The sequence below is a fragment of the Perognathus longimembris genome, chromosome 12, assembly GCF_023159225.1.
Source record: "Perognathus longimembris pacificus isolate PPM17 chromosome 12, ASM2315922v1, whole genome shotgun sequence".
NCBI classification, from domain to species: domain Eukaryota; kingdom Metazoa; phylum Chordata; class Mammalia; order Rodentia; family Heteromyidae; genus Perognathus; species Perognathus longimembris.
Window position 1 is genome coordinate 32,460,117 of NC_063172.1, and position 71,069 is coordinate 32,531,185.

The following is a 71,069-nucleotide window of genomic DNA, read 5'->3' on the forward strand; positions in this document are numbered from 1 at the left end:
TTTGGAGGGGGTTGTTTACTTTTTGTCCAATTTGTTTTTTTTAATCTATCTTTTAACGGTGGGGCGGGGGGAGTTGGAATGGAGGAGGAATGGACACGGAAGAGGAAGGGTAAACAAATGCCAGCATGGTACTCAATACCCAGATGTGGGAAATGAACTATACAACTTGAGGGTAGGGATTGGAGGGGGAAACTTTGAGAAAGCAAAGGAAGGGGTGACATTGTCCATAAAAAAAAATGTATTCATCATCTGACTTAAGAAGCAGTAACCCTTCTGTGAAACTCCTTAATAGTAACAATAAAATTCTACTTTTAAAAGAATCACCCAAGTGCTCACTAAACTGAGACTCTTGCACGACTATATTTAGAATTGAGACATATCTTTGCTTATTATTAGATCATATTTCCAATTACTGGTTGCTGACTAAGTAACAATTCAGCATGAATGAAGTGAAGATGTAACTAGATAGTCTATTCAAAGCATTTTCTAAACTACAGACAAAATATGCAAAGGACAAAGTTCTCTGAAATCATAGTTCCAATTACTCTACACAGAAATGATTTTTAGGACTCATCCTTCTCCCTATGTGTTGTAAGCCTCGCTTTCTCCATTGAGACATACTTGTCCTCTCTTCTGGCCTCTGAGCAGGAATTTTATTCGGTACAACACTTAGTGCATTATCAACACTTAATAAATGCAGAATAATGTTGTGTTAACTAATAAATTGCCACCAGATGTTCTTAAAGCTCTGGAACCTTCAGGTGAAACAGATCACACACAATAATAGTTTAATTATTACATCATCCATCTCAGTAATGGTAAGTGTCTGTCTCATGCCGAAGCCTCGCATTAGATTACTGCTGTAGTGTTTAAGATTAAGTACTCTATATGTAGTCCCTAAAGGCAGCTCTTGGGAAGAGCCAACATTCAGCTTCTATACACATCATCATCTTTTTCTTTAACTCTCTTTATTTTTAAAGCATGATGGTGTTAAAATCCAAGAGCTATTGGGCTCATCTTTGGTCTCTAAGCAAAGTATAACTGAGCCCCCCAAAAACATGAGGGTATCTGCTCACAAGGCTAGAAGTTTAAAGGCACACATCCATACTGGGCCCCTGGCTATAATCCTGGCTGTTCAGGAGGCTGAGGTCTAGAGGATAGTGGTTTGAGGCTATCCTGAGCAGAAAAGTATCGACTCCATCTCCAAAATAACCAGCAAAAGCATGACTAGGGGCATGGTTCAAGTGGTATAGCACCAGCTTTACATGCCCCAAGTTCAAACCCAAGTACAAAAATAAGGCATGCAATCATGGAGAACTCCCCAAGTGTAATAGGCTCTAGTTCCTACAGCAGAGTAGAAATTCAAACTGTTCTGAGAAGGCAACTGAGTAAAAGAACCTGGCACTGGAATGATCAACTGAGGGAAAATGTGGAAGGGAAGGTGCGAGACAGAAGTCTTCCTCTTTCCTTCCTGTTACTTACCTGTGGTACAGACATAGAACCTCAGCAAGCAAGAGGCCAGGATTGGTGGCAGCTACTGGGATCCACCAGATACACTCAAGTGGCAGTGTCCTTCTATCAGAGAGTGGAAGGCTAGGCAATAGGAAGGAGGCAAACTTCTAACTCCAGCTCCACTTGTTTCATAGTCTCTAGTGCTTGCTCATGATCTCCCTTCACCAGGTTCTCTCCAGGATGACACTATTAGTGATGAGTTCGAAGCCAAGCACTCCAAGTCCACAGTGTCAAACAAATTACAACTTCCGGTACTGTGTTTAGCCAACAGCCTCAGCTCCTACCTCCTACAACAGATAACACGCTGCTATTATCTCAAAGCTGGGGATCGCATAGGTGCCTTCCTGTAGCTCTCTCTACTCCCCAATTTGTGTCCAGGACCAAAAGCCTTCTGGTTCATCCTTGAGTCATAAGTATCAGACACAGCAGGAAATTAACTCCAAACTTCCATCATTGGGCCTTGGAGAGATTTGGTGTAATCATGGATCAGGATGATATCAGACTTGGGGTGGAGCCTTCCCACTGCATTGGTGACCCCAAAATATCCACATGCAGAAGGCCTTACCTTACCCTTACCTGGGTGTACTATCAGCTTCCTAAGTGAGGGCCCTGCAGACATGTAAGCCTGCCTCTCCTTCTCATACAGGATTGCAATTTGGATCCCAGAGGCCAGGCAATTAGCATAGCATGCCCTGCAATGGTGCTTCAGGGAACACTGTAGTCCAAGATCTAGTCCTCAGATCAGCCAAACCTCCTGACACAGAGCCACAGATCACTGCCACTTGTTGTCAATGCGTGGTGTAAGGGAGAAGCCATTCTGCAGTGTATTGACATTCTCTGCAGTCCCACAGGTCTTCACTGTGCTCCATTTGGTAGCACTGCAGTGATCACTGGATCTAACCGACACACAATTATCATGGCTTTGTTCAGTGTTTTTCAAACACAAAGCTAACTATCCAAAACAAGATGTCAGAGGCCAGAGGTGGTTCATACTCATAATCCTAGCTTCTCCTAAGACTTGAGATCTGAGGATTATAGTTTGGGTTTTTTTTAATTGTCAAAGTGATGTACAGAGGGGTTACAGTTTCATATATAAGGCAGTGTTTACATTTCTTATCCAACTTGTTACCTCCTCCCTCAATTTTCCCCCAACTGTCCCCCACCCCATTCCCCCCCACCATGAGTTGTACAGTTAGCTTATGGCATACAGTTTTGTAAGTATTGCTGTTGCATTGGTTTGTCTTTTATCCTTTTGTCTCTCCATTTTGACATTCCCTTCCCTTCTCTAGTTCCAATATACATATATACAGTACCCAGGGTACCAAAGTCAGTTACAGTGACATCAGGGAAGAAAGTGACATAGGGAAGTGACATAGGGAAGAAAGACAAAAGAAAAAAGCATGTTTTCACATGGTATGTTGAACATAACAACAACAAGGATAAACCACTTGTTTCCGTAACTTGGAGTTCATTTCACTTAGCATCATCTTATGTGTTCATATGCACATAGCTATTGAGCTATTGTGATCATCTGCTTGGACTATCCTAGACATGTACTAATTATTCCCAATGAGGGAAACCATAGGGTCCATGTTTGTTTGGGTCTGGCTCACTTCATTTAGTAGGATTGTAGTTTAAAGCCAGCCTAGGCAGGAAAGTCCATGAGACCCTTATCTCCAATAAACCACCAAAAAGCCCCAAGCGGGCCTGTGGCTTAAATGTTAGAGCACCAGCTGGGGATATGGCCTAGTGGCAAGAGTGCCTGCCTCATATACATGAGGCCCTGGGTTCAATTCCCCAGCACCACATATACAGAAAATGGCCAGAAGTGGCACTGTGGCTCAAATGGCAGAGTGCTAGCCTTGAGCAAAAAGAAGCCAGGGACAGTGCTCAGGCCCTGAGTCCAAGCCCCAGGACTGGCAAAAAAAAAAATTTAGAGCACCAACCTCAACTGAAAAAGCTAAGGAACAGTACCCAGGCCCTGAGCTCAAGCCTCAGTACTGAGGTGCGCGCGCACACCTATGTGCACGTGCGCTCACACACACACAAGTACTGGCAGCAGTTGCTGATAATCATTATCCATAAGTAGTTTAATGAAAAGCTGACAGAGCTATTTCAATGGAATTCCCTCCTCCACCACAAGGCACCAGGAAATGTTCCCTCTATTCACCCGGTCTCAGGCCTAGTGTCAGTTGGAATCACCTGGTGAGGATTTTGGTGTCTGAGTTGTTCTGTTGTTTTGTTTTGTACCAAGTCCCTAGCCCCCACTCTCACTAGTTACATCAGATTCCTGAGAAAGAACTACATCTATAAATCCTAGACCAAGAGCATTATCATCATCTGGGAACTTGTTATAAATGCAAAATCTTAAGCCTGGGCTCACAAATCCCTGTTCCAGGATTTTCATTTTTACAAAATCTCCCGGTGAGATTTTGTATCCATTAATTTGAGAAAATGGAGCTAGCTAAGCGGGTGAAGTGGTAGAGCACCTGACTAGAAAGAAGCACAAAACTCTGAGTTCAAACTCCAATACTAACAAATACATAAAGTTGAAGACATCAAAGCTTAAAGGACAAAGAAGCTCATCTTTGTTTATCTACCATAATGGTCCCAGGTGAGAAGTTCAGAATCACTGGGAAGTCTTGCTCCACACAGCCACTCAGGTATTCAGGTTCCTTTGTTAGCATCTGCCTAGATTGCTACCAGGTTCCAACAAGCCATGGAGGAGGAAAACATGAAGGAGATCCTTCTACTGGCCTGAGACCCAAGCCAGAAGTGTCATACTTCTGAATGTGCCCACAAGAATACAGCCAACGCAAAGGAATGTGAGAAGTGCAATGTGCTGTCTGATAAATCATAGCTATTAATATGAACAAGGATGTCTGCTTCACCAGCTCATCTACAAGTAGTGTTTTGTTTATTTTATATTTCTTGTATATTTCTTTTTTTTTTTTTTTTTTGGCCAGTCCTGGGCCTTGGACTCAGGGCCTGAGCACTGTCCCTGGCTTCTTCCCGCTCAAGGCTAGCACTCTGCCACTTGAGCCACAGCGCCACTTCTGGCCGTTTTCTGTATATGTGGTGCTGGGGAATCGAACCTAGGGCCTCGTGTATCCGAGGCAGGCACTCTTGCCACTAGGCTATATCCCCAGCCCCTCTTGTATATTTCTTGAATCCCCAAAACCTTATTATCTGGAAGCTTGCTATTTCTTCCTTAGAGTCTTTCCCAATACTTCATTCCTACACGGCCCAACATCCAGGGGTCTGTCTTGATTCTAAAATGGGTCAATGACATTAGCAAAAGCCAGGTAAGATACTTAGCCATAAAGATCTATTAACCCACCAGCACCACTGCCTTCATGCCTCCTGTGCATACTAAACACTAGTCCCATCTAACTCAATGGCTGAGAGAAGCATTTGCTGTTGCATACCTTCACAAACACACACAGCTCATTGCATTTGCTCAAGTATCATTCCTGCACATTAGAGAAACTCAAAAGCAGATTTGAGGGCTGGGGATATGGCCTAGTGGCAAGAGTGCTTGCCTCGTATACATGAGGCCCTGGGTTCGATTCCCCAGCATCACATATACAGAAAATGGCCAGGAGTGGTGCTGTAGCTCAAGTGGCAGAGTGCTAGCCTTAAGCAAGAAGCCAGGGACAGTGCTCAGGCCCTGAGTCCAAGCCCCAGGACTGGCAAAATAAATAAATAAATAAATAAATAAATAAATAAATAAAAAGCAGATTTGAGAAGGTAAAAGAAAAATCAGCAAAAATCTGTAGACAAGACAGGAACAATTATTGACTCTGAAGGACGGGGAGGGGGTGTGGAGAACTGAACAAAAATGAATAGGACCAAAGCAAAAAAAAAAAAAGAAAATATACAAGTAATACACAAGAAAAATGAAGCAAGACCCTTGATACATGAGCTAGTGAAGTAAACATCTTGGTTAATATTAATAGTTCTAATTTATTGGACAGTACATTGCATCAAATGGACCACCCAGAAGGATAAGAAAGAATACATAAAGAAGTAATATCTAAAGCTGAGTGTTGGTGGCTCACATCCATAATCCTAGCTACTCAGAAGGCTGACATTTGAGGATCACAGAAGCCAGCCCAGGCAGGAAAGGCCATGAGACTCTTATCTCCAGTTTGCCACCAAAGAACCAGAAGTATCACTGTAGCTAAAAGTGGTAGAGCACAAGGCTCGAGTGAAAAAGCTCAGAGATGGCACCCAAGCCTTGTGTTCAAGGCCCCACAACCACCACCAAAAACAACAAAAGTAATATCTAAAAAATGTCCCAAATTTGATTTTTAAAAGGCATGACTTTAAATACCCAAGAAGTTCAATGAACTCCAAATAAGATTAATGCAGAGTCCTACACCAAAATACATATAACCAAACTTGCAAAAGACTAAAAAAATCTTGAAAGCAGCAAAAGATAAATGAGGTAAACATACATAATGGATCACCAATAACATTATCAACATATTTTTCATGAGGATCTGCACATACCAACAGAAAATCAGACAAACATCTTAAACAAATATTTTTTCCAAAGAAGATATGCAAGTAGCCAATAAACACACAAAAAGATCTAAGTATCACTAAACATTCCAAAAATGCTAACCAAAACTATAGGATACCACCTAATAATATTTTTTTAAAAACAGAAAATAAAAAGTGTTAGTGATAATTTGGAGAAATCAGACTACTTGTGTACTGTTGGGTGTAATATAAAAAAATGGTACAATTGCCGGGCACCAGTGGCTCACACCTAACTACTCAGGAAGCTAAGATTTGAGGATTGTGGTTCAAAGCCAGCCACGGCAGGAAAGGCCATAAGACTTTTATCTCTAATTAGCCACCAGAAAATGGGAAATGGTGCTGTGGTACAAGTGGTAGAGTGCTAGCCTTGTGCTGAAGAGCTCAGGGACAACACTCAAGCCCAGAGCTCAAGCCCCATGACCAATAAAATAAAAAATAAGTGGTACAATTGTTTTAGAAACAATATAGCAGAGCCTCAAAATCCTTTTAAATTATTTTTATTATCTTTAAGTAGTTGTCAAAAGAATTACAATTCAATATGTCAGTTTATGAGTACAATGCATCTTGATCAATATCATCCCTTTCAATGTTCTCCTCCATCCCCCCAACCTCTCCTATTCCCTCAGTTTTCCTACTTTCATAGGATACACTTTGAATATTATTATTTCATTCTTCTCTCCCTTACTCTTTCAAAAATCTGAAAAGTAGAATTACAATATGATCCAGCAATCCCAATTTCACTATGCAAAGAACTGAAGGCAAAGCTTATTCTAGCCTATTCGAGCCTGTTAAGAGGGCAATTGTCCCATTCATGAGGATGGAACTTTCATTTCTTCATCACTTCCCTAAACCCCCCACCTCTTAATACAATCATATTGACCATTAGATTTTAATTTATGAATTTGGGGGGAAACCAACATTCTAGAGATAGCAATCATTCAGTGTATCATTTGTGCCAGACGTTTAGGAATGCCTGTTGTGAGAATATACATGGGGTCAACCTGCTCCTCATCCTTGTAGATTTCACATTCTTGCAAGTGACATTGGAAATGACTATAACTGACAATAAGAGCAAAAATGTTATTAGAGAACTATAGATAACCAAGGGAGGAGTAGATCAATTTTATCAATCAATCAGGGAAAACTTTAAAGTGGTGGCACATTGTCAGGATCTCTGAGGACCCCTTTTCCTCACTTCTCCGGAGGAGATGCCCAAATGGTGGGGTCTCTAGGACCCCTTCCCCCCCATCTCCCGGGGAAATGCGTGAACCTCGATTCTATGGAAGAAACTCCTACCCCTCATACCGGCAGAAGGAGTAAGGCATGTCCTTACTGGACTGCTCTAGGCTGAAGTGGGATGCCGAAATCCCTTCCTCGGCCCCCCATAATGTGTCAGGAACCACAGGACAAAGATAACGGGGAGATGGTTGGATGGTTGAATGAGTCTCAAAGGATTTAATTGGGAGGGGGGTTTATATAGAGGTAATGGTGGGAAAGGGAAGGACTTGGGCCATTGGCTAAGCCAGGCTGCCCATCAGGTGATGTCATGAAACTTCCTTTGTGGGCTGGACAACCCTATCATGGTGGCCGCACGTGTTCATCCCCCAGGGGTGAGGGGCTTCTTTTCCAGTTGAGGCCAGAAGGTGGGAGGGGCTCCCTCCCACACTGTCCCAGGGCTGGGGGAAGGGCAGCATCTCACTCTTGGCGCCCTTCCCCCACCAAGGCCAAAACTGAGTCCCCAACAGCACATTTTAGCTGAGTCATAAAGAATAGATGAGATTGGGCTGGGGATGTGGCTCAAGTGGTAGAGTGCCTGCCTCGCGAGTGTGAGGTTCTGGATTCAAAGCCCAATACCACCATCCCATAAAAAAGTACAAATAAAAGTGTGTATGTTTGTGTGTATGTATGTGTTTGTGCTGGTACTGGGGCTTGAACTCAGAGCCTCACACTCTCATTCAGCTTTTTCACTCACAACTAGTGCTCTACCATTTAGGTTCCAAGACTCCTGTGCTAGCTTCAAACCACAATCTCAAAATTGTCAGTCTCCTGAGTAGTTAGGATTATAGGCATAAATCCACCAGTGTCCAATTTAGATAAGATTTTTAGAAACATAATATGGCCAAGAAGGAGTAATGGGCAAGTGCTTCTAGAGAACAATCAGTAATGGAGAATGTTAGGAGTCAAAGCAGTATGGAACAAAACAACCTCACTCATGAGATTTCCTGAGTACTCTCATGTGGCTCTCACAACAGCCCATGGGGTAGTTTCCATTACTCTCTTTCACAGATGAAAGTACACAGACATATATATCTGTGTGTATATATAAATATATACACATATGTATACATACATATCAAACTCTTAATCATTGTTAAACCAAGCATCAAAGGATTCCAAAATATGGCAATTGGAGAATAAATTTACAGGATCAATCTTATGACCACTAGAAATAGTCTTATCCAGAAGAGTTAGTATGATAATAAAATAAGATCATGCAAGGTATATAATAAAGGCCTCCAAAGGGAGAATTCTGAATTATTTTCTCTCTGTGGCTTTGATGGCTTTATTTGTGATAAAATAAAAATGTTCTATGTATAATCACTAAAGCCTTTCCCTGCCTCCAGATATTCCTTGGGTGTGTCACTATGAGGTAGATAAGAGACCTTTAGTAAGGCCATAAAGGTTGATTATCATGAGAACAGGTAACTAAAGAACAGAACAATCAAATCTGCTTAAAACTTGGGGTTCCTTCTTAAAAGGCCAATGGAGGGAAACTGATAAGCACCCTATCCACACCCAAGGCTCAAAATCATAAAGCAAGAAGTCATATGAAACACAAAGGAGAGACGAAGGAGCTGTAGAACTGGAAGAAAAAAAAAAAGAACATTGCAATGCAAAATCCTCAGGAAGACGCTGGACTTGGCAGAACATCGATGGTCGGAGCCACACACAGTAATTAGCATTTGCCTTCTCAGGCTGCCCTGTTGGTTGGCTGCTATGCCAGTGGTAATAAAAATATCCATTTGGGGGGAGCTAGAGACTGTGTTACCCTCACAGTAGACCAGTGAATCCTGGCTTTTGAACAGATGGCTATAGTCCACTAGGCCTCTGTGCTGTCAGGAGCTGCTACCCAAATACCAACTCTGAACCTAGACCCATCATATGGATGTACAGAGTCAATGGAAAACAGTGTCTGAGGGGTCCCAATGCCTGAGGTCTGGCAAAAAGTGACAGGTTTTATCCCTGAAGCTGAAGAGAAAGGCACTGAGACTAGAAAGACTCAAGAGGTGCACACCTTGAGAATGTGTCTGTGGATGGAAATCCACCCTAACCGATTCTTGAGAGGAGCCCCTGATGGCTGTGTAACCTTGGCATTGTTATCATTAGTCAGTGAGGCCCATTTCTGGCACTTAACATTAGACATATTGACAGCAATGGAGTTGATGGAAGAGGAAAGAATCTGTTTTGCAGTTTAAGAAAAAAAAGTTCTCAGATTTCTCAAGCCATTTGAAATCGTGCCAAAGAAATACTTGATTTCAGCATTCTTCAGCTTTCTACGATGATGCTGCAAGTGGTCTCCCTCGCATGTGATGGTGTATTTCAGAGCCAGAGTTTTCTCAAGATGTTCCAAGCCTGCAGGCTCCTGATCCTTTTTCAAATTACCAACATGATAGCATCCCCATGAGAGCTGTGATTAGTCTAAACTCTCCACAGCTGTGAGAGATGAATGTACAGATTCCAATAGAGATTCTGCATGTTCTGGCCTGAATTTACCTACATGACATTGAGGCCTAATTCAGGGTGTCCTTAAAAGAATTGGAGTTGCCATGATACTGTCCCATTTCTCCCATAGCCTCCTTGGCTTGGAAGCTTGTGGTGTTCCTAGATGATGCCTCCTCTGTGCCAGTGCCATTGGCCAGCAGTAAATATTTTTATTCAGCAGGCCTGTGATGTGTGGGGAGAACAGCAGGGCTGAGAAATTAAACCTAAGTACATGGGAATTCAAAGAGGCCTTGCAATTCATTATGGGAATAGTCAGGAGGATTATAAAACACCTTGTAACTGAAGGGGGTTAGCCTGGAGCTATGGGGGACAACAACCAGCTGTCTCATCACCTCTAACTCATAAGCAACAGGCTCAGAGCACTCTTTAACTTATGTGGAAAAGCTCATAAGGCTTCCTTGTGTGTGTGTGTGTGTGTGTGTGTGTGTGTGTGTGTGTGTGTGTGTCCTGGGGCTTCAACTCAGGGCCTGTGCACTGTCCCTGAACTTTGTGGCTCAAGGATAGTGCTCTAGCACTTGAGCCATGGTGCTACTTCCATCTTTTTAGTGGTTAATTGGAGGTAAGAGTCTCATAGACTTTCCTGCCTGGGCTGGCTTTGAACTATTACCCTCTGATCTCAGCCTCCTGAAGTAGCTAGGATTATAGTAGGCTTTGTTTTCTTCATTTGAATACTTATTCCCTAAAATACTTCCTTGGAACATTAGGTTCATATAATAAACATGGCACACCCCCTTTACCTTGTTTAATAACCATAGCATCTACTCTATATTCCCTACCTCACATATGGGATATACACGAGCACATCGAGGGAAGCTGGGAGGCAGGCACAGAATGAGTGGGAAGCAGATGAAAAATACATGTATATAGCAGAGGGAGTCCATCAGCTACATAGGACATTGATGAAAGTGAACTAAGCAACTCATGGGCGGTGATAGGAAGGAGGAAATGAGAGAGAAAGAGGGAACAGATGATACTAAACAAAAGGAAAAAAAATGTACATATCACCCGAATTGGAAGAAATGGTTTTATTGTTAACGTTTATAGAGTTCATAAACTTTGTAGAGCAGAATGAGGATCTTCACCATTGTGAAGGTTAAAATGTGAAATATATGTAGTAACTTAAACTCAAAAAAATAATACTTGTAGCATCTGAAGGCACTTCCCAGTTCTTTCTGAAACATCTGGTGCTTGGTATGTTTTCTAAGTCTGGAAAAGACTAAAAGATATGCAAGAAAACTGTTCAGTTTAGAAAATAAAAAAAAACAAAGGAATATGTAACATTTCCTTTTGTTTTTTTGGCCAGTCCTAGGCCATGAACTCAGGGCTTGAGCACTGTCCCTGGCTTCTTTTTTGCTCAAGGCTAGCACTCTGCCACTTGAGCCACAGCACCACTTCTGGCCATTTTCTGTATATGTGGTGCTGAGGAATCGAACCCAGGGCCTCATGTATAGGAGGCAAGCACTCTTGCCACTAGGCCATATCCCCAGCCTCCAACATTTTCTTAATTTTTTCTTCCAATGATTTGTATGAATGTGGAAAGAACTGTCCCTGGCTTCTTTTTGCTCAAGGGAGGCAGCCTACCACTTGAACCACAGCACCCCTTCTGGCTTTTCCTACATATGCAGTACTGAGGAATTGAACTCAGGGCTTACACATATACAAGGCAAGAACTCTACCACTAGGCCATATTCCCAGTCCAATACTTGTCTATATTCATTGTGCATATCTACCTCCATTGTCTGTCATATCACTCCTGACATCTGGAGATTCTGATGGCATACTGTCATTTTATAGTACATGTCACCTGTAATCCTAGCTACTCCGGAGGCCAAGATCTGAGAATCAAGATTTGAAGTCACTCCTCCGGAGCAAACAAATCCAAGATCCTTTTATCTCCAATTCAACAGCAACAAGTCAGAAGAAGATATGTAGCTCAAATGATAGAAACTAGGCCCTGAGTTTAAGCCCGACATCTTTAACCATAAGCAAAATGCAAATCAAACCACAATGACATTTCTATTCTGTCCAATCATAATAGCTAACATCAAAACATTTAAAAAAAACAAAACAAGGAAATGGATAACCTAGGGAAATATGAGGGAGAACAATAGAAGGGGTGACATTGATGAAGATGCATAGTACTCATAAATTAATATGTTAAATTGAAACCCCTTTGTACAAGTACTTAAACACTATAAAATTAAAATCAGAAAAATTTTGAAACCAAGGATAAAGGTAGGCACCGGTGGCCATGCCTACAATCCTAGCTACTCGGGAGGCAGAAATCTGAGGATCACAGTTCAAAGCCAGCTCCGACTATAAAGTCTAGGAGATTTTTATTTCCAATAAACTACTCGGCAAATGCTGGAAGTACAGCTGTGGCTCAAGTGGTAGAGCACTAGCTTTGAGCACAAAGAAACACAAGGATAATGACCAGACCCTGAGTTCAAGCCCCAGGACCGGCAAAAAATAAAAATAAAAAAATAATGATTTTAAAAAATTAAAGCCAAGGATAAACAGAAAAGTGCTGGCAGGGGTGCTGGGGGGGGGGAAGGGAACCCTTATACACACACTATTGATGGGAATGTAAAATCAGTGAATCTAAACACACCTTTAAAAACATACACAAGGCTTACATGAAAAAGACAAGTTTTATGGGGGAGGGGGACTAGGCAGATTTTGCAGCATTTACAATTTTCCAGATACAATAAACATCAGTGCTTCAACACCCCCAAGGAAATGGCACAAGCGGAGTAAAACTAGTCAGAAGGTAACGAATTTTTTCATTTCAACTGAGTTTTTAAAATATAATTTCTCGGGGACACGTTCTCGAGATGCATTAGAATTTACGGGTAGGTTCCGGTGACGAGGTACCAGTCCTTCCAGCACACCTCTCGTTGGATGTCGCTCTTCGGGCACGTCCAGGTTATTCCGAACGAAGTAAATACGTGAAACGAACCAATCACCTGGATCCCACCACGCCCGGGGGGGGGGGGGGGGCGGGGTCTGGGGATCTCTAACTACTCCCGCTTTAGACATGCTCCTGGATGCACAGGCTAGCCCGCGGGCGGCACGGGCAGGGATCACATCCACACAGGCTAGCCCGCGGGCGGCACGTTCGGGATCACAGCCTGAAGCCGGCAGTGCGCGTCTTCCCCGCCGCGTCTGGCAGTGCGGTGGGACGGGCTTCCGGGCACCGCACATCAGATAGATCGTAGCCAGTGACACACGAGTGGTGGGAGGAAAAGGGAGTCCTGGAAGTCGATCCTCGAGAGACGGGAGGAGTCCCGAGCTCTGGCCTGGAAGCCACCGTTCCCGCTTCTCTAGTGGAAATGGCTCCTACGCCGTGCAATCGGGTGGGTGTGTCCCAGTCCTGAGCGTGCTCTCGTTCTCCCTCCCTCCCTCCGTCGGTCCCTCGCTCCTCCTCTCTCTCGTTCACTGACTGTACCTCTGGAGATTGGACTCAAACTCCCTTAATCTGACGGAACACCGAGGGCGGGCGCATTCTAAGTGCCCAGCCGATAGCAAATCCCAGCCGCCGCGTGGAAGAAGCCTTAGAAAAAGGGCAGCGAGGCCGGGTTCAGCTCCGGATCTACGCTGCACCTGTTACAACGGCCCACGCTTGTGCCTAGAGTCTACATAGAATCTCACTGCCAAAATTAACAGCAGCAGTAGTCGTGGCCGAGTGGTTAAGGCGATGGACTAGAAATCCATTGGGGTCTCCCCGCGCAGGTTCGAATCCTGCCGACTACGGCATAGAAAATTTTTGTTGAGAACATTATTTTTCATCTGGAGCGTCCTCTCCAGACCCTCCACAAAGTATTTAAGACATTTATGAATGGCTCACCCGAATGGAGGGACAGAAAAGGGGTCGACCGTGCCGGTCATACTTATGGAAGCAGCGTGAACGCGGGGGGGGGGGGGGGGGCGGAGAACGGACGCTTACGCCAAAAAAGCTACAAGGAACTAAAGTGACAACGTTCGCTAGGCGACCAGGAGCGGACAGCTAGGGTCCCCCGCCCTGAGAGGCGCTACGGGCTGTCCCGACCTCTGGACTCGCCCCGACCTCGGTGGCGAGCTCATCAGCGGCCCCAACTTGCCAGCATCCGCAGCTGCGGCTTCTGGACTAGCGCATGCGCGGGGAGGCGTGGGAGGTGGGGGGGGGGAATGGAGTGGTTCTCGCGTTGCCCTGGAAACCACCGCGGCCCCGGGCCACCCCAGAGAGGGAAAGACGTGACGATTCAAGATGGCGCAGGACTTGGATGAGCTTTTGGATGAAGTCGAGAGCAAGTTTTGCAGATCCGACCCTCGGGGACCGGACAGGGCCGAGCCGGCCAAAGGCTACGGCGGCGTCACCCACTTCAGCGACTCGAGGCCAGACCAGACGAGGAAGACTCTCAGGTTCACGGGCGGGAGGGGTGGGCTGTCCTAGCGAAAGCCTGCTCGAAGCCGTCCCTACCCCCACCCCACCCCCTGCCGCATACAAGCGAGACGTGTGGGCGACTCCCACCCTCGCGCAGCGCTCCTGACCCTGCCCCGCACTCTCCCGCCCGGGGGTCTGCGCCTCTGAGACTGGGGGCCTCTAGCCTCTCGGCCTCTCCAAGCCAGGCCCAAGCCCCGCCCCTCCCACAGGCTCCGCCCCCTGTCGAGCTGGTCCCTCCCTCTGGCGCCCGCCGAGCCCCGCCCTTCCCGCTCAGTCGGCCAGGTACACCCACACCGAGGGCTGGGGATCGGGCTGGGGCTCCGGCTGGAGTCTTCGCCCGCGGACGGCCCTCTCCGGGGCCCCAGCCAGCCTGTTCCTGTTCCGCCCCAGCACCAGATCCTTTGTAGTTTAGTGCGACCGAGCGTTGTAACCCTGCGGTGTTCCCGACCCCTTGACCTGGGGCCATCCCTGGGCCTGTCACTGAGGAGGAAGGAAAAAAAAAACCTACTTTCTGTTCGGTCATTACTTGATGTGTTTTTAAACCCAGGGTGTTAGAGGGGAGGAGATTCATGCCGGCAATTTATTGTTGGCAATACTACCTACATGAATTAGCCACCATGATCCAAGTTAAGGGAACAATCGGTTGACTGGCACCCATATCCAAATTTGGGGGCATTTCTTAATCTCTGATTTCTTTTTTAGCCCTTAAAAAAAAAACTTCAAATTTGCCAACTTTTTTCCACTGTGTAATCATTACTAATAGGACTTCTTGCTTCGCCTATTTCCCCCTCAACCTCAAAAAAAAAAAAAAATCCATCAGTTGGGAGTCGCCCTTCAAAGTCATGACTTGTAGAAACACTGCTAGAATCTTTTGTTAATTGCCTTTTGCCTAGAATGTTTGGGAAATTACACAGAGACGTGTTTGGATCACTCTTGTTGACTTTCCAACTACATCTACATCCCAGAAGTGCTACTCAATTCTCTAGACTTACTTACAATGACATGTATTTGTAAAAAATCACTATCCTACCCCAATCTGAGGATTGCAGTTTGAAGCCAGCAGGAAAGTGATGAGACTCTTATCTCCAATTAACTATCAAAAGTTGGGAAGTGGTCCGAGTTCAAGCCCCAGGATAGAAAAAAAAAAAAAAAGTTGGGAAGTGGAGCTTGTGGATCAAGTGGTAGAATGCTAGCCTTGAGCACAAAAGCTTAGGGCCAGCACTTAGGCTCTTGAATTCAAGCCCCAGGACTGAAACAAGTATCAGAACATAAAAACCATTGAAAAAAAACCTAAAGTAGTTTAAATCAGAAGTTCTAAAACTTATTCGAATGTCAAGGAGCACTTTTTAAAATAAATGTAGAAACAACCATAATCACTGCTCTCAATGGGCCCTTAGATTTTTCAATAGTGCATTTATAAAAGCTTTGTGAATCACTAGTGTTGTCATTTGTGTTAAGCATTTTGTCTGGCAGCTAAGCAAAAAGCAACAAAGACCATAAACCTAATTCTAAATATAGTTCCTATATATTATCCATATAGGAATATATATGTAATATTACTTTAAAATTTTGCCTTGGGATAAGGTTAATATTTAAAATCTAGGAAGCAGGGGCTGGGGATATGGCCTAGTGGCAAGAGTGCTTGCCTCCTATACATGAGGCCCTGGGTTCAATTCCCCAGCACCACATATACAGAAAACAGCCAGAAGTGGTGCTGTGGCTCAAATGGCAGAGTACTAGCCTTGAGCAAAAAGAAGCCAGGGGCAGTGCTCAGGCCCTGAGTCCAAGCCCCATGACCGACAAATTAAATAAATAAATAAAAATAAAACATAGGTTTTAAAAAAAATTTAAAAAAATTAAAAAAATAAAATCTAGGAAGCAAATTGACTAGTATTAGTAGTAAAAACAATTTGTCAAAGTGTTCAAAATGATAAAGAGGAATACATAATTCAGTTTTTGTTTAAAGTCTCATATGGAACCATGTATGGTTGAAGTGCCAGACTTTGAAGTCAGGCCCCATTTTACCACGTGAACCCCACTTTACCACGCGAACCTGAGATAAGCAGGCCCTGTGAGTAGACCCAGGACAAGCCCATTAGGGCCCAGTCGGTCTAGAACTCTAACCGCTGGGAATGCTTAACTCTGACCACCCCTAGAATCGAACCCTGAGCCAATCAGATTTGTACCTGTATCCTAATTTTGCTTGCTTGAACACCTGATTGTTGTAACTTTGTTCTTTGCCTTTATAAGCCCTGTGTAATCACAGCTCGGGGCTCCCTCCTAACCTCCGCTGTGTCGGTGAGTAGAAGGAGGCCCGAGTTGCAGCTCGCTTAAATAAAGCCTTGCCTTGCTTTTGCATTTCGGAATGTCTGAGTCTCGGTGGTCTTCTTGGTGGTGGTTTCGCGACTTGGCACAACATGGTAACACATGCCTTTAGTCCTGGCATTCAACAAGACCCTATCTTTGAGAAAACAATAGTAACCAAGTGTTTAGGTTGATAATGATAGGAATATTTAAGTATACTCTCTCAGATAATAGCTGCAATAATAATAGCTAATACTTTTTGAGTCACTTCTCTATGCTAGGTTCTTTATAGTGTTATGCCAAGTCGCGAAACGACCACCGACACAGGAGGTTAGGAGGAAGCCCCGAGCTGTGATTGCACAGGGCTTATAAAGGCCAAAAAACAAAGTTACAGCCATCAGGTGTTCAAGCAGGCAAGATTAGGACACAGGTACAAATCTGATTGGCTCAGGGCTCGAGGCATTCTAGGGGCGGTTAGAGTTAAGCATTCCCAGCGGTTAGAGTTCTTGACCAGCTGGACCCTAATAAGCTTGTCCTGGGTTTGCTCACAGGGCCTGCTTATCTCAGGTTCACGTGGTAAAGTGGAGTTCATGTGGTAAAATGGGGCCTGACTTCAAAGTCTGGCTCTTTAATAGGTGTTATTTTATCTCCACAACGCCCTGAAGGTATCTTTATTTCCCTCACCAAATGAGGGCTTTTGGAAGTTTTAAGTTGAGAAATTCATCAAGATTACCACTGATGCCAAGTCTAATCTGCTTGGGAAGAAGCAAATGGATATAGAATATTTCGGCAGTGAGTAAGGAAAGGTGGCAGCTTAAATAAATGTTATTTTTCAGAATAGCTTGGGTTGTTTTGGAATTTGTTGTGGTGGCAGGTTATTTTTTTTTTCTTAAGGCAAAGGAAAAAGCCAGAGCAAGACATTAGGAATAAAAGAGAGGGAGGAATGAAGCAGAAAGGCTGGGATCAACCATCAAGCATGAAGCAATAGGCTCTGAATTTTCTCACATCATGCTAAATTAATCTTACTCCAGGCAAGAACAAAGAAGGGCTATAATTCCTGGTGTTAAGAGATTTGAGAATAAATATATTTCTAAGAGAGTTTGGCCAAAACAAACAAAAATAAAACTTGCCTTCCAAAACAAGTTGATTAAATGTCCAATGAAGCTGTGGCGTTGATAATATTGATATAGCATCTGCAACATGTAAACTTTAAAAAGAATTCATCTCTCAGCATGGTAGGTAGTATACTGCATTCACTTATTCCAAGCCTTTTCCCCTGTGATTTGTGTGACCTTGGACAAACTTCTGAACCTCTCTGCCTTTTCTTCACCTAAAAATTAGGATAATAGAGGTACCTCATATAAAGCCCTAGGACAGAGCTGCACTTTTAAATAGAAGTTATCCTGTGCAGAAACAGTGCAGAATTGCTTTGTCTGCAGAAGATAAAGTGATAACCTATGTATGTGTTTTGTTTTGTTTTTGGGGGGGTTGTATTTTTTTTAATTTGGCTAGGTGGGGACTGAGAATATGGCTTAGTTGTAGAGTGCTTGCCTAGCATGCATAAAGCCCTGGGTTCTATTCCTCAGTACCACAAAACCAGAAAAACCCGGAAGTGGTGCTGTGGCTCGAGTGGTAGAGTGCTAGCTGTGAGTAAAAGAAGCTCAGGGACAGTGCCCAGGCCCTGAGTTCAAGCCAAAAAACATTAACAATAATAAAATTTGGTTAGGTGGTTTATTTATATTTGTTTGGTGTGGTGAGTTTGTTTTTTGGTGTCAGTCCTGGGGCTTGAACTGGTAAGGGTCTAGGGCCTAGGCTCTGTCCCTGAGCTTCTTTGTGCTTAAGGCTAGGGCTTTACCACTTGAGCCACAGCTCCACTTCTGGCTTTTTGGTAGTTTATTGGAGGTAAGAGGCTCACAGACTTTCCTGCCCCAACTGGCTCAAATGATGATCCTCAGACCCTAGCCTCTCGAGTAGCTAGGATTACAAGTGTGAGCCACCAGTCCCATCAAGGGTTTTACTTGCTTGGCTTGAGTTGAATTTTCTTTGTCTGTTTTTTGTCATTTGACGATGCAACCTTTGGATTTGCAAAGAGACATGGTTGACATCGAATGGAAACTTTTGCTTATAATAGGTGCTACTTATAATTCCACTTATTTTCATACTCTCTAAATGAGTAATTGATGTCATTTAGAAGAGTATACTCCCAGTTTTCTCTTGAACGTAACATGTAGGTATAACTGTCTTATTTGTCTTTTGTATATATGCAACAGTAAAGAGCGTATGTGAATTTATACCAATAAAATATATTTGTCTCAATAACTTAGACTGCATCATAGCAAGAAAAACAGTTAACATCATACCTCTCCTTAAGTTATAATCTCCAATAGTGACCGTGAAAGAAAATTCTTTATTTAAAGACCTTATCTGTTCTTACATTTTCGGGAGAGATTTTCTCTGTGTGCTTTTCTTTTTCAGACCAACAGAAAAAGAAGATCTTGAAAGTCTTATTAATGAAATATTTGAAGAACCCAACTTGGATAAAAAATCCTTTGTAAGTCAAGTGTTACTAATTTGCAGTAAGACTTTGAATTTCCTGACAGAATAGCCTTAAAGAAGGCACAGTGGCTATCTTTGTCCTTTGAATTCTGAGTAGTTACTTTTAAAAATGGTTCTACTTAAAGAAATATAGAGGAAATTAAATATGAGAAACTCTCTGTATGTGCTTTCCTGTTCCTTTTTCAGAAAGAATAAGAAACTAGGAAAGCAGTTAGTGTAAAAGGCACCACAACTGTCAGGTTGGTCACTTGTATTTATTTGCTGTCTAAAATCACCTTTGTAAAAAGCTCAAAACAGACAATATCCATTGCAGGTATGGGTTTAGCATCTCAGCTGCAGTGTTGTTGCTGATAGCCTATGACTAAAGTGTTCATATTTTAGCTTTTTAGCTGGCCATGCCTGTAATCCTATCTACTGAGGAGGCTGAGATCTGAGGATCTCAGTTCCCAGCCAGCCCAGGCAGAAAAAGTTCGTGAAACTCTTATTTCCAGGAAATTTCCAAAAAGCCATTAGTGGAGCTATGGCTCAAGGGGTATAATTCTAGCATTGAACAAAAACGCTCAGGGACAGCGCCCAGGCCTTAAGTTGAAGCCCCAGAACTAGCTCCAAAAAAAAACCTTTTTAATATTTATATATGCCTTTTAATTTTATAAAATGTTCATAAAATAATAATAATAATATAATTATCTTTCTACTGAACCTATCCTAATAGCTATCCAAACTAAAACTAAATATATCTTAGTATTTTGCTATATTTGTTGTGCTTTTTTAATTTAACAAAAAATGTTTTTTATTAGACAGAGGCCATCTGTAGCTTAGGATGGCCTCCGTCAAACTCATTATGTAGCCTAGGTTGAACTGGGCGTCCACCGAATTTTATTCTTAAACAGCAGAGATATCTTTTAAGGCCTCTTCAAGTCCTGCTCTGCAACCTTCCTTTCCAGAGGTAGTCCTTTCCACCAATACTTTGATATTTTTAGAAGGTAGATGCTATAAACAAGTTATTTATTCACTTCACTGGCCATGGACATCTAGACTATACCCAGTAGTTTGCTCTTGCAAATAGTGCTTCATCTGATGTCTTTTTGTGTGCAAGCCTTAGAGGAGGAAGGACGAGGCTATGCGAAGCTATGCTTCACCTTTTCTACTCATTGCTGAAGTCTTTTTCAAAGTAGCTGTGTCATTTATGTTTTTCTCACCAGCAGTGTATGAGAGTTTGTACACCTTAGTGTGTACCAACAAGGGCTGTGTGTAACATATTCATTAGATTTTTGTAAAGAGAGTGAACATGTCTAATTTATAAAGATCACAAAGAAAATGCAGAAAATAAGTATGTATAACAAAGAAATAAATATAACACAGGAGCTTTCGTTGTTGTTGTTATTGTTTTAAGCTAAGCAAGGTTAAAACAGCTGAGAATGATCTGACTGTTATAGTTTGTGTGTGCATGCATGCATATGTGCATGTCTGTCTGTCTGGATCCTGGACTTGAACTCAGGACTTGTACATTGTCCCTGAGCTTTTTTGCTCATGGCTAGTGCTCTACGACTCGAGCCACACCTCCACTTCCAGATTTTTACCAACTAATTGGAGATGAGAGTCTCACAGACTTTCTTTCCCAGTCTGGCTTTGAACCTTGGTCCTCAGATCTCAGCCTCCTGAGTAGGTAGGATTACAGTCCTCGTATTAGGATACCTTTTAAAATCTGAGTTTTTCTAAATTTGACATTTTCATTCACCTGTCTCATGATAAGCCAATGCAATGGTAATGTTAAACACTCTCCAAGTATCACAAGTGGCAAATTAGTGCATCCTAAGTGCCAAAGCATGATGCTAATTAGTAGCTAAAGCAAATGGCATGATGCTTTTGTTACTCATTAATCATCTGAACATTATTAACTACTTTAAGTTATATATCTGTATATGAAACAGTATTTTCAATTCGAAGGTATTCAGAAGATAAATACTTCTCTGGTATGGCTTTAAGATATACTAAATTGAAATGACTATAACTCTTAAATCATGAAGAATAAATTTTATGCATTTCTATTGTAGTTATTACATCTGATTTTCCATCCTTTAAGGGAGAGAACAGGCCTGTGTTAAATATTTATTGTCCTAACAGGCATCTCATACTCCAAAGCCCTAACTCTCACCCAGCCATAGCTCTCTCACTTATTGCATCTGTGTGTATGTGTGTGTGTATGTGTGTGTTTGTGTGCGTGCACACATGCCAGTCCTGAGGCTTGAACACAGGGCCTGGACACTGTCTCTGAACTTTTTCACTCAAGGCTAATGCTTTATCACTTGAGCCATACTCCATTTCCAGCTTTTTGATGGTTAATTGAAGATAAGATTCTCACAGACTTTCCTGCCTGGTCTGGCTTCCGACCATGATTCTCAGATCTCAGCCTCCTGAGTAGCTAGGATTAGAGCTGACTGTGGGTGTCATTTGTTACATTTTTAACTGTTTTCAGACCCACTCTTGAAAGCCCAGAAACCAACAATAAATGTCACTGTATTAAAGTGTCATATTTGGATAACATTTCCTAATATGAAAAGACCCAGCCAGTGCCTATAATCCTAACTACTCAGGAGGCTGAGATCTGAGGATAACAGTTCAAAGCCACCTGGGGCAGGAAAGTCCATGAGACTCTTATCTCCAATAAACTACTCAGAAAAAGCCAGAAGTGGTGCTGTGGCTCAAGTGGTAGAGCAATAGCCTTGAGCAAAAGAAGCTCAAGGACAGTGCCCAAGCCCTGAGTTCAAATCCCAGGACTGGCAAAAAAGTAAAGACCCATGCACAATACTATTTTTCAGATGGAAGTGGGGGGGAATTAAGAGGAATAGCAAAGGAGATTATTTTTGCCTCTATTCAACTTCCTCATTCCATAGGTAAAATGAAGCCATGTCTCTACATAGTTTAAATTGCCTTTTTCCATCTTACTTCCTTTTCTTGGTGGTGGTCCTAATATGTGGTTGGTTTATGTTGTTTAGGAACATGTACCAGTTAACACTTAATAATGCTAGCTAATGATGGGCACATTATATAATCATATAGGAACTACTGTTTAATTATAACAAGGTAACTACATTTTCCTTGAATATCTATTGGTTGATACAACTCCATTTAGTCAAAATTAATATTCCTGAAGTTATACAGGACTTTGGTTCATTTATTTTTAATTCAGATCCCTACTACTCATAGCCTTTAAAAATAGGTCTGAGTTTTTTTTCCTTCCTCAATTGAATTTTTCCAGAATTAAGTTTTAAATAGCAGGCCCTTCATATTAAATCATTGAACTCTGATATTAATTGAAGAGTTATAAAGTGACTCTAAGTCTTAGCATGCTAGTGGCAGTATATCAATTTCCTATACTTAAAGTCAGTATAGGAAAGTAATTTGCAAATTCCTTATGGATTTGTACTTCCTTGTTACCTTTAAATGGTTGTGATCATTGTTTTCCTTTCACATACTTACAAAATGATGCCACCAAAATTTTAAAAATAGTTTTGCTATGAAACAAAGAATATTAGCTTTTGTGTTGCCATTCTCAAAGTTACTCTTGGCTTCATATTGTTTTGTTTTATAACAGAAATTACAGTCTAGATCTTCAGGTAACACATCTACTAAAGCCTCCATTCAAGGCCTCAGTAAAAGGTAAGTTGGGACTGCTTTGGTGAGTTACACACACTAGTGAGCAGACACCATGAGCTTAGTCTAATAGGTTTTGTTATCATTTCAACAGCAGTGACACTGAAGAGTCAGTTGCAGGTTGGCCTTCAGGAGAAAGATCAATAACAATATCTTCAGTGTTCTTACGGCCTATGACACACACACTCTTAGTGTAAAGGAAATTAAATGGGAGATTATTGCTATTGTAAATAATTTTCTACTGTGCTTTAAAAAATGTGTGAACAGTTTCTCAAAATTAATGTTCTGTTATATTCTTTAGCATTCACTTTGTTCCTTACCCTACTTGGCAAACACATTTTTCTGTGACTCATTTGAACTCCTTGAGTGTTCCTGAATATGTAGGGTATATCCAATAAAATAAATACCTCTTCTTTGATATAGTTGCCTTGCAAGGAGAAATGTACAATTTGATTACAAGAACACGAAGTCATTGGGGTCAAATGCACTTCTCCTATTTCTTTTTATTGTAATTTTGTTTTTCTCCATCTGTTGAACACATCCAGTTGTGGGCCCGTGTACCTGAGCGGAAGCAGTATTCCATGTGGGATTGGAACACATACGTCACAGAGGTAGGATGTCACAAATACCTTTTTCTTTCCCATTAGATTTTATTTTTTTTTAACAAGTTGGTGCTCTTTTGTTAAGATGTAGTTCTTACTGTTTTGGTATCAATTTATTTTATAAAGCATAGTTTATTAGGCATTCTAAGGACACTTCGTTGAAATGTTTGTCATTCTTGGGAATTGGCTACCAAGAGCTGTGATGTAGGCTATGTGTTGTTGTGTAGAAATTCCTAGCTCACTCCAGGTCACGCTTGGTTTTCTTTTTTTCTTATTCTTTTTTGTCAGTGGGTCATGGGGCTTGAACCCAGGGCTTGGGTGCTATCCTGGAGCCCTTTTGCCCAAGGCTAGCACTCTACCAACTGGGCCACTTCTTTATTTCTGGTGGTTATTTGGAGATAAGACTTTCTTGCCTGGGCCAACTTCGATCCATGATCCTCAGATCTCAGCCTCCTGAGTAGCTAGGATTACAAGCAGGAACCACCAGCAGCCTGCCCTGGAGCTTGGTTTTCAGGGGCACCAGGAGAAAGCACCTCCTCCCAGGCCGTGGGAGGCAGTGCAGCCGTGCCACACACAATGCCTAAGCCACACTGATTCACCAAACAGCAGAAAGGCTACCGGTCCTCATTACACTTGGGGTCTGTGATCAAAGGAACGAGACTGACCCAATGCGAAAATATAACAAAGTTTATTTCCCCTCAAGCATCCAGATTACTAGCTGACTGGGTCAGGGCTGTCTCCTTGGAGAGCAACCCCTCCCTGATCTCACAGGTTACTTTTAAAGCAAACCGCAAAGCTGCCATTGCCAACAGCTGCCCTTTGACACCATTGGTTCACTCAAAGGAAATTCCAGCATGGGTTTTCCTGATTGGCTATCTACCCTTACAGTTACCTATCTTGGCTTTGATATCAGGAACTGGCCTCAGTATCAGGAATTGACAGCAGGTAGTCACGTAGCACTAATGTAGGGGGTTAACACAGGGGTAGGGGGGTAGAGCAACTCACAAATGGGTTAAGCAAGCTGTTTACAGAAGCAGAATTCTGCAATCAGGCTGACCTAGTACCAACTTTATTTTAACAATTGCTACCAAGTTTTCCCATTACCACTAAGCAAGCATGAATGGGCCAGAACAATCCAGTATTCAATCATTAATAAACCAACCCAACAATTACCATGGCATTTCTTTACTATTATGGTTATTTCTATAGTCTATGACTATGATCATTTCTTGTTTACTGTCTGTTACCATGGTTGCTACCTAGGTACAGAGGGGAATGGGGGTTCCCTATATTTTTAAATATCAAACTATAAGAAACTAGTCTCACAGGTGGGGGTGTAGCCCTCTAGCATGGTGTCATCACCAGAAGCTATTATAATTTTAACACTAAAACTTACTATATTTAGTCACTCAGGTCCTTACAATTACCTGAAACCTTTTCTAGCACAGTCACTTGATATTACGTATTTCTAAATCAGAACCCCACTACTGTTTATCTGTCCCCTGCTGCTTTCCAAACTCACTTTGTCACCCAGTATCTCAGACAGTCGTACTCCATCACCATTTTCACAATGCAGAATGATTTTAAGAAAATCTTGGCCCAGGGCTGGGAATATGGTCTAGTGGTAAGAGTGCTTGCCTCATATATATGAAGCCCTGGGTTCAATTCCCCAGCACCACATATATAGAAAATGGCCAGAAGTGGCGCTGTGGCTCAAGTGGCAGAGTGCTAGCCTTGAGCAAAAATAAGCCAGGGACAGTGCTCAGGCCCTGAGTCCAAGGCCCAGGACTGGCAAAAAAAAAAAAAAAGAAAGAAAGAAAGAAAATCTTGGCCCTGCCTTGCTACCTTTCTATTTTTGACAAAAAAACAAACAAACAAACCCTACTACCTACATTACCTTATTGGGGTTTTTGTCTGTTTGTTTGATGGTATTAGTACTTGAACTCGGGGTCTAAGTGCTGTCTGTTGCTTAGCTGTCTGTTCACAGATAGTACTCTACCACTTGAGCCACAACTCCACTTCCACCTTTGTGATGGTTATTTGGAGATAAGAGTCTCATAGACGTTTTACTACCCGCCCAGGCAGGAAAGTCTGTCTCGTTAACCATCTACAGCTAACCACCAAAAAGCTGTAAGTAGAGATGTAGCTCAAGTGACCCTGATTTCAAGCTCAAGGACCAGTACAAAAAAAGAAAACTAAACTCCCAGGTAAAATGCCTTGCCCAGAGTCACACTCAGTATTACAAAACAAGGACTCAGACTGGTAACTTGACCCCTCACCTCCTAAATACACTTTCAAGTGCACCAATTTATTGTATTTAATGTGACTAGGAAGGAAGTAGCTGCTTTTGCTATTGGAGCTGCACTAGTGGCTCACACCTATAATCCTAGCTACTCAGGAGGCTGAGATCTGAAGATTGAAGTTCAAAGCCAGTCTAGGCAGGAAAATCCATGAGACACTTATCTCCAGTTAACCACCAAGAGAGCCAGAAGTAGAATTGTGGCTCAAGTGACAGAGTGCCAGCCTTCAACAGAAAATCTCAAGGATAGCACCTACACCCAGGGACTGAGTTAAGGCCCCCAGAACCAACACACAGAGACACAGGCACAGAGACACACACACACACACACACACACACACACACACACACACACACACACAGAACTTAGTCCTTTAGCTCAGTTGGTAGAAAGGAAAAGGAATAATAGTTGGAAGTATAGTGGCATTAGTAAGTGATATAGATAAAAGCCAAGACATTATTTTCAAGCCAACTGAATTTTATCTATAGCATACTTTTTAAACTGTTTGTCAGACTGGATTATTCCATAGGCTGTACTAATTGTGATCTAATAGAGTGAATCATAGCAGTGAAATGACTTCTTTAACTGCACATTACTTTCATTTTTCTCATAGGACAGTGTTTGTAAGAAAAAGTGGTAGTGTGAATAGATTTAAATAAACTACTAAATTTTAAATTAAATTAAAGAGCTGTATTTAACATTATGGTTGATATTTTACACATACAAGATGTCAGGAGATTCTAAATAATGACTCCCACAGCAGCGGTAATTCAGCCAAATTGCACGTATGTATTAAGGCATTAAAGTTAACACTCTGTGCCGTCATGTAATAAGCTACATATGCATAAGAAACCAAATGGTAGCTTTGGGAACCATTATTTTGCATTTGCTGACTTGTATACCCAAAATGTGAATTCACATTTGTACAAATGTACATTTGTTGAATTTCCATATGTACCAGATTCAACTTTGTCAATTGTTGACAGTTTGAAAGAAAATTAAATTGCTTATGAAATGTGTATATATTTTTAAATGGTTGAGCACCAGCTATGAGCAAAAAAAGCCAAGCAAGGGCTGGGGATATGGCCCAGTGGCAAGAGTACTTGTCTCGTATACATGAGGCCCTGGGTTCAATTCCCCAGCACCACATATGCAGAAAATGGCCAGAAGTTGCGTTGTGGCTCAAGTGGCAGAGTGCTAGCCTTGAGCAAAAAGAAGCCAGGGACAGTGCTCAGGCCCTGAGTCTAAGCCCCAGGACTGTCCAAAAAAAAAAAAAAAAAAAACCCAGCCAGTACTGACACTTAAAGCAAAAATAACACTAATAATAATAAGAGGATCCAGAGTCCATGCACTTTGCTAACTACTTGTGACAGTGAATTTTTTTTTCCTTTCTTGTCATTTTCTCATCTTGTCATTGGAGGATGGGGGACATGTGTTGAGAAGTTTTCCTTTTTTGTCCTTGTTTTTTGTTTTTAGGGGTTTTTTGGTGGTGGTGGTGTTGTTGTTGTTGTTGTTTTGGTTGGTCACAGGGCTTGAAGGCTTGAACTCAGGGCCTGGGCACTGTCCCTGAGCAATTTGTTCAAGGCTAGCGCTCTACCACTTTGAGCCACAGCACCACTTGTGGTTTTCTGGTGGTTAATTGGAGAGAAAGAGTCTCACAGACTTTCCTGCCCAGACAGGATCCTCAGACCTGAGTAGCTAGGACTACAGGCATGAGTCACCTGCACCAAGCTAAGTTTCCTAGTCTTGCTGAGCCTTTCCCTGTGTATGTGCTCACACTAGCTCCTATGCCTTGAAAACTCATCTTTTAGTTTTCAGATGATCAGATGTGTCTGTTTCTGGTTAATAAACATTTCAAACAATAGAAAGGGTTTCTGTTTTTAAAGTCAATTAGAACTACTAAGCAAAATGAATTGTTTGGTACGGCAGCAATTTATAATTCTTTTTAAACTTGCTATATGTTATCACTTTACTTCTATAGTTACTATGCCATGTACATTTATAGATGATATGTACATAGCATGGTAACTATAGGAGAATGCTTATTATCACTTCAATTTCTCAGATATTCATTGAATACCAATTATATGCTAAATATTGTTCTAGCATTTCTACTCCTCTGAAACCTAAATTTTGCTCTTCCTGCATCTTTGATATTAGTATAAAAGCATACTGTTTTTCCTCCCTTACACATAGCTTTTTAAAAATTTGTATTGTCAAGGTGATGTACAGAAGGGTTACAGTTACATAATAGGTATTGAGTACATTTCTTGTCATATTTATTACACCTTCCTTCATTTTTCTTTCCCTTCCCTAGCTCAGATAAACATATATACAATATCCAATGTACCAAAATCATATATGGTGACCACAGGGGGTACGCCATAGGAAATTCACCTAGTACATTAAACATAACAACAACAATAAAATCTTCCTGTTTCCATCTTTTGGAGTTCAATTTGCTTAGCCTCATCTTATATAATCATATGTACATAGCTGCCTTAAACATAGCTTTTTAAACCCTCATAGCTTTTAAAGAAACTATTCAGATGCACCTTCCTATCAGAGTCTTTGCAACCCATCACCTCCCTGGTCTCCTCATTTTCTCTACTTAGTACTTCATTCAAGGCACTTTCACCTTCAACATTCTCTATAGTTTAGTTACTATGAGTGATGCTTATTTCATCTCTCAATATAACCTAAGCATTATGAAGATAGAATCTCTAACACATAAAAGCTTCTCAGGAAGTTTTTGTTTTATTTTTAGCTTTAATTGTACAAAGGAATTGCCATTCAACAAGGAAGTGTGTGTGTGTGTGTGTGTGTGTGTGTGTGTGTGTGTGTGTACATTCATCCTGGGACCTGAACTCATGGTCTGTCTGAGCTTTTGTGCTCAAAGCTAGCATTCTACCACTTGAGCTACAGCTCTACATTGGGTTTTTTGGTGATTAATTGGAGTCTCATGGACTGTCCTGCTCCAGCTGACTTTGAACTGCAACCCTCCTGATTTCAGCCTCCTGAATGGCTAGGACTGTAGACATGAGCCACCAGAATCCAGCAAGGAAATTTATTTTAACCAAGCAAGTGAATATATTGATGCCAAGTCATGGGGAAACTAAAACAAGCTATGATTCCAGCACAGAAGTCATTACAGTAGAGAAAGTTTTGTTACAGGGTAGTGTCACATATTCTTTGATAGAGGTGCTTCTGGAACTTCCAGTAGGAAGGGAAGCACTTAGGTAGCTTAAATAAAAAGCTCCCTCTGATACAATTTGAAAATCATCTAATTAAAAGATCTATAGGGCTGGGAATATGTCCTAGTGGCAAGAGCGCTTCCCTCATATACATGAAGCCCTGGTTTTGATTCCTCAGCACCACATATATAGAAAAGGCCAGAAGTGGCGCTGTGGCTCAAGTAGTAGAGTGCTAGCCTTGAGCAAAAAGAAAGCCAAGGACCATGCTCAGGCCCTGAATCCAAGCCCCAGGACTGGCAAAAAAAAAAAAAAAAAAAAAAAGATCTGTAGATCTACTTACTTTGTTTATGTCTGTTACTATACATATGTGTATATGTGTGTGTGCATGTATGTATTCATGTGCAAAATCTTGGATGTGCGCAAAAATTAACCCGAAAATTTAGACATATAAATAATTCTTTAGTACAAACACTCATAATTAATCTGTACTTTTTGCTTACAGATTCAGCAAACTATAATATGTAAATGTATCCTAAGATATATACATACTAGTCTCTAATAAACATTTCTTTTTCTCCGATCAGAGCATGTGACCGTCTGCGTTGTATAGCTTGTGATTTCTGGGTAGTGAGCTACAGTGACTATATGTGGGACACATCATGCGATTACCTGTTTTTCAGGTATGTTTCCTCTTATTTTGTCTGTTTTCAGCACTGGGGCTTGAGCTGTGAACTTCACTATTGCCAGGAAAAAATGTACTACAGGCATGAGCCACACCTACAGCCATTCACTTTTAGTTTGTTTTCCAAATAGGATCTCACTAACTTTTATTCCACTCAGCCTCCCTTCTGTTTTCTCCCTCTCCCAAGTGTCTGGGGTTTGAGGTCTGAGCCATCAGATCCAGCTCCTGAATATGTTTTTAAGGAATTTCACTCTGAAAAAAAATGTCTCAAGGACTTTCCATTCCTCCTTTTGCTGTATTGTCTTTTGGTCTTGGCCAGATCATGTGGCTTTCCTCTTCACTATTGTTCTCGCTATCTTATCTCTTCTTTTCCATTTGTTTGCTGTCAGTCTAAATAAGGATTTCTTTCTGACAGTCGTATACAAGTATTCACTGGTCTTTCAAACCATTCTTTTCTTGTTCAGAAAGCAGAGCTCTTGAGTTTGCCACTGTTATGTCCACCTTTTCTGCTCACAGAATCCTGTCCAAATTCCTTAGTAGACATTCAGGACCCTCTGTAATCCAGGCTCTGCCCAGACCTTAAGTCCATCACCGTATTCAGTGCAAGCTTCTGGGACACCTGCTTGCCATTTTACCTAACCAAGCCCTCCCTGTCCCTCACCACCCAGCTTGGCATTAAACTCACACATGCCCTCACACATCCACACATAAAATATAAAAACCCAGGGAAAATTACAATTCCAGATGCTTTACAGTTCCTAACCCAAATAAAGTCTAGTTCTGTCCCAGAAGGTCCCAGGTTCAGAACCCTTGCTCTTAGGTTTAGCCTACTTTTTATTCCCATAGTTGGAAATGTTAGCTTTTAATTTCAGTTCCCCTTTGCCTTTCCTGCTTTTCTAAACTCGCTTAGTATCTTGTGTTTAATAGCCATTATATATCAACAAGATAGATCACGCACCTTTTAATTGTTATTATAAAGTTGATGTACAGAGAGATTACAGTTACGTAAGTCAGGTAAACAGTACATTTGTACAATGTCAGCCCTTCCCTTGTTCTCGCCCAGTTTTTCCTTCCCATCCCCACCCATGAGTTGTATAGTTCAATTTAAACAGTGTCTAGTGAGTACCACTGCTCCATTTGTTCACTCTTTGTCCCTCCACTTCTAAACCATACATTTTTGTTAACCACTATAGGATAAGATGTATGTAATGTACAACCAATGGCAGCCATAGGCACGTTACTGTGAGTTAGCATATGGGTGACTTGGTTAGTACAGAAGGAACTGAGTTATGAGTCATCATGAACATTGGAGCCAGGCATGGTATACACACCACTGGAGGCTAAGGCAGGAGGATCATGTCTTCAAGGCCAGCCTGGGCTACATAATACCACTCTGTCTCAAAATGAAAAAAAAAAAAAAAGGAAGGCAGGCAGGCTAGCACCAGTGGCTCACTCCTATAATCCTATCTACTCAGGAGGCTGAGATCTAAGGATTGTAGTTTGAAACCAGCCCAGGCAGGAAAGTCAGTAAGACTCTTATCTCCATGTAACCACCAAAAAGCCAGAAGTGGAGCTGAGGCTAGAGGTTAGAGCCCTAGCCTTGAGCACAAAAAGCTCAGACAGCATTCAGGTACTGAGTTTAAGCCCCAGGACCGGCGCGTGCGCATGCGCGCGCGCGCGCGCGCGCGCACACACACACACACACACACACACACACACACACACACACACACTACTAGAAGATTTATTATAGTACTAAAAATAAACTTTGAGTTATTATTTAAATCAGTGGATAGTCTCTCAGCTCTCAAGATGCTTAGGAATATGTTTAGGAGAAAAAAGAATGAAACAGAGGCTACCCAGGTGCCAGTGGCTACTCAGGAAGCTGAGATCTGAGTATTGAGGTTCAAAGCCAGACAGGACAGGCAAGTCAGTAAGACTCATATCTCCAGTTAATCATGGAAAAAGCCAGAAGTGGTGCTGTAGCTCAAGTGGTAGAGTGCTAGCCTTGAGCAAAAGAAGCTTAAGGTCAATGCCCAGGCCCTGAGTTCAAGCCCCAGGACTGGCACACGTACATATACATGCACACACACACACACATACACACATACAGAGTCTCACTGACTTTCCAGCCTGGGCTGAGCTTCGAACCAAGATCCTAGGTCTATCCCTTTCCCTGCAAATGATTATATTATATTATTCGTATAATTACATTCTACATAAATACCGTATTTTCTTGATCCACTTTATTGTAGGGCATCTGGGCTATTTCCATAACTTGACTATTGTGAATAATGCATCAGTGAACATGGATGTGCAAATGTCTTTACTGTATCCTGACTTTTAATGCTCTCGGTAGATGCCCAAGAGTGGTATGGCTGGATTGTAGGGTAGTTCTATGCTTATTTTTTTAAGGAACCTCCAGAGTGGTTGTACTAGTTACATTCTCACCAACATTGTAGTAGGGTTCCTTTTTCCACACACACACACACACACACTCTCCCTCCAGAATTATATATTATTTGAATTCTCAATGCTGGCCAGTCTTACTGGGGTGAGATAGAATCTTCATGTTTTGATTTGCATTTCCTTTATGTCCGGGAGGTTTTAACATTTCCTTGTGTGTTTTTTGACCTGCTTGTTATTTGGAGGTAATCTCTCAGATTTGTCTGCCTAGTCCGGCTTCAAACCCCAATTTTCAAATCTCAGCTAGGATTATAGGTATGAACCACAGGTGCAGAGCCTGATTTTTAATTTCAGATAAAACATATTCAGTTCTTAACGTAGTGCACTATAACCTCAGCTAAGTTGTTTAAGTAGCCAGAGCTCGTTTTCCTAAAATCAGACCATTGGTCTGGAAAAACCTGAGGTTTTTTTTAGGTTCTATACCTATGTCATTGCAGAGTTTTTTAGGAGAGGACTGAATGTGGTGCCCACTGACCACTAGAGGGCACTCTAGCCTGTGTATCCACAAGGTATGCACTGTCTCCCTTTAGTATTTATACTCTATTTCATCATTTCACTTTGTTTTTGGGGTTTTTTTTTGTTTTTTGTTTTTTGTTTTTGCCAGTCCTGGGCCTTGGACTCAGGGCCTGAGCACTGTCCCTGGTTTCTTTTTGCTCAAGGCTAGCACTCTGCCACTTGAGCCACAGTGCCACTTCTGGCCGTTTCCTATATATGTGTTGCTGAGGAATCGAACCCAGGGCTTCATGTATACGAGTCAAGCACTCTTGCCACTAGGCCATATTCCCAGCCCCTCATCATTTCACTTTGTATACTTTGTCATACCATTTTGAATTTGTTCATTTTTTGCCACAGAATGTTTATAAATCCAGCGTGTGAATTATCATAAAATTGTGATTTTCTTTATTAATGAAATTTATAGTGAATTCTGTATTCTTTTTTTATAAAAAAACATCAAATCTCAGTATTATTATTTTCCATGGCTGTCTTGCTCAATGATTTACTTACTTTAACATTGCCAACATTTATTTGGGGATTGGCATATACTTGGTGCTGATAGCCCTAACTAAGAAAACACTGAAATAAATGAAAGATACAGACTGAGTTCAACATGCAACACGAACACGTACATTTTCCTGTTAAGGATTTTTCATCAGAACTTATTACCTTTGTGCTTCTTATGCTCTCTCTGCTTTCTGTATTGTTAATTTTTATGATATACGTGCATATCTGAGATAGAATCACTGTAATTGCCATTCTTCTCATTCTTGTCATTCCTGACAAATCAAATGAGTAATTCTTCAGCCTTTTAACGACTGTATTCTACAGTACAATGCTTTAGGATTACCATTAAAAAGTGCTGAGGGGCTGAGAATATGGCCTAGTAGCAAGAGTGCTTGCCTCATATACCTGAAGCCCTGGGTTCAATTCCTCAGCACCACATATATAGAAAATGGCCAGAAGTGGCGCTGTGGCCCAAGTGGCAGAGTGCTAGCCTTGAGCAAAAAAAAAAAAAAAAAAAAAAAAGCCAGGGACAGTGTTCAGGCCCTGAGTTCAAGGCCCAGGACTGGCAAAAAAGAAAAAAAAATTAAATAAAAAGCACTGAATAGGAGGGGGGAGGAGAGAAATGAGGGAGGAGGTAACAAATTGTACATGAAATGTACCCACTGCCTTTCGTATGAAACTGTACATCACTTTAGCAATAAATAATTATTCCCAAAAAAAGCGCTGAATATTAAATGGGTGTGATGGTTACATGCCTCCAATCTCAGCACTTGGAAGGCTAAAACAGAAGGACCATGCATGAGTCTGTCCTGGGCCACTTAGCAAGACCCTGTCTTTGAAAAAGTAAGTACTGAAAAACCAAAGAAATATCGTCAGAAAGAGACTGCTGAAGCCTGTCTTCTATTGTTAGTGTGAAGGAACTAAGATCATTTGCTGTTTAAATACTCTCAGCTTGGAAACAAGAAGCTACAGGGATCAGAACTTCTGTATCATTAAACACTGAAGAAAGCTATAATGCTGAAACCTTCCTGTTTACCAACAGGAACAATGTGCCAGACTTCCACAAATTAAAAACAAAACTAATCATGAAGAAAGGAGCCCGGGCCTATGCCTGCCAGTGTAGCTGGAGAACTATTGAAGAACTGACCGACCTACAGACCGATCATCAGCTTCGCTGGGTTTGTGGTAAACATTAGGAACACAGACTTTACATTGGGACAAGTGCGTCAGTGAGAACAGACTCCAGTTGATTGCCATCATATTTAGACAAAGGTGTCCACTAATACCACGCCCCTTGGAGAAAGATAGTGAATTTCACTTCACTACACAGGTTTTTGAAAACCAGTGGACTAGAGGAGACAGACATATTATAACACTTAGAATTACTCGTGTGTGTGTGTGTGTGTGTGTGTCTGTGTGTCTCTGTGTGTGTGTCTGTGTGTGTGTGTGTCTGTCTGTCCTGGGGCTTGAACTCATGGCCTGGGTACTGTCTCTGAGCTTTTTTGCTCAAGGCTAGCATTCTCCAGAGCCACAGCTCCACTTCTGGGTTTTCAGCTGTTAATTGGAAGAAAGAGTCTCAAGGACTTTCCTGTCTGAGCAGGCTCCAAACTGTGATCCTCAGATCTCAGCCTCCTCAGTTACTAGGATTATAGGCGTGAGCCGCTCATGCCAAGCAGAATTATTCCTTTTTGATATGTCAGTGCTTCACTTAGTCAAGTAACAAATACCCAGCCTTTTTGCTAGACTTATCTCCCATGAAAGTTTAATTATGGAGTTTCCTAGAAATATATGGCCATCAATTAACAATTGCAAGTGTTGTCTGCTAATAATACTTAATATAAACATGCTTTACCCATAGCCATTAAAGGCAAGGAATATAGCCAGGGCAGAGCAGTCATTGTAGGAATGTTCACAGCACCTCCTCCAGTCTGATCAGTTACTGCCAGAGATCAGAATTTGGACTCAGCAAAGACACATGATGAGTGGCTAGCTGAAGGGTTGTCAGGAGTACAAATATTTGTAAAAAAAAAAAAAAAAAAAAAAAAAACACTGCCTGTAGCTCATGGACCTCACCAATGACAGGCAGTATTATGTACAATAATGATAATGTTATATTACCAGTTTTAGCTTATTTCCTCTCCTTTTGCTTTATAGTACTGAAAGTTTCTTAGTATCCATATATATATATATATATATTATACATATATATAAACAATTTTCTTGACACACTTAAAGTGACAGAAATTCTCTTTTTTTTTTTTTTTTTTTTTTTGGCCAGTCCTGGGCCTTGGACTCAGGGCCTGAGCACTGTCCCTGGCTTCTTCCCGCTCAAGGCTAGCACTCTGCCACTTGAGCCACAGCGCCGCTTCTGGCCGTTTTCTGTATATGTGGTGCTGGGGAATCGAACCTAGGGCCTCATGTATCTGAGGCAGGCACTCTTGCCACTAGGCTATATCCCCAGCCCCCAGAAATTCTTAATACCAATAAATCAGTTTGGTTTTTTCAAGAACTCTTGCTGTTAAGGCCAACAAATGAACAGCAAGTAAGATAATTCTTCAGCCCATGAATTTTTCTGATGGGAAGAGACTGATGTATTATTAGATGAGTAAATAGAGAAATAGAGCATAACAAGCCAGTAGACAACCTGCTGGCTCCTTGACATCACTGAGATTTGAACTTTATAATAATGGCATGTTCAAACAGTTAGTTGTCTCAGCATTTCCCCCTTAGCTCCATTGAGATTCCGGTGGCTTCCTGCCTGCCAAAAACTCTTTGGTGTATCGACATTTGGGTTCAAACATGAGGTGGGAGTACATCACAAGGGAGTAGTTTTTAGCAAAGTTACAACCTTACCCCCATTCCAGCCATATTTCCAAGGGAAGAACAGGTGATACTTCAAATGCTTTTCCTGACTGTGACCCACGAGCATACTTAGAAAACTTTCCCTGAGTCTAGCATTGCAACAAAATAAATGTCAAAGTGACTTGTTGCTCAGGTTTCTATGTTAAAATGATTTGCAGGCCATATCTTTTTTTTTTTGTAATCATCTCCCAGGAGTATCAATTTCTTTTTTTTTTTTTTGAGTATCAATTTCTTAACTTGAGGAGAAACCATAGGAATGATACCATGTGGAAAAAAATAAAAAATAAGAAGGGAAAAGAAGTCTGTGAAGTGTGAACGTTCTTCGAGGTAGGAGCAGAGGAACACTGGTCTCCAGGCATGTTCAGGGTGCATAGCGTGTCTTCAAGTATCATGGTGATGGTTTTCCTGCATCTCCACTTGAGCTCCTTGTAGCCAGGATGTCACTGCTGTTCTCCACCCAAAGGATGAAACTTTTTTTTTAATGATGCAAAGTTTATGCCCTCCTATACTGACAGATAAAAACACATACATTCTCTAAGCACAAAGCTTATATTCACAAATAATGATAAAATTTCAATTAGTAACCACAATGAAATTTAGTTATTTAATGCAACCACTACTTTCACCAATAAAATCTAAGCAATTTTATCACAAAACCAGGGTTATACATATTCAGTGGACATGCATTAATAATCTATATAACTTTACACCAGAAAAGGAATTTAGTATAAAAGTTCTCTTAATTTTTGGCAGTTTCATGGCACAGATTACAAAAACAAAACTGTAAAAACAGATTTCAAATATTTTCAGTAAAATGGTAAAAAATTGAATAAGCCTTTAAGTTTTCACACTTGGCTCAAGAGTTAAAACATTGAGCTGCCCCAATCTGTCAAAATTGACAGGTAAATATTTACAGTGACTAGACTTTAGTTACAGTGGTACTGGAAATCTACTCTCTCCTAAAATTCTCAATGCATAGAAGTCTTCGCAAATACTGTGATAATATAAACTTGGAGACATCTAGAATCAGGACAGGTATTAAAAAACAAAACAAAACAAAAAAACACACAGCCAGGTGCTGGTGGTTCACATCTGTAATTCTAGCAACTCAGGAGGCTGAGATGTGAAGTGTGAGGACTGTGGTTCAAAGCCAGCAAAGGCAAGAAAGTTTGTGAGACTCATCTCCAGTTAACCACCAAAAAGCCAAAAGTAGAGCTTTAGATCAAATGGTAGAGCACTAGCCTTGAGTAAGAAAGCCCAGGCACAGTGCTTCCTGATTTCAAGCCCTAGGACAGGAACCCACCCCTAACCCATGCCAGAAAAAAAAAAAAAAAGACACAAGCCAATCTTCCAGACTAGTGGCATAAAGCTTCTACCTCCCAAACAGCCAATACTGTTTCTAATATAAAACTACTGGCTGAATTTTTTTTTTTGGCCAGTCCTAGGCCGTGAACTCAGGGCCTGAGCACTGTCCCTGGCTTCTTTTTTGCTCAAGGCTAGCGCTGTGAGCCACAGCGCCACTTCTGGCCATTTTCTGTATATGTGGTGCTGAGGAATTGAACCCAAGGCCTCATGTATACGAGGCAAGCACTCTTGCCACTAGGCCATATTCCCAGCCCTGGCTGAAATTTTTTAAACAATCATCTTTTATATATATTAAAGCAGGGTTCAAACTCCATTAACCTGCTTCTATATTGTAATTAGCAGAGTATAAACTGATATGGCAACTCAAAATGCTAAGCACACTTTTTAAACACAAGCAAAGACTTTTCCATTGTTCTATGTGCCATGTTATTGTGGACTCTGAAATTACTACCAATAAGAAAAGAACCAGGGAAGCTGAACGTATTTTGTACTTTTTCTTCAAGGCTAAAGTGCAAAATATCGGATATTTTTAACAGGAAAAAAAAACACAATAAAGAAACTGAAGTAAAACTAATACAAAAGAACTCTTAAATATACAATTGAGAACTACATATTCTCACCAATTTTTCTCTTCAGTGAAATCTGTTAGTGAACTATGTTCTCACAGAACTTAAGGTTTTGCTTCTCTTCCTCATGGCCAAAAATTCTAAACTTACAAGTGAGTGGAAGAGGAGAACAGAAAACAAACAAAAAAAAAAAACCCACTGCAATGACAAGGGAAACCAAATTCATAAAGAACCTCTTTCAAAAATGTGATATATGGAAGAAAATACCATGAAAATAATATAATAAAATAATAATCCTATGAGAATTAAGCCTTGGTCTTCATGAAGATACTACAGTTTACATAGAAAATATACAGGACTCCAGGACAGCATTAACATTCCATAGAAATCTAAGGGGAGAAGGAAAAGATGGCCAACTGAAGCTTTACTTAAAACTCCTGGGTCTAAGGGTACTCTAAATGGAACCATACTTTGTGAAAGCACACATTAAGACATATTATTAAAAGAAAAGAACAAGTACTGAATGCTGTAGTATCTTCCAAAAAGTAAATCTTAAATTAAGGGAAAATGATCCTAATAGTTTAAATCAATCTGGCTCAGAAAGGAAATGAACTGCACATCCAAGATCTGTCCATAGGAGTAGTGATGGTACATCTTTAATATTAAAGAAAAAGGCTATAAAAAAGTTCAGTCTCAGAATTTATTTTAAAAACTTATTTGTGCTCCTTGGTGGGTGCATAATAAAGTTCCATGGGCTTGTTCACTTTCCAATATTTCTCATGGACCAATTCCAAAGTAAAAGAGCCATTTAATACAGTGAACTGGCCACTGGCTGTTGCTATATAAATGATATACTGCTTCTCACTGGCTGTATCAAGGTTCATCTGGTTTGATTCTCCCTTGCTTCGAAGTTCTTCTAGAGCTAACCTCACAGCCAGATACTTGGATAAATGATCGACAGTGGCATTACCTGAAGTCTTTATGTACCTTGTCTGTGCACTGTCATCTTTTTCCATAAGCGTCGGATGAGGCCTGAACACTAACTCAATCTCACTAGCACCATCCATTACTGGATCAATTGCCACTGCTGTATTGTTATTATCAAGCTCAAGCCCTGAATCATCAGAGGTTTTGGTCCATTTGTTACTAGGGCCTTTGCCGTGTGTGGATGGCATTGGTACAATGCAAACTGTCACCATTATCTTCTGCTCCACTACTATTTTCAATCTGTTTCTTGCCGCGCTGCAATCTGTTCATGGCCTGTATCTTCAGTCCTTTCTCAATGCTGTGACTGAGTGCTTGCTGATTATTGTGCTTGTTGATCCTGGCTAATACTCTCTCTTGATGAGCTTCATACTCATCACGACTTGCATAAATTTTGCTGATGAGAGCATCAAAATTTGGGTCTGGCCTTAGTGATCTTTTGGAAACTAGCTTTTTCCGACAGGTAGGGCATTCTTTGTTGCCACTTCTAAGGGCTGTGACAATGCAATCTGCACAGAAACGATGTAAACACTCCTTTGTAGTCACGGTACTCTTCAACATATCCAAGCAATTTGGACATATTAATTCACTGTGGAGACTTCTAGGTGAAACCACAATTTCCAAGCCATCTGTTATTGCCTCCTGAGGTGTTCGTTGTAATTTATACAAACTGAGTTCCCATGTTTTGCTTAGTGGTTGAGTTCCATTTGTCTGCACAGCCTGAGACATTTCGGCTTCGGCCCGTGCCCCGGGCTCCGCGGACCGCGGTCGGAGATAGACTTGGAGATCAGCCGCTGCGGCCGCCGCCGGCTCCGCCGCACAATATGGCGAGCCTGGGCTTCCGCAATGGAGCTCGGGAAATACAACAGGGGCCGCTCAGTATTCATGGGAAACCGAGGGAGCTTCGCGGGAGGGCGGGAAGGAACGAGCTAGGGAGGAGGCAGGGGCGCGGGAGCTGCGTGCTGGCCTGGAGCGCCCCGACCCGCCGCCAGGATGAAACGTTTTATGTAAAGTTCTCAACCAGGTAGACAGCAGCAACAAAATTTTTTAAGGCAATTACCAATATATTGCTTCAGCCTCTTCCAACGCCTGCCTCTCCCATTTGTGGAAGTTTCTGTATCTGCAGGATCCGAGGAAGGAGGGGCGCTGCCCTCCATCGCTGCCTCTGTGCTCCTGGTGGGTGTTTCTGCTTCACTTGTTTCTAAAGCCACCTCACTTCTCTCCTCTGTCTCCCCTGGGTCCTTGCACTCCTCAGCAGAGGTTTCCTGATGTGGGGCAGCCGAGCTGATATCCCTCTCCCCCTCTGAGCCCCTTGTCCACGTATTGTATAAGATGTCTGGGAGCGAATCAGACCTGATGCCCACTTGCTTCTCCTGCTTAGGGGCCGGGAGAGAATCGGCCCTGCTGCCCACATGGTTCTCCTGCTCAGGGCCCAGGCAGGTCAGTTCCCTGGGTTGGTCCATGGGGAGGGTCATTGCTGCGGCTGCTGCTGGAGCAGGGGGAGGCTGGCTGTCCTCAGTCTCCCCATCTGTGGCAGATGTTCTGGAGCTCCAGAGGACAGAGGGGAGGTGCACAGACCTGGTGCCCTTCCTGCTACCCTCCTCCTGCTGCTCAGCAGGCAGGCCAGTAGCAGGGTGGCGCACAGGAGCACTGGCTCTCTTGAAGGGCACCTTTCGACAGAATGGTTGCACAGGCGAGGGACAAGGTGGAGGCCCAGGAAGGGGGTACCTCATCAGGCGGGCCAAATTTGCCAAATTTTGGCCCAGGTCTTGCTGCTGCTGCAGAATATGGAAAGTGGCCCTGGCAGCATTGAAAGTCCTGCCAGACAGGGCTTCCAGCACCTCCTCTGGGGCAAATCCAAGGTATGTGGACATAATATGCAGGATGGTAGGGTCTGGCTGCTCCTGAACTTTCTGCGTGGGACAAGCTAGGGCTGCCTCATGTTGTCTGAACCAGCGGTGGTGCATTAATTGCCAAACAGATGGCCTCAGCTCAGGATCGGACTTCATCATGTATGCCAAAATCCCCCGAAGCTCACGGGAGAAACTTCTTCGGACTAGAAAGACTCCTGACAGCACCTGTTCTCTCAGGACAACTCGTGAGCCGCCTTTATAGGGCAGCTCACCCATCACCATGTAATAAAGGAGCACACCCAGGCTCCAGACATCCATCTTGGGGCCCTGGTATCTCTGCTGCTTGAACATCTCAGGTGGCCAGTAGGCCATTGTCCCACACTCCATGTCCAGCAGCTGCCGGGGCAGAAACCGTATGCTCAGCCCAAAGTCACAGAGCTTGGCCGTGCCCCTGCTGTCCAGCAGGATATTTTCTGCCTTGAGGTCCCTGTGAGCAATGAAATTGTCATGGCAGTATTTGACGCCGCTCAAAATCTGCCAAAATATCTGCCTGGCCTCTTCTTCATCCATGCAGTCCACCTCTTGCACATAGTCCGCTAGGTCTCTATCTATGTACTCCATCACCAAGTACAATCGCTCCCGTGTCTCTACCACCTGGAACAGCTTGACGATGTTCTGGTGCTCCACAGACTTTAGGATGTCCGCTTCTGAGGCAGAGAAGTCAATGTCCGTCTTGTCCAGGATTTTCACAGCCACCAGGGAGTCCGTGGGCAGGTGCTTGGCCAACTTGATGGGGGCAAAGCCCCCCCGACGGATGGTCCTCAGCACCCCATAGCGAGCCCTGCGTAGCTCTCTGGCTGAGGTACTGCCCCAAAAGCCCCACAGGGACCACCTCGCCCCACTACTCTTGCTAGTCATCCTACACAGCACCCTAGCGATGCTGTCTAGGGAGAAAATAAATGAATAAGGAAAATGAAACCAAAGGTAATCAAATATAACAAAAAGCAAAATACAAGGAAAGGGAGTGCAATAGAACAAAATACACAGAAATAAAATATATAATATGTAATAAAGGACTAAAATCTCTACAAAGCCTATAACTCTAATGAACACTAAAATCTAAGTATAGAATGAATGAATAATAAAATGTAACTACTATCTAATATAATAAACACCTAAGATAACGAAACCTAAAATATAAATGTAGAATAGATGAACAGTAATAGTAATAAAATGAACAAGAGACCTAAATGCTATCTAATTCCGAACAAGTAAAAAAAAAAATTAAGTCAGAAAATATAATAAAAGTAAAACTAAAATAATAAAAGTGAAATAAAGCAAAAATTAAAGGAAAATGTAATATAAAGAAAATAAAGCTAAAACAACAAACAGTAAAACAAAAAAGGCAAAAAAAAAAACCAAAGTCCACAAGTCAAAGCCAAATCTCAATCCAAATCCACAAGCCCAAAAATCCACGCCAAATCCACAAACCAAGTCCACAAACCAACAAATCGCCACGTAACCAACAAACCACCTAAACTCCAACCACCCAACTAACTACCTACGAGAGTCCACCTGTCACCACCCAGTATATATACAGTCATGGTTACTGTTACCTCACAATGGAGTCTGTGATGTCAGGGCCACCCAGGGGCCCAGTTTATCTGGGCATCACCCCCCCGTGTTCATCTTAGTTCCTGGCCTTCAGGACACTTCTTTCATGTGTGTGTTGGACTCAGCCTGACACACAGAGCCTGAGCACTGTCCCTTAGCTTTTATACTCAAAGCTGGTGCTCTAAGGCCCAAATTCTATCTCCTTGGTTATTCATGCACAATTATAGGTCCAGGGATTTCCAGTGCCTTTGTATGGGCATCCTCACATGTCAGCCTCCTTCTTAGCTGGGATGACAAGCCTTAGCCTTGGGCTTGCAAGACACTTTTGAGTTATCGTGAGTGGAGTACAATTTTCCTAGGTGATTATGTAGATTGACCTTGGATATTTCTGTAGCAACCTGGCCAACCAGGTGGGACTCAAACCTACAATAATAAAGTCACCGGTACAATCAGGCTAGGAGCCTTTATTTAGCTGCATGCAGTGTCTGCCCCTCACCATCAGGATGGTGAAGAACAGCCTGGGACTTCAGTAGGGCTGGGTTTTTAAAGGCAAAAATGACATGACCACACATAGGTGCTCAGGTAAATTCTGTTTAAGTACAAACAGACACAGAAGAATTGGCAGCTAGTGATTACAAATAGCAATGACAATTCCAGTAAACGAAGTAATCAAAGCAATGTCATTTAGGTAAGCAAAGTACTCTGTTCAATTCTTGGTTCTGAATGTGACTTGTATTTACCTATTTAATTTCTTAATTTACCTTAAATTTCTCTATCTGAAATTTTAGGCTGGTCACCATTTCTTTTTTTTTTTTTTTTTTGGCCAGTCCTGGGCCTTGGACTCAGGGCCTGAGCACTGTCCCTGGCTTCTTCCCGCTCAAGGCTAGCACTCTGCCACTTGAGCCACAGCGCCCCTTCTGGCCGTTTTCTGTATATGTGGTGCTGGGGAATCGAACCTAGGGCCTCGTGTATCCGAGGCAGGCACTCTTGCCACTAGGCTATATCCCCAGCCCGGTCACCATTTCTTTTGCAAAGGTCAAGTAGCTCTATTTCAACCTGCTTTCAGCTTACTTGGGTTGGCTCAGCCTCTTCAACTAGGACTAACTGTGAATTTATCTGGATGTCTCAATTTCTATCAATTGCAATCTAGTCAGATGTGGATACTGACATCTATAATCCCAGCTGATTTGGGGGTTAGAATTGGGCAGATAGCAGTTTGAAGCCAGCCTGGGCAAAATCGTCCATGAGAATTCATGTCAAGAAGAAGCTGGCATTGCATGCTTCTCATCCCAGCTAAGCTGACAAGTGAAAAATAAGATGGGGTTCAGACTCCTGTCTGCAACAAGAGCAAGTCCTTTTCTCAAAAATCACCAAAAAAAAAGCTGGGTGCTGGTTGGTCATGCCCATAATCCTAGCTACTCAGGAGGCTGAAATGTGAGGTTTGGGATTCAAAGCCAACCCAGGCAGGAAACACTATGAGACTCTTACCTTCAATTAACCACCAGAAAATTAGAAGTGGCGCTGTGGCTCAAGTAATAGAGTGCTAGCCTTGAACTAAAGAGCTGAGATAATGCCCAGGCCCAGAATTAAAGCCCCACAATTGGGGGGGGGGGGGAAATCACCAACACAGATAATAAATGGCTGGAGGCTAGATTCAGCTTCAAAGGTCAGCCTAAAGTTAAACCACCAAAATCCACACCTGTCCTATTCTGTAATATGCATATTATTTCTGCTTTCACATTGCCATTGTTATTAGAATGACCACATGAGAACTGCCCTGAACAGACTACTCTTTTCATTCAGTTCAGGTGGAGGTCAAACACGTGTTTGATATGACATTTAGAACATACACTCAGGTTCATTATGAACATTTATCTACCTAGATCCAAAGATGTCCTTCAGGATTCTTTGTTATTAATTTCCTCATAAAAAGAGAGGAGTTGGGCATCCATTGCTCTAACCTGTAATCCTAGATAGTCAGGAGGCTGACTGACTGATAATTTATGTTCCAAGCCAGCCCAAAGTAGTAAAGGCCAGCAGAATCCTATCCCCAATTTTCCATCTGAGAACCAGAAGGGTCACAGTGGCTCAGAGTGGAAGACTGCTGGCCTTGAGGAAAATTGCTCTAAGACAGAGCCCTGGCTCTGAGGTCAAGACATGATCTAACAAACAAACAAACAAACAAACAAAAACCTGCTCAAGGAAGGCTAGGAAGATGTAGCTCAAGAGATTTAGCCTAAAACATCATACTAATTGCTGTATTCTGAGAGCAAGAATAATCCATCGAGGCACAACTTAAGGTAGGAAGGGGTTTGATTTACAAAGGAATTTTATTTACAACCTAAAACCCAGAACCAGAGCAGCCCTCCGTCTCCAAATGCTAGCCTGCAACTACCTTGTCCTGGGCTAGCTACCCAGAACCCAGACCTGAGGCCTGTTCTGACCTGAACTCTGAACCTCCACACCTTAATCTCCAACCATGTCGGCCTCCAAACCTCCAAACCTCCAGAGAAGCAAGCTTCTTTCGTGTAGGCCTCATCTCTCCTCCGGCTTTTTGCAGGCCTTATCTTTAAATAAGGGTGTGACAAATATGACAAGAAATGTACTCACTACCTTATTATGTAACTATACCCTCTCTTTACATAACCTTATCAATAAAATTTAATTAAAAATAAAAAATAAATAAACTTTTTACTCTAAATTATATCTCATTGTAATTGTGTTAGAAATTCAGGAAGATTTGGGTTGAAGACAAAAAAAAAAGCACAAGCAACATGATCTAAGACTCACACACAAGCCCATGGTTGGCAGGTAATGGGGGTGATTTCTTTGTATTCCAGTGAGCAGATGTACTAAATCATTAATTTGAGAATATTAAACCTATATATTTTAACTTATATTAAACCTATTCTGCCTGTAAAGGGACAAATGCCCTGTTTCATTTTTTTCTCTTTTATTTCATTCAGAAACATGGACACCCATGTTTGACATTCTATAACATAATAATTGTTCTTTAATGTGCATATGAGTTTCTTTTCTTGGCAATTTATATGCTATGTTTTATGAGCATGTTCTATTTCAGTCTAAAATGTAGATAGAATGTTATTTATATATAGCTGGAAATTGTAATTTAACTTAAAATGCAACTATTTTAGTATAGGCATAAAATAAAATTATGATTTCTAGTCAACTTTATTTTTTTATCATTTTTTTGCCAGTCCTGGGGCTTGAACTCAGGACCTGAACACTGACTGGCCCTGGCTTTTTTTTTGCTCAAGGCTAGCACTCTAGCACTTGAGCCACAGCACCACTTCTGGCTTTTTCTATATATGTGGTGCTAAGGAATCAAACCCAGGGTTTCATGCATACAAGGCAAGCACTCTACCACTAGGCCACATGTCTGAGTTCAGTCCTGAGTTCAGTCCCCAGGACTGGCATAAAAAAGAAAAAGTTTCCAAGTGGACTGGGAATGTGGCTTAGTGGTAAAGTGTTTGCCTAGCATGCATGAAGTCCTGGGTTCGATTCCTTAGTACCACCGAAACAAAAAAATAAAAGATAAAAATTTTCAAAACAAGAGTCTAATAGACTTTTTTTTAAGTTTACAAGTGTCCAGTTGAACAGAATTAGTTTACACGGAGAGAAGAAACACCACTACAAGTTTGAGAGCGAACACATGTACACATGTAAAAGAACATGGGTATTCAAAGGTGCAGGTCTAGGTCCAAGAAACACAAACATTGTTGATATGACAGTGCCTATCCAGGTGCCAGTATAAACTTGTTATCTCCTCTTGGGCCAAATTGTAGGTACACATGTAGAGGCTATGTATCTGAATTGCTTTTTGGATACAGAGTTGTTTTTGTTTTGTTTTTTATTTACTCTGCAACTTTTTATTTAAAGAATCTTAAACTTATGAAGGATTTTTGCATTTAGTCACCTACTTAATGGCAAAAGGTTTTACATGCAACTAATGTGAACTGTTTTCTCCACAAGGAAATCTGGATCATAAAAAGAGGATATGCCACACGAGTTAAGTGTTTTTCATCAAAAGCCAACCAGTTGTCTAGTTACATTTCTCCCCCCCCCAAAAAAAAACCCACATGAACTTGGTAGTAACTGAGTCTCTAGCAACATATTCAAAGTTGAGAAGATTAAAAATTAACAGGAAAGAGAGTCCTCCGGTCCAATTAAGAGCCCTGCTTCCTACATACCAGTTGTCCTAGCTAGAGTCAACCTAAAAACCCCACTAAGAACATTAACTTCAAGTAACCTTTTTCCAGTTTCCAATTTGTAAATAGAGACATATTTTATTAACTCTATCAGAAACCTTGTTGCAACTTACAGTGTCAACTTCTAAAAGCTTAACTAAAGTTAACTAATCCATAAACTAGGCAGAAATTGCTCTACAGAAAGAGCGAAATCCTAAAATGCCACTTTCCACAGAGAACCCAGTTGTTTGTTTTATTTGGAGTAAAGAAAAGAGAAGCTTTTGCTTGGACTAGAAGAAACCTAGCTGTAAGCTTAGGATGTGTATTCAAACTACACGTGCAATGAGGACAATATGCTAGTGCAATTGATGTGCTGTTACATTGTCTATTGTTTGTCTATTATTAACAGTTACAAACAGAGCAGTGCAACTAGTATTTGGAACAATTCTTATAGTGTTACAGTGTCAGGCACATTTCACTTCTCTTCACACCACTGGTTCTCTTTGCGTACCTGGGCTTCCTCCTCTTCAGTAGTCGTTCTTGATGTTGAAAGTTTTGCGAATCTCCTCGGGAGTTTTCCCCTTAATCATATTGGCAACAGTCTTGCATGTGACATCAAGCAAACCTTTGATATCTAAGTAGTTTGCAGCCAGAATAAGTTCAAAAAGTGTTCCTTGATCAACTTTCAGGAATTCTTGGTCCCACACAGGAATATCATCTGTGCGCTTTTCTTTGTTCTCATCATCCTCAGGAGGAGGAGGATAGCCCTTGTGGTGGGTGCACCACTGAATGACCTCTTTGAATATTGCTGCATTAACATTTGGTAGAGGAACTGGGTCATCATCTCCTTCATCATCCATTCCCAACTCTTCCAACATGGTCTTGATGGTCACAGATTGTTTGGCAATTTCTACATCAACTTCAAAAATGTCTCCATCAGAACTCTGTAACTTAATTGAAGGCATGGTGTTTGGTCTTGAAAAGACAGCGGACAGGAGTCTGCCGGGAGCTGGGCTCCATCCGAGCAAGGAGAAGAGAAAGACGAAGACAAGGCCACTAGGATACAGATAGATAATCGAAAGCACACAGCAATGAGTGAGGTGCAGCTCAGCAGGAAGTTCCAAATACTTAGCTTTCTCAGCTGTCCAAGTTTACCAAACATCTTTATCAAACACTGCACTGCTCCTAGTAGTCTGCTATACCTCTTATCTCAAACAGTTCTTGAAGCAGAGACAAGATTTAAAAAATAGCCGATCTCTTTAGACGTTCCACATCATATTTCTTAGGGTTTGTGACATATTTTGTGCCCATTTCAAAAGATTGCATAGGGACTAGCCCTGGGGCTCACACCCATAATCCTAGCCACTGCATCACAGTTTGAAACCAGCCCAGGCGGGAGGGTGCATGCGACTCATCTCAAATTCACCACCAAAAGCCAGAAAAGGAGTTGTGGCTCAAGTTAGTAGAGCACTAGCTTTGAACAAAAAAGCTCACGGAGGGGCTGGGAATCTGGCCTAGTGGCAAGAGTGCTTGCCTCGTATACATGAAGCCCTAGATTCAATTCTTCAGCACCACATATATAGAAAAGGCCAAAAGTGGTGCTGTGGCTCAAGTGGTAGAGTGCTAGCCTTGAGCAAAAAGAAGCCAGGGACAGTGCTCAGGACCTGAGTTCAAGCCCCAGGACTGGCAAAAAAAAAAAATGCATAGGATGCTAGAATGTACCAATACACACATAGGTGATGATAACTATGTTTGTCTTTATTCAAATGCTTTGAAATCATGGATGACAAAAATGAAGTGTATGGAATCAGAGGAACACATCATTTTCCTTAGGAAGCTCCCTGACTCCTAGGCATTCATTTGCCTTATCTAAGTGAATAGTGATTCCTGTTTTGTATGCTCAGAAGTAGCTACTCCTATAACTTGAAAAGTAACTAGCACAGTGTTTGGTTCACAGTAAGTGTTAGCAGGGTTCTTACTGGCCTTCCTTTTAAAGTAAATACTGTCTAGATTATAGTAAACCTGTAGTGGGCATACCACAGGAGAGCCTTTGACCATGTTTGACCAGTCATTCCCTTTGAGAAAAGCAGCATTGCTCTGTCTAGCTGTTGTTACAAACATGGCTACAACTTCTTAGAGAAGTTGAGGCTACAACTTGTATGTATGAAGACAGTTTCCCCCCTGGCCTGCTTCTCTTTGGCTGACTTCAGTGTACCATCATGAAGGCATTCCTTACCTTTCCAGTATCTTTCTGGCTTCATCTGCCCCTGCTCCCCTTGCTCCAGCCAGGCTACTGCCCACTGATCCTGAAAGACCCCTCCCCTTGTACTGCCCTCACTCATCTGTCCAGTCTGGACATTTTCTTATACACCATCTGTTCTCTAACTGAAGTCCACCCAGGTGAATAAGAGTGTTTCAGGTCAACAAATCTATTTTCATGGCACTTGGGAAGTATTTTCCTTGTTCACTCTGTGGATATTTACACTGGGGATACAAATAGCAGGTAAACTTGCTGACGCCCTCCTTTACACCATTTAACACAATGGTACTGTGTGCTTGCAGTTTCCTCCAGAAAAGACAGTTGGACTTACCAGTGGTTTGGATACAGGGAGTAAAAAAATCATTGGCTTCATTAATATAAAAAACATTTTTAATATTCTTGGTGGCTAAGAGGGAAGTATGCATAAAGCTTTGTGCAATGGAGCTAGCTGAACTGCTTTTCTTATGGGATCTGTCTTGCTTGAAAAAAAAACTTCAAGAAAAATGATTAGAATTTACAAAATAAGTGATACAGCTACAGGAGAATAAAGGACATTGTTTTAAATGAAAGAATTTTGGAACGCTTGTAATCTACCACAGTAAGCAACACAAAATCCCTAGTACTTAAGTTCTTCCCTGGTAAGACTAGTTGTGATTTAGCAAGTGATTTTTTTGATACTCTGATAAAAATTAAACAATATTTGGAAAACCTATATAGTTCAGCACTGATGTTGCCAAATGACCTGTGCCATGGTATTACATAAGTTAGACTGATGAGATTTAGTGTAAAGCAGTACTCCAAGTTCATTTGACAGGATTTTAGATTCTGCATGACAGCTAACTTTTAAGGAACTAGCACTTGTCAAATGTTGATATAGAATTGATGTGTACTGTAAGCCACTGTTACTTTGGGCTCACCCATAAGATAAGAATTGGATTTAGTAATTTAAGTTGCCTTGTAGGTTAAAAATGGTATGAATACTGATCCTTTAAAAAAGAAAATAAGAGGGGGTAAACAAATGCAGCAGTGGTACTCACTCTATACTACATTGAAAATGAACTATACAACTTGTGGGTGGGATGGGAGGGGAAACCTGGGAGAGAGCGAGGGAAGGGGTGACTGTCCAAAAAGAAATGTACTCTTTACCTGATTTATGTAACTGTAACCTCTCTGTACATCACCTTTATAATAACAATAAAATGTTTAATTTAAAAAAAAAGAAAGAAAAGAAAAATGCCTTGGTAGGCCACATATTAGAAACTATGGTACAAGTAGTGAGGAAGAAACAGACGTAGCAGGTTTCGAAATGGCATCATCTGTGTCCTCTCAGATTGCCTGGTAAGTGGAGGAAAAAGGAACCACTTATTACTGAGATGATCAGTAATCCTCGTGGAGAGGCGTAGCAAAGGCCCGCCATTTGGGTGGCAGGAAAGAAGGCTCTTCCTTCTGGTTGGAGATGATTCTGAAGAGGGACTTAGAACAAAAAGCATACTTGGAGGCTGCAGATGGCATAATGTGTTTGAAGAACTAAAAGGAAATTTAAAAAATAAACTGTCTTGACTTTGCCTCCAGTGATTGTAGGCAAATGGAATTGTAAGAGTGGAAGCTGAAAGAGTGAGACCTAGAACAGAATTAAGAATTAAACCTGGGGCTGGGGATATAGCCTAGTGGCAAGAGTGCCTGCCTCGGATACACGAGGCCCTAGGTTCGATTCCCCAGCACCACATATACAGAAAACGGCCAGAAGTGGCGCTGTGGCTCAAGTGGCAGAGTGCTAGCCTTGAGCAGGAAGAAGCTAGGGACAGTGCTCAGGCCCTGAGTCCAAGGCCCAGGACTGGCCAAAAAAAAAAAAAAAAAAGAATTAAACCTGGCTGGACACTGGTAGCTCATCCTACCTACTCAGGAGGCTGAGATCTGAGGACTGCTGTTCAAAGCCAGCCCCGGCAGGGAAGTTCATGAGAAGCCAATTAACCACCAGAAAACCAGAAGTGGTACTGTGGCTCAAAGTGGTAGAGAGTTAATCTATGTTTGTTTGTTTGTTTGTTTTGCCAGTTCTGGGCCTGAGCACTGTCCCTGGCTTCTTTTTGCTCAAGGCTAGCACTCTGCCACTTGAGCCACAGCGCCACTTCTGGCCGTTTTCTATATATGTGGTGCTGAGGAATCAAACCCAGGGCTCATGTATACAAGGCAAGCACTCTTGCCACTAGGCCATATTCCCAGCCCCAGACAGAGAGCTAATCTTGAATGGAAAAAAAGTTCAGGGACAGCACCCAAACCTTGAGCTCAAGCCCCACAACCAACAAAAAAAAAAAAAAAAGAAAGAATTAAACCTGTCCCATAGAGTCAAACTTAGGAATACAAATTTAACTAATTCAAAGAAACAGAGAAAAAAAAAAACAATAAGCACTTTTATGAAGTGCTACATACACTGTGTGTGATCCTAAGGATTGCTTATCCTCAACTTTTGGATGCCAGAGAAGAACGGCATGCCATGCTGAGAATAAAACACTCAGACAGTCCTAAGAAAAGTGTGTTTAGTTAAGGCAGAATTAGGGCATGAAGAGTTCATTTACCATGAACCAGAAACCATGATGAATGGCAGCAGTGGGAGATCTTGGAGGAAATGAGTGGACAAAAGAATGAGGAACAAAGTAGGGAATTATAAAAACTGGTCTTTTATGTCAGTGTCCGACTCCAGTCAATACCAGACATCAAAAGTTACTGACAGACTTGGTATGTTACATTATTTCACAACCTACTAAAACCCAAGATTGGACAGTTCTGTGTTTCTCATCAATCAGAGTGTGACCAGAATGGAAACTGCTAAGTTGTATGGTCAGTACTTGTGCCAGAAATGCACACTGCTCCCTGACAGAAAAAAGGAAGGCACATCACTTAAACTTCCCCTTTCACAGTCTGAAATTCTTACTGCAACTTTGGGTTAGTTGTCAAGTTACTAAGGTCATATCGCAGGCCTTTCCCCAGCAAAGGAGGGAGGGCTTGAAGCAGCCCTGTCCAGGGAGAGCCAGTCACAGTGAAGAAGAAATGGGCTATGTAGAACCCAGGATACTAGGGTTTTAAAAGACCTACATTCTGAGTTCTACAGACTTAGTTAAGCTAGTAAGCATCCAACCCCTAGAGGGCAGGCTTGCACCGGGGACCTCTCAGCTCAAGCTCTGTCTCTTTGGAGAAAAGCACCCAGAATAATTTTCTAAAACATCAGTTTCTTTTCTTTTTTTTTTTTTTTATCAGAATCTGCTATTGTTAACAAGAGACTGTCGAGCTTGAGTTATGTTTATCTGTAGCTGAAAATAAAAATTCTCCCCAGTCAAATCCACCTGTCATGTTTTTAGGAGAAGAGGAAAAAAATAGCCAATAACTAAATCTTGCCAAGGAAGCTTAGCAACCCTTTCTTCACAGAAACATACCTTGAGAAAAAAAAAAAATGGGGCATGTTAAGTGCTTCATTTGGCAAACTGGTTCCTTAAGCACTTTAAGGAATCTAACTGGATCTAAAGTCTCAAGGAAACAGTAAAAACATTCCTCGCCTACAAGAAATGATTGGAAGCCAAGGTGATGAGCCGACCGCAGGAAGGCCATGACAAGGTTGAAGAGGTTTGTGCTGACAGGCGTTCTGGAAACCCTATCTTCAGGACCCGACACAAATATTCTCACAGCACAGTAATTTGGTTTGTTTTTAAGAGAGTAGAAAAAAAATACAGAAAAAAATACCGCCTTTCTTTACATAGAAATGCAATATTTAAAAAAACAAAACTCAACAGGTGCAAGTGGCTCATCTGGGGATCATGGTTCAAAGCTAGCCTGAGAGAAAAAGTCTATGACACTTATCTCCAACTAACCACCAGAAAACCAGAAGTGGTGCTGTGGCTCAAAGAGGCAGAGCACTAGACTTGAGTGAGAATGCTTAGGGACAACGCCCTAGGCCCTGAGTTCAAGTACCATGACTAACAAAAATAAAAATAAAAAAACTAACTAGATGCCTGTGGCTCATACCTGTCATCACACTTGTAATCCTGAGATCTGAAAAGTCACAGTGTGAAACTAGCCCAGGCCAGGCCAGTCCATGAGAATCTTTTCTCCATTTAACCACCCAAAAGCTGGAAGTAAAGCTGTGGCTCAAGTGGTAGAGCACCAGCCTTGAGCAGAAAAGGCTGAGATAGCACCCAAGCCCTGAATTCAAACTCCAGTGCTGAACAAAAAAGAAATAAAAGAAAAGGAGAGAGACAGAGAGAGAGAGGGAGGAGGAGGAGGAGGAGGAGGAGGAGGAGGAGGAGGAGGAGGAGGAGGAGGAGGAGGAGGAGGAGGAGGAGGAGGAGGAGGAGGAAAGAGAGAAGGAGAAGAGAGGAGAGGAAGCCAAAGTGCCCTCATTCTGCCACTGGTTACTTGGGCTGTGCCTCTGGGTGTGGCAGATAAAATGGTAGAGGTAGGGCTTCCAAGGCCTTTTTGGCTCACTCTGCCCTTCCAGTTCTGAGCCACTGCTGCTGTTCTTGCCCTGCCAGCAAGGCTGATGGTCGTGAATGGTGTGATGAACCCTTCTGTCCACCACTGGATCCCTGAACCATCATACCCAAATCTAAACTTTGGGGAATATTCTACCTGGGCCTTCTGCTATTTGGCCCCTTGCCAGACCCTGTGGCCATGGGTTCTCATACCTCGGGCCCACAGACAAGCCACAGTTCTCAGTTCTCAGCTTCCTGAGTAGCTAGGGTTACAAGTGTGAGCCACCAATGCCTGGCTCCCTCGCTTGTTCTTCTGTTGATGCCAAGATTGCTATGAAAAGCAAGAAGGAACTGCAAATGCTCTCAGAGAGAGGCTTTCAGTCCAAAAATCTCCAGTGTTTAAGCCTGGCCTAATTCTTCTCCCTCTCCCCTTATCAGGTGTGATGGTCTGACCAGACCACATTTCTAGATGGTCATTGAGTCTGCATCCTTCAACCGAGACAAACCACTGCTGCCAGTCTGTGAAGGTGTGCTCCCCCACCACACACACACACACACACACACACACACACACACACACACTGGAACCAGCTATCCAGTGGCTCTTACAACTATGTGTTGTGTGTGTATGTGTGTGTGTGTGTGTGTGTGTATGTGTGTGTGTGTGTGTGTGTGTGTGTTAGTACTGGCACTGTCCTGGGCATTGTCCCTTCAGTACCACTTGGGCCACAGCTCCACTTCTAGCTTTTTGGTGCTAAATGGAGATGGGTCTAGCTCTAAACTGTGATTCTCAGATCTCATGAGTAGTTAGGATTATAGGCATGAGTCACCAGCACCCAACTAGCTATTCTTCTTGACACTTAGTTTTTGAAAAGGCTCATTTGCAGTGCTCAAAATGTTAGTGATATAAAAATTCTCATATACCTACTTGGACTCCTTGCCACTTCAACTCTTCAGATAACCAATTTTGTTAATTTCATGTATATATGTTCAATGATATACCTGCCTCATTTTCAGGTCTGAGAAAGAGCTAGGGTAGAGACAGAAGCTACAGGTCTGCTCTCTGTGTTTGGTCATTCATTCGTTGAACATTCCTAGATACCAGGTGTCGCGCTACACTCATTGGTTGTGGGGACAGCTCTACATGCTTCTCCCGCCCAAGGGAGGCCAGAGCGTGTCCCGGTTGGAGCTAAGCTGAGATGAAGTAGGGCGGCCGAAACCACCTGTCCCAAGCCCCCCTTACGTTTAAGAGCAGACACTGGACATGGAGATTTCGGGAAGCCGTCTGATGGACTACCAGCTTCCCAAAGTTTTATTCAGGGGGAGGGGTTTATATAACAGTAATGGCAGCAGGAAGAGGAGGGACTAACTGGGTATTAACGATTGGCTAATGAACTGTCCATCACAGTGATGTCACAGAACTTCCCGCAGGGGCCAAGACCACAGTGCCCCCAGGCCCGGTGGTCCCGGTGCCATTAAGAGACGTGTGCTCACAGACTAGAGGTGGGGCTGGTTTGGGGGAGGTTCCAGACCTCGGGGAGAAGGTGGGAGTGGCTAGCAGCCAGAAGTCCCAGGTCTTAAAGGTATAGCCATCCCCTACAACCAGGCACTATGCTGGTCCTAGGGACACGAATCCATCCCTGCACTCAGGGCCAGAAGAACATGAAATAGGCCAAAGCTATCATTGAGATGATTGAATTCCAGCTAATGCAAGCAAATCCAACCCAAACAGGTCCACATTTTAAAAGGGACTTAATAAAAAATCAAATGCTGGTGGTTCCTGCCTATAATTCTAGCTATTCCGGCTGAGATCTAAAGATTGCAGTTTGAAGCAGATCCATGAGACACTTATCTCTAAGCAGCAAAAACCCAGAAGTGGAGATGTAGCTCAAGTGGTAGAGTGCCAGACTTAGCAAAAAAGCTAAACAAGAACATGAAGCCCTGAATTCAAGCTTCAATACTGGCAAAAAAAAAGGGGGGGGGGTGGGAATGCAATGAATTATTAGTCCCTGTAGCTGAAATGCGCAGGGGTACATTTGGATTTACCTATACCGTGGTTCCAAACTTGTAATATCAGTAGGCACATCTCTAAGGTGCTTCAGGCTCACATCATCATTATGTTAGACCAGTAGAAGTATGTCAGTGGTCCCAAATCCAACCAAAAGTCCAATGCCTTAACCTTGACCGGCAGATTTCTATCATTTGTCGATTCGTGAGCCAGTCACTGAAGCCACTGGTCCAGCCCATAATAGGCGATCCTCTCAGAGCCCAAGAGTTGGGCTGGCATAACCCCAAAACACACAGATTGAGAACTGAGGTGGTACCCCAAAACAAAACTAGAGCTCTGTAGCTACACATAAAACAGAAAGGCTGCTAGGCTATCAAGTAGGGCCTTCCCACCCCACCCACATAATTAAAAGGGAGATGAATGACTCAAAAGGTGCCACAGGACCTGGCCCACAATAAAGCATCAGCAATGTTCCTAAGGACAGAACTGTGTGCTAGGGCTGGGGATATGGCCTAGTGGCAAGAGTGCTTGCCTCGTATACATGAGGCCCTGGGTTCGATTCCCCAGCACCACATATATAGAAAATGGCCAGAAGTGGTGCTGTGGCTCAAGTGGCAGAGTGCTAGCCTTGAGCAAGAAGCCAGGGACAGTGCTCAGGCTCTGAGTCCAAGCCCCAGGACTGGCAAAAAAAAAAAAAAAAAGAACTGTGTGCTATACGAACACTGTTGGTTTATATTCCGGAAAAGGAAACTGTCATAGGTCAGCCCAAGGACAAGAGAGACAGGAAAGAAGAAAAGGTTTCCTTAAATAACTACATTGTGACCAAGCCCAGAAAGGAAGGGTGGAGACCAAGAGGAGTGAGTGACAAGGGTAAGATGGACAGCCCCAGTGGGCAAGAAGGCCACAGATGGATCTGTCACAATCCAAGAGAAACTGTACGGCCCAGCTTCACCCATACATTTCCTGGTGGACTGAGTGTTCGGCCTCTAGTCCACACTGTGGCTGGGATGGGGCCCAGGATGATCAGATCTCACCAGGCCACCTTCCTGCACACAGCACTCAATAGTCCTGTATTCCCAGCCTGGCCTCTGAGACCCAGCCTGGGCTCCAGCCTCCTGTCCCTCCCTGCCTTCCTCCTCTCCCCCACTCCCAACCCCACCCCCTCACGGCTTTCTCCGAGCCACAGTTACTAAGGGGTCATCAGGGGAGGAGAGGGGAGCCAGAGGAGAGCTGAGTATCTGCCACAAGCCTCTGTCTCCTCATTCTCACAGAGCATGTAGAAGGCTGGCCAGGGGCCACAAGCCTGGTTAGGGGCATCAGTTGTAGGCCCAGATCCAGGCGCAGTACCCAGCCATCACTGCCTTCACAGATACCACCGCCACCCCCTGGATGCACATGTGTGAGCTGAGGCCAGGGCAGGGCTTGCCATGGGTGTGGGATGGAGAACAAGCATGGGGAGAGGGCAGAGACATTTCTGGGCCGGGAGAGAACAGGGGCTGGGGTGATGGAGCTGGAGCAGACCAACCTGAGCTGACTCTGGGCTCTGAAAGCTGCCCAGTGCCCATCCACACTCCACCTGTGGGGAAATATTTCACAACTCCTCTGGGGAAGCCATGGGCCCTGTGACTTCATTGGCATCATGGGTATGGAAAGGTGGAGAAAACAAACAAGACAGTGAGTGTCAAAGCTCCATCTCTTGTCTTTGGTCAGCCATTTTTTACCCAATTTCCTCTCTAATCTCTTTTTGATATATTCAAGTAGTCCAATCTACATACATGTTTTGTTGTTGTTTTCTATCAACACTGGGACTTGAACTCAGAGTCAGGGCACTGTCCCTTAGCTTTTTCGTTCAAAGTTAGGGCCCTAACACTTGAGTCATACCTCCCCCACTTGTGACTTTTTGGTGGTTAATTGGAGATAAAAGTCTCACGAACTTTCCTGCCTGGGCTGGCTTTGAACTGTGGTCTTCAGAGCTCAGCCTCCCGAGTAGTTTAGGATTACAGGCATGACCCACCAGTGCCCAACTACATACATATTATTAATGAAAAGCTGTCTATTGTTTTCTGGAAAGGTATTTGCAACATAAAAGAAGAAAGATTATCACAGTGTCTTCTAAGGCCACAGCCTCCCATAGGTGCAAACTAAGTTGTTGGAGATCAGCTCCAATCCTCAAGTGTCTCCCAGCACTTTCTTCATCTCCTGTCTCTCCGGTCCACTAGTTGGCAGTCAGCTTCCTCCACTTAATCAGCTGCTCATTACGCAGAGTATGATTTCCTCCTCACAGCTGCAAGGGCACATCTGTGCTGGGCTAGCAAACAGCCAGGCTCACACCAATCATCTCTTTTGTGCAAGAGATGATAAAGAGGATAAAGCGTCGAAGAGGCCCCCCATGTCCTCAGGAATGTGCTTTCCACTCTGTAATTCCCATCTGCAGTTTTCCAGTTGTCAGCTAGAAAACGACTCTCCTCCAGATCTCCTCGGAATCTCACCTGAGAGACGCACTTCTCCCTCACTCCTCGTGGCAGAACTGTGGCCACCACTGAGGACTCAGGTGCACAGCTTTACCTTCATTTTTGCACAATTCAGTAAATCTCAGTTTTCTATTTCTTGACATCAAAACTAGGTAACTATAAGATATGGAAATAAATGGTTTTTCATGGTTTTAAAACACACACACACACACACAACAACTAGGTGAGGCCAGCACCATGCTTCCTGCCCTCTGGAGCTGAGGTTAGATTAAAAAAAAAACTATGGGGAAAGGCTAAAGGTTGGGCTCCTGAGGTGGAACTCCTGCCTTGTAAGAATGAATCCTAGAGTTCAAATTTTAGGAAATAAAGAAAGAGAAAGAGAAGGGAAGGAAGGAGGGAGGGAGGGAGGGAGGGAGGGAGGGAGGGAGGGAGGGAGGGAGGGAGGGAGGGAGGGAGGGAAGAAGGAAGGAAGGAAGGAAGGAAGGAAGGAAGGAAGGAAGGAAGGAAGGAGAGAGAAGGTGGGAGATGGAAGGAAGGTAGCAGAGAGAGGGAGGGACAGTAGGAGGAGAGAGGGAAGGAAGGTAGAGGTTAAAAAAAAGAAAAGAGCTTCTTTGCTTTGGAGGCTGCAAGGCATGAAACAAAGCTCCACATAAAACGCACCCCCACTCTGAGTGTGAGCTGGAGCTTGCTCTAGGAGTCAGGTCTGAGGGAGGGTTTGGGGGAGTCACCAAAGGCCGCATAGGTAGCCCAAGCCATGCTGACACGGGTCTTATGAGCTGGGCATCTTCTCCCACAGGCAGCCAGAGACACTGAGGAACGCTGAGCAGGTGGTGACAGTCCTGAGGCCACTCAGCTGGGGCAACAGAGGGGGATGACAAGGAGGAGAGAAAAAGGATGAAATCCAAGCAAAAGGCCTGTGAGGGGTCCACCAATAAGGAAGGAGTCACTCTAGACTGCTGAGCATGCACGGAAAAAATGAGTAAAGCAGAGGGAGCTGCGAGCTGGTGAAGTGGCATGGATGGTCTGATGGTTGGTGGCATATGACAGAAAGGAAGAGGAAGTCCATTTGGAGCCAGGGCTCTAGCCCCAGCAGCAAGCTGGCTGGTGATGTCATTCTGCAGACTAAGGGGTGGCGGAAGAAGATGTCTAGAGAAAGGCCTGAGGCCTGGGATGTCTAAGTCTAGATGCGCAGGAGGTGTGGAGAGAGAGAGAGAGACAGAGACAGAGAGCTAGTCTGGAAGAAGTGAGGAGATGGGGAATCGGAAGGAACAATATTTCCCAGGCAACAAAGGACTAGAATGGAAACCCAGCATGACAATGAGTCACTTAGGACAGTTGCTCTCTGCCTCCTCCCACTCTCAGGAAACTCCAGCTCTTCCCACCCACATCCCAGGGAATGCTGGGTAGAGGAGGGGGATGGCTGTCTTAATGAACTTAATTCCTGCACTAGACATCACCTGTCACATGCTACCCATGGTTTTCCCTTCACTGCTCCTGCTAATGGCACTGATGTCTTGGAGCACTCAAGTCTCAAAGCTATGCCTAGATCCTGGTGGCAACTCCAGGAGCCTCCCCTGGGCCCTAAACCCACTGGGACCAGTGCCCACCATCAAGAACGTGGCTGGCTGCATTGAAAAGGAACAAATGCACAACAAGCAAGTGATGTTCAATCAAATAAAAAATAGCTGATCAGAAAGCCAGGGGACCCACTCCCACTCTAGCTCCTCAGCAGCCAGGTCCCATCTAGGTCCTGGGCAAAGCTGATTCACTTAGCCCCCACCACCTCTCTGTCACTAGCACTGCTAAGGGTTGAACGTCCCTTCCCCCATCTCATGGTGAAATGTAATTGCTGTGGTGAGATCTTTGAGAGGTGATGGGCTTATATGATTGGATCACAGGGCTGGGAATACAGCCTCGTGGCAAGAGTGCTTGCCTCGTATACATGAAGCCCTGGGTTCAATTCCTAGCACCACATATATAGAAAAGGCCAAAAGTGGCGTTGTGACTCAAGTGGTAGAGTGCTAGCCTTGAGCAAAAAGAAGCCAGGAACAGTACTCAGGCCCTGAGTCCAAGGCCCAGGACTGGCAAAAAAAGGAAAAAGAAAAAGAAAAGATTGAATCACTCAGGAATGGATTAATGCCACTATTAGGAGTTAGTTACCACCATGACTAGCTGCTGACAAAAGGTGGGGTCCAACCATCCTCTCTTGTCTTATTCTCAACATTTCTTGCCCTTCCACCTTCCATAAAGTAATGCTGTGCACAAAGACCTTTGTCGGATACTAGTGGGATGCTCTTGGACTTCACAGACTCCAGAACCATGGCGGGGGAGAAAAGAGGAAGAGGCTGTGAGTCAGGCAGGCACTTCAGAGGTGGGTGGCACGCACCATGCTGAGGACTTGAGAATGGGAGGGTAGATAGAGATAAAGATGGCTGGCAGTGTAGAGGACGTAAGTACTGATGCAGACATCTTCCAACACGACAGTAAAGTGAGAGGAAAACAAGCAGCAAAGTGCTAGAGTGGGGAAGGAAGCATGGCAGAGAACAGTGTGGGAAGATATAGCCCCCACCCAGCATTCATTGCCTCCTTCTTCCCTAGTAATAAGCTAGAACTATTGCCTCTCAGGCTTTACACACTTCACACACACACACACACACACACACACACACACACCACATAGTAGGCAAGTACTTTACCTCTGAGCTACCTCCCTCAGTCCTCAGATATCTTTAAATTGCATTTCAGGTGAGGCACCGGGAGGGGGGTGGGGCTTATGTCCATAATCCTATCTATTCAGGAGGCTGAGATTTGAAGATTGGGATTCGAAGCCAGCCCAGATAGGAAGGTCTGTGAGATTCTTGTCTCCACTAAAGTACCAAAAAACCCAGAATTGGTGCTGTGGCTCAAGTGGTAAGTTACTAGCCTTGAGCAAAAGCAGCTCAGGAATAGTTCCCAGGCTCTGAGTTCAAGCCCCAATACCAGTATAAAACAAATTTCATACTTCAGCCTATGTCTGCTTTCTGGTACTCTTGTTTCCTTCCTTTCTGATCTGGTCTAGGGGTAATTTGGGTCCTTTTCTCTATCCTTTAAAGGATAAAAAAGCAGAAAACTGTTCAAGGTAAACAGTGTAAGTTTATTTGAAGGCCAAAGGAGAGTCATGAAAGAAAGTAAGAAAAATGAACAGACTTCCCAAGTGGGGAGGGGGCCTTCTGATAATTCCATGATCGAAAGTCTTAGTTTGTTCCCCTCCCTCTTGGGGCTGTATCTTTGGTTTGATTTGTTAAGCAGTAGTCACTCACTGTCAAAAGCCTTTGCAATTGATGTAAGAGCTTGTCTGGCTGGACCCCCATCGTGGGCAGAAGTGGAAGGGCTTGCCTTCAACTTTTGACTTGTCTAAGCATGGTGTGGGAGAACTTGGAACCTGCAACCCCCAGCAGGAATTAGAAGAGTGATTTACCTTTCTTTCCTGCCATGTAGGCTTTTGTCCCAGTTGCCATCTATCCCTAACTGCCTAATTGAGGGTCAAATACATGTCCCTCATTTATTCTTTCTTTCTCTTCTTCCTTCCTTCCCTTCTTTTTGTGCCAGTACTTGGACTTGAACTCGGGGCCTTGTGCTCTTGCTTGGCCCTTTCCACTCAAGGCTGGGACTTAACTACCAGAGCCATTCCTCTATTTCTGGATTTTGGTGGTTCACTGAGATAAGAGTCTCACAGATTTTTCTGCCTAGACTGGCTTCAAATGGTCGTCAGAACTCAGCCTCCTAAGTAGCTAGCATTACAGGCGTGAGCCACCAGCACCTGGCTTCCTTCCTTTCATTTCCTGCTTCCCTCTATGGCCAAGCTGGAGCTCTGGTGTGATGTGGTCTGCATGTTGCGCTGTGTGGACTAGTGTCCTTTAAGTGCATGTGAAAGAAGTTTCGGGCCCTGAAGACTTTATAAACACAATCTACATTCTCTGGGTGGTCTATCTGTGAGACTTCTTTAACTGAAAATATAAAATGTTGAGTGAGACGATGTTATTTTGGGTTCTGTATAGGTTGAGGAACTAATCTTACACATGACAGATGGTGTAGGAAGAGAACACAGATCTCAAAAGAGGAGCATTTTCTGGAGTGGGGATTCATGTGTGTCCTATAAATTGCATTGAGAAAAGACAAAACCAACAATGGCTTAACACGTTCAGGTAAGGAAGAAGAGAGGGGCTACACAAAGAGCTAAAAGCCATGGGGTTAGGGGTGGGGCCACATCTGAGAAGGAAACAGGGTTGCTGATGAGGACTTCACTCATTCAAGCTAAGCAGATGTGCAGTTCTTTAACTAGGTCCACAGCACACACCAAGAACAAGTCTACAGCCTATTTAGGAGAACTAAGCACCAGGTGGGTGGGTGTAAAACTAACCTGGAATTCTTGTGCTTTGATCTGCTCTGCCAGGGTAAGAATTGACCGAAAGTGTTGGGATGCATGAACGGAGGCTAGCATGGGGTAGATGAGGAGGAAGACCCTGGTCTCCAGCTGTGAAGAGGGGAGGCGGGCAGAAACCATACATCAGACAGGGCCTGATGAGTTATGTGTAGCGTGCAGCCACAGCCCCTTCCAAAAATTTCTATTCCTTTTCAATGACCCCTTAAGTGAAGGATTTGAACCAGACTGCCAGTGGCAGCTACCTGAAGTACAGGTGTGGGGCCAGGAAGATGCAAACAGCTATTGGAATGGAGAAAGAATGTGGTCCCCAGAGCAGAGGCTGTTCCTATTAGAATCACCTGGTACATGCCAGCAAACCCAAAACAACACCCCACATAAATCGAATCAGCCTGTCAAGGGTTATTAAAGCTTTCCAGATGTTCAAAAAGTGAAGCCACGGTTAGAACCTGACCTTGAACTCTGCTTGGCCTTTTACCAGCTTCCTGGCTCTGGGCAATTCAATCCAAGTGTGCTTGTTTTCTCTAATGCAAAATGGAGGTCCTCTTAAGTACTGCCTTTTTGGGGTTCTTGTAGCAGCTGAATGTACTCAGGCTGGACTGACTGCAATAACTCTCCAATCCATGTCAGCTACCATTATGGATGGCTAATCTATGTAGCAGAGGCTGGCTCCAAACTCAAGATCCTCTGCCTCTGCTTCCCAAGTGTTGGAAATGCCAGCACCACAATCAGTTCTAACATCACACTCTGTGTGTGTGTGTGTGTGTGTGTGTGTGTGTGTGTGTGAGAGAGAGAGAGAGAGAGAGAGAGAGAGAGTCGTGGGGCTTGAACTCTGGGCTTGGGTGCTGTCCCTGAGCTCTTCAGCTCCAGTGGTAGAGGCTAGCGCTCTACCACTTGAGCCACAGCATCACTTTTGGTTTTCTGGTGGTTAATTGGAGATAAGAGCCTCATGGACTTTCCTGTCCTGGCTGGCTTTGAACCACAATCCTCAGATCTCAGCCTCCTGAGTAGCTAGGATTATAGGTGTAAACCACCAACGACCAGCCCAACATCACACACTTTGACAGTCAAGAAGTTTGTGGTTTTTGGTACACTAGATATTGTATATATGCCTACCTGATCTAGGGAAGGGAAAGAAAAATGAGGGTGTAAGATATCACAAGAAATGTATTTACTGCCTTATTATGTAACTGTACCCCCATGCACAACACCTTGTCAATAAAATTTAATTTAAAAAAAAGTTTGTGAGGGTAGAGACACTTCTGGTTCTGTGGCACTGTATTTCTGAATCACCGAGGCTGGCAATTGTGTCTTTAAAAGAAGCAACAATCCTTCCAAAGAACCATCTATATTTCAGCATTTCGTTATTTTTTGATGTTTTATTGATATAGCATCCACAGAATTCAGTCATCTAAAGTGCACAATAGAATGGATTTTACTCTATCCATAGACGCATGTGCTTTGTTTTCATGAATCATCTTCCAAGCCCTTGTTAAATTCCTGCTGCACTTGGTGTTACTGGCTTGGTCCCAGGAGGGCGCAGTGACTGATCCGTTACGAACTTCAGCAGTGATGTCTCAAATGGATGATGCATGGAACACTGCTCCAAGTGCTATTTTCCAGCCTGTTACAGAGGTCCTGTCAGAAAAGAAAGGCAGCAGCACAGGGCTCAGCCAGGCAAGCCACATTCTTTGGCGGCCTGTCCCAGAGAGAAGACACAGAGTAGAGTCTAGAAACTTCCAGATGGAGGGCTGGGCTTCAACCTCTCGCAGCTCCTGAGTCACTAGCATTGGCTAAGTGGCTTCTCTTCCCTTGACCAGAAGTAGTAGGGCAGGTTCAGCTGTAGTCTTGGCCTAAGAATTTGGGAAGGGCCTGCCCTTCCAGAGTCTCCACCAGGCAGCAGTTAGCTGCCTAGAAGGTGAGGGATATACTTTCAACCGGGAGGTTTCACCCTTTTTTTTTTTTTTTTTTTTTGTCAGTCATGGGGAACTCAGGTCCTAGGCACTATCCCTGAGCTTTTGTGTTCAAAACCAGAATTCTACCATGTTGAGCCACAGTTCCATTTCTGGTTTTCCAGTGCTTAACTGGAGATAAGAGTCTCACAGATTTTCCTGCCCCGACTGGTTTTGAACAAGGATCCTCAGATCTCAGCCTGCTGAGTTGCTAGGATTATAGGCGTGGTCCACCACCAGCACCAGCTGGGAGATTTCACCTTTAAGTGCCTCCACTCTTAATTGAATGCCAAGTTCTGTCTCATCCTTTGTTTAATTTAGTATTAGAGGGAGGTTTCCTCTCAATACTGTCTTGGCCTCCAGCTTCTATGATTTGGGCCAATTCTTTTTTTTTTCCTGCCATTACCTCAGTTTTAGAGTGTACATGTTTGCATATATGTACACATACATGCAGACTTCCATAAGTACATCCTTCTTCTCTTCTCCTCCTTCATCCTCATCACACTGGGGCTTGAATCAGAGTCTTGAGCTCTCACCTGACTTTTTCATTCAAAGCTGGCACTTCTACCACTTGAACCATACCTCCATGTCAGGGTTTTTGCTGTTTAAATGGAGATGAGTCTCAGGAATTATTCTGCCCAGGCTAGCTTTGAACCGTGATCTACAGACCTCAGCTTCCTGAGGAGCTAGGATTACAGGCGCGTGTCCCCAGGATGTGGCTTCTCCACAACTCTTTTTTTTTTTTAAGTTGTGCTTGGTAAACACTGTTCTAGGTGCTAGATGAGGCATTTTCTGTACCTGCCTCCTTGAGTCTTCTAAGTGACCCCTTCCACCGGCTCTGCTGGTGTCATGCCTTTCCTGGAGAGAGGGGGAGACAGGGATTTCAGGCAGCTTGCTGAAGCCCATGCAGGTGGGAAACGACAAAGCCATTCATTCTCACCAGTGCCGCTTGGGAGTGGCACCCACACACAGCCTTGTTGCTCGGGAAGGTGAGGACAATGTTCTGAGAGCCATAGGGCCCTCATTTAGCATGACCAATTTCCCAAAGAGAAAACGGAGTTCCTCCCCAAAGCACACCCCTGCTTTGGAACAGGGTAGCCCATGGTGGCTGAAAGTGCCATGAGATCAGTAATTCCCAATTGGTGTGAGTGGGAATTCTTGTTAAGAATGCAGGCACCAGGGCTAGGAGACAGAACTCTCTAGCTTGCCTAGAGTGATTGTCTAACATGCACAAGGTTCAGGGTTCGATCCCCAGTTCTCCTCCAGTAAAAAATAATAATGCAGACACCAGGTCCTATCCTCAGAGAGTCTAATGCCTTGCACCTGGCCCGGGGGTGGGGGAGTGCAGTCCAGGAATCTGTGTCTGTATGAAGCATAGCCAGTACTCTGGAATGCTGCAAGGGACAGAGTCACAGCTTGGAAAACAGGAGAGGGAGATGTCAGGAGCCCTAGTCACAAAGATGAAGAAAGCCCTACTCGTGGAGGTGGTGGAGGAGCTGCAGGATTAATGACTTCTTGTCTCTTTCTCCTTATCTGGAAAATTTATTTTCCTTCAAAACCCAGTACCCTGAGGAAGTTCATAGCCCTTAAATCCAGACACAGTGCCTTTTCTTTATTTCATTGACTCACTCGGGTGGATTTTCCTGCCTAAGTTTCCGTGGGTGATATATTCACCTTGGGGGGATGAGGCTACAATTCCTGGGCTACTGACAAGAATGGGAGGGATCCGGGCTCCAGAGCAGAGTCCAGTGGTCCCCAGAGATGTTTAAAGACTAGCCGTCACTGTTCATGCTACAGGGGTCCTGTGCCCTTTCCCTGAGTGCCAGTGCCTGCATTAGTACATGGGAGGCCCTAAAGGTCAACACTGGTGGTGGCACAGAGCATGCCCACTCCAGGGCTGGTGGCAGTTGCACAAGGTCCTGGCACTGGTGTCTAGGAAGGAATACTGGATGATTATCACAGTCCACTGTGGGCCCCGGAGGTACTGGCCTGCTGTGTTCACCAGCTGTGTTTTTCCTGTGGCTGCCACAACAAGTAACCACAGACCAGGAGGTTGAGGACAACAGGAATTCTATCAAGAGTCTAAAGACCAAAACGAGGGACTTCCACCACTGTATGCAAATGATGGTATAGGCAAGCCCTGATCTCCCATGGTCTTTAGAGAAGATTCTAGCCACTTCCTCCTTCTGGGGGCCCTAGGCCTTCTGAATGATTGCTGTTAGCCCCTCAATCTCTGTTACTTCTCCACATGGCCAACTTCTCTGGAGACCAGAGCCCTCCCTTTCTCTGACAAGGACTCTAGACTTAGGATCCACTCTCAGAACTTGATGGTTTTACACAGAGATTTTTTTTCTTTTTTGTCTCGGTGCTGAGGCTTGAACCGAAGGGCTAGGCACTGTCCCTTAGCTTTTTCACTCAAGATCGGTGCTCTACCACTTGAACCACAACTCCACTTCCAGGTTTTGGTAGTTAATTGGAGATAAAAGTCTCATGGGCTTGTCCTTTCCTGGGTTAGCTTTGAACCACGATCCTCAGCTCTCAGCCTCCTGAGTAGCCAGGATTACAAACATGAATCATTGGCACCTGGCAAACATGAAGGTTCTTAACTACATCAGCAAAGACCCCTTTTCCAGGTTGGGTTGCATCTGCAGGTATTAGGATTAGGACTGCTACATTTCTTGGGAGGACATGATTCAACCTACCACACTCACCCTGCACCAAATAAATGTCAGTGATTGAGTACCCCTTCCTTTTCCCTGCCCTCCTTCCCCCTGTGCAACCTTTTAACACCTAATCCTATGACCCTCTCCTGCCCTCTCCTCAGTGTCAGCCCATTGCAAACCTCCCTCTCAGCATCTGGGGACAATGGAAGACTACTCTAGCAAAGAGAATACAATGAGCGCCAAGCCCTCTCAACACTTCACCAGATCACTGCTGAGCCTGCCCCAGGGTGTATGAGAGACACATGAACTGGGGTCAGGGTGTCTGTCCCCACTGACTTGCACAAGCCCAGTGAGCAGCATGTCTTCCCACAGCACAGACGCAAGCGCTGCTCACGGGTCTCCCAGCATACACCACAGGCGTTTGTGGGCCAGGCACTGGTGGCTCATTGCTGTCATCCTCACTACTCTGGAGGCTGAGATCTGAGGATCGAGATTCAAAGCCAGCCCAAGCAGGAAAGGCCATGAGCCTCTTTCCTCCAATTAACCACCCAAAAGCTGGAAGTGGCACTGTGGCTCACAGTGGTAGAACGCTAGCCTGGAACAAAAAAGCTCAGAGATAGTGTTCAGGCCCTGAGCTCAACTGGAAAAAAAAATTTAAAAAGGCACAACAAGACCACCAGGCCACAAAGGACCTGCCCTCAACCCCCACCCCACCTATGCTGCAGGCTGATCTTGACCTGCTTATTCCATTTCTCTGAACCCCACAATAAAACCAGACTGTTGATGGCTAATGATACCTATGGGTTTCAGTCCTTTCACGAGCCAGGCCAGATGTTTCCTCACAGGTTTATGGAGCGGGCTCAGTGAGTTTGTGTGAGGGTCATGCCAACAATAGGCACTGCATACACATGTTTTGTAATGAACATTTCTCAGACATGAACCTGATCATCTGCCAGGATGGTGCAGACTTTTTGGCAAAAGCCCAAACCCCTGAGCCTGGCTATGAGGCCCCTAGCTTGCCTCTCCCTAACCGGGAGCCCCACGGAACCACTTGTAGATCCCTAACCAACCCCCCCCCCATTTCCACATGACTTTGTTAAGTTGTTCCCTTTGTCTAGAACATTCTTTGAACAACTCCTCACAGTACTGTTATTTAACCTCCAAGATTAAGCCTTCCAGGTTCCTGTAGCATCCTGTCCCAACTCTTACAACACTTCATACAGATGGCACCCATGACTGCTGCTTAGCTGTCCATCACACCTGCCACACCGCCCTGTCCTTGCCCCACTCTAAGTGCTTCGAAGTATGGAATTGTGCTCCTCAGTTACATGGACTTCGTACTACCTGGCCATAGCCAGTGCCTGAAATGTTGAATGTCAAAGACAGTGCAACATAGTTCAAGATCTGCCTAGGTTGATTCTTACACAAAGGAAAAAAAATGCCATCTTCTACAGTAAATGAAATTGTGAGAAACTTTAATAATGTTGGGGTAATTGTTATTGGTGTAATTGTTTTCTTTGAGATAGTGTCTTGCTGTTTAGCCAGACTGGCCTCACACTCAAGACCCTTTTGTTCCAAACTCTGGAGTAGGCAGTACCACACCCTGCTTTAATAATGTTTTATTGGAAAACACCAAAGTGTTTTCCAAAGTGGCCATCTCCTCTAAGGGCTTAACATGAAACTCAACCCAGTACAGGTTGTGTGCTGGGAAACTGGGCTAGCACGGGCCCATATAGAACTTTCCAGTAATCCACATGAATGCAAAAATCACTGTTGAAAAGTGTAGACAAACTGCACACCCTTGGGAAGGCAAGACTTCAATAGGCTCTAGATTGCTATGGGTTTACGTTCCATTTCCTGAGTAGGTCTGAGTGCATGCATCCTGTGTGGTTGGTTAAAGACTCCAGTGTTTTGGAGAGCAGAGCACAGGTGGCCGGGGTCATGCTCTACTGCAAGGCTGAGCAGCTCATTAAAGAAGCCAGGCCTCGCCATTTCCATCCATAGATAGATTTCAACATCCTCAACATCAGCTCCAACTATGCCTGATAATCACTTTCTCCATCTTCTACCTTCCTCACTGCTGCTGTTTCCTGGATTGCCCCAAGCACCCTCCCACTTGAATGCCTACCTAACAACACTCTATTCCTAAATCAAGACACAACTCCAAGTAACAGAGTAATGGAGATAATGTCCCTTTCCCCCATTTCTTCCACATAACACTACTGGCTGTAGATTACATTTCTAAATCTCCTGTATAACCACATATAGCCAAATGACCAAATGCTGGCCAACAGGATATATGAGACACCTTAGGAGATGGGTCTTTTTTATTATTTACTTTATTGTTATTATAGAGATGATGTACAGAGGGGTTACTTTTACATGAGTCAGGTAATAAGCACATTTCCTTTCATACAGTGTCGCCTGTTCCTTTATTCCCTCCATCCCTCTATCCCATCTCCACCCACAAGTGGTATTGTTCACTCTCATCAAGTCCAGTGTGCTCCACTGCTGCACCTTTTCACCCTTTTTCCTCAGGTTCTGTGTCCTCCTCCCACCCTCCCACAGATGTACATGTGAAAACACGGTGTATAAGGTAAAGAATACACCTTGTAAAAAAAATTTATGTTCAATTAATAATAAAAAAATATATATTAAAAAAAAAAGAAGCCAGTGACAGTGCTCAGGCCCTGAGTCCACGCCCCAGGACTGGCAACAAAAACAAAACAAATAAACAGAAAAGAACCCCCTGAATGGGAAAAAAAAAAGAGCTTGTTTCAGTATGTATATTGTTTTATAGAAATATGAAGAGATGTTTAGGCATTTCACCTTTGTGATTCTCTTCTAAGAGTATCCTCTTTGGTCTCACTGTATGTGAGTATCTAGAATCATGTGTAATATGTCATATCCCAGTGCATTTGTGCCATTTGTCTCTCTGATCTTGGGTTACCACAATATAATTTGTTCTAGTTCTATCCACTTCTCTGCGCATGACATTATTTTATTCTTCCTAATGGCTGTGTAAAATTCCATTGTACATAAGTACCACATTTTGGGGATCCACTCATCTATACTGAGGCATCTGGGCTGTTTCCATAGCTTGGCTATTGTGAATAGTACAGAAATGAACGTGGATGTGCAGGTGTCCTTATCATATCCTGGCTCGTGCTGCTCAGGGTAGATGCTTAGGAGTGGTATGGCTGGGTCGTAGGGAAAGTCTATGTTTAGTTTTTTGAGGAGCCTCCAGTCTGCTTTCCAGTGGGGCTGGGTCTTAAAGCATCAGTATGCATCTCCATTCTGGCTGGAACACCCATATGGCCGTGAGCAAGCAATAGCCATGTGGATGAGGACAGCACCCCAGAACATGGTGGCAAAAAGAAAAGCAATGAGGTAGAGTGGACTGAGCCCCTGAAAGACCTTGTGGAGAGGAACCATTCCACAAGTCAAGGTTGCTATGTTCATCTGCACTGACACAGGAGAAACACAATTACACCTGAACATTGGGCTTGCATAAGTAAGGCATTTGGGGGTCTCTGCACCCTCTCTTTCTTAACCATGTATCATCTGCTGTGTGACACTTTCACTGGAGCTCCAACTGACATACCTGGAGATGCTCTTTACACTGCAACCTGCATGGAATTGTAGGGACCTCTGTGCAGGTTGAGCTGTTTTTAGTGAAGCAACCAATTTTTTGCTTTGTTTGGGTTTGGTTTTTAGGAGTCTCACTGTATAGCTCAGGCAGGCCTTGCACTCAGTATGGAGCCCAAGCTAACTCTGAGTCCCACAATTCTCCTGCCTCAGCATCCTAAGCACTAGATTATAGATGTGAGCCATCACACATGGCCTACACCAAGGTCATCTCTGACATCCCCAAGGAATCAGCAGTGTCCTGCACCCAGAGGCCACTGCGTTGAAGAAATGAGTGAATCAACAGCAACTTCCCACTCGAGTTCTCTTTTTAGACAAGAAACAAAGATAGCAGCCTCACAGTCAACACACAGCACATTTCCCCTGAAACCAGAAAGAAGGCAGCTGACAAATAAGAGGCCCGGAGCACTGAGCCAGAACAGTAACTTTCCAAAAATAATGCCTTGTGGTAACAAAGCCCAGAGAGATTTCACTGCAAAACACAGGTGGTTCTTGAGGCCCTGGGCCAAAGCCCCTTCCTCCCAGCCAACCTCAAGCCCCTCAGAAAATCCTGAGGGAAATGGCCACATGCTCCCAGGACCTAGACAAGCAATCCTCCAACCAAGATAGCCTCGTCCAGACACTGGCCATAGAGCCAGGCCTTCAAAGGGAGTTGGGAGAGGAGCGGCAATATCATTCTACCAGGCTATTCCCAAAAAAGTATAGGAGA

The 71,069-nt window shown here is 43.4% G+C and overlaps 4 protein-coding genes, 1 long non-coding RNA gene and 1 other non-coding gene across 7 annotated transcripts; 3 read left to right on the top strand and 3 right to left on the bottom strand.

Annotated features, from left to right (window-relative positions):
• Positions 1 to 13,514: 13,514 nt before the first annotated feature.
• Positions 13,515 to 13,596, top strand: Trnas-aga. Its single transcript has one exon. It is a non-coding gene; the product is annotated as a tRNA-Ser (tRNA).
• Positions 13,597 to 14,038: 442 nt separating this feature from the next.
• Cfap418 (cilia and flagella associated protein 418) lies at positions 14,039 to 34,422 on the top strand. 2 transcript variants are annotated; one of them, XM_048358887.1, is made up of 6 exons: positions 14,041 to 14,244; positions 19,046 to 19,121; positions 22,722 to 22,786; positions 23,326 to 23,391; positions 29,461 to 29,556; positions 34,069 to 34,422. In XM_048358887.1, exons 1-6 carry the CDS (start codon positions 14,090 to 14,092, stop codon positions 34,220 to 34,222), a joined length of 612 nt encoding a protein of 203 aa, XP_048214844.1. In that variant the 5' UTR covers positions 14,041 to 14,089; the 3' UTR covers positions 34,223 to 34,422. The 2 variants fall into 2 exon arrangements, with proteins under 2 accessions (XP_048214845.1, XP_048214844.1); XM_048358888.1 differs by lacking the exon at positions 29,461 to 29,556 and having other exon boundaries at positions 14,039 to 14,244.
• Positions 34,423 to 34,561: 139 nt separating this feature from the next.
• Positions 34,562 to 36,057, top strand: LOC125360782. The gene is made up of 2 exons (XR_007212807.1): positions 34,562 to 35,196; positions 36,022 to 36,057. It is a non-coding gene; the product is annotated as an uncharacterized LOC125360782 (long non-coding RNA).
• Positions 36,058 to 38,475: 2,418 nt separating this feature from the next.
• On the bottom strand, positions 38,476 to 39,631 carry LOC125360780 (E3 ubiquitin-protein ligase RING2-like). Its single transcript, XM_048358886.1, is given in 2 exon segments — positions 38,476 to 38,988; positions 38,990 to 39,631. Coding segments are annotated over 2 exon segments (999 nt in total). The 5' UTR covers positions 39,533 to 39,631; the 3' UTR covers positions 38,476 to 38,532.
• A 188-nt stretch (positions 39,632 to 39,819) lies between these two features.
• LOC125360599 (sperm motility kinase 4A-like) lies at positions 39,820 to 41,574 on the bottom strand. The gene has a single exon (XM_048358649.1). The coding sequence runs from the start codon at positions 41,572 to 41,574 to the stop codon at positions 39,820 to 39,822; it is 1,755 nt and encodes a 584-aa protein (XP_048214606.1).
• A 5,334-nt stretch (positions 41,575 to 46,908) lies between these two features.
• On the bottom strand, positions 46,909 to 47,535 carry LOC125360740 (S-phase kinase-associated protein 1-like). The gene has a single exon (XM_048358819.1). The coding sequence runs from the start codon at positions 47,441 to 47,443 to the stop codon at positions 47,006 to 47,008; it is 438 nt and encodes a 145-aa protein (XP_048214776.1). The 5' UTR covers positions 47,444 to 47,535; the 3' UTR covers positions 46,909 to 47,005.
• Between the last annotated feature and the right edge of the window lie 23,534 nt (positions 47,536 to 71,069).

What these genes read in the sequence shown, in the direction of transcription:
- Cfap418 (XM_048358887.1), top strand. Translation starts at nt 14,090, where the DNA reads ATGGCGCAGGACTTGGATGAGCTTTTGGATGAAGTCGAGAGCAAGTTT. An exon ending in GGAACACATACGTCACAGAG is followed by an intron (nt 23,392 to 29,460) that starts GTAGGATGTCAC and finishes TTCTCCGATCAG; the next exon opens with AGCATGTGACCGTCTGCGTT. An exon ending in TGCGATTACCTGTTTTTCAG is followed by an intron (nt 29,557 to 34,068) that starts GTATGTTTCCTC and finishes GTTTACCAACAG; the next exon opens with GAACAATGTGCCAGACTTCC.
- LOC125360599 (XM_048358649.1), bottom strand. Translation starts at nt 41,574, where the DNA reads ATGACTAGCAAGAGTAGTGGGGCGAGGTGGTCCCTGTGGGGCTTTTGG.
- LOC125360740 (XM_048358819.1), bottom strand. Translation starts at nt 47,443, where the DNA reads ATGCCTTCAATTAAGTTACAGAGTTCTGATGGAGACATTTTTGAAGTT.